The 62,674-nt window shown below is 41.9% G+C and overlaps 4 protein-coding genes across 12 annotated transcripts; 2 read left to right on the forward strand and 2 right to left on the reverse strand.

The window, feature by feature from the left end:
* Positions 1 to 5,258: 5,258 nt before the first annotated feature.
* LOC120044286 (mitochondrial uncoupling protein 2-like) lies at positions 5,259 to 8,598 on the forward strand. The gene is made up of 8 exons (XM_038988894.1): positions 5,259 to 5,408; positions 5,564 to 5,717; positions 6,297 to 6,498; positions 7,092 to 7,305; positions 7,407 to 7,604; positions 7,694 to 7,795; positions 7,904 to 8,084; positions 8,297 to 8,598. The coding sequence occupies exons 3-8, from the start codon at positions 6,373 to 6,375 to the stop codon at positions 8,406 to 8,408; spliced, it is 933 nt and encodes a 310-aa protein (XP_038844822.1). The 5' UTR covers positions 5,259 to 5,408; positions 5,564 to 5,717; positions 6,297 to 6,372; the 3' UTR covers positions 8,409 to 8,598.
* A 120-nt stretch (positions 8,599 to 8,718) lies between these two features.
* dnajb13 (DnaJ heat shock protein family (Hsp40) member B13) lies at positions 8,719 to 22,200 on the reverse strand. The gene is made up of 8 exons (XM_038988254.1): positions 22,133 to 22,200; positions 21,902 to 22,005; positions 21,617 to 21,778; positions 21,338 to 21,495; positions 21,034 to 21,147; positions 10,340 to 10,453; positions 9,886 to 9,962; positions 8,719 to 8,872 (listed from the first exon to the last, which is right to left on the reverse strand). Exons 1-8 carry the CDS (start codon positions 22,198 to 22,200, stop codon positions 8,719 to 8,721), a joined length of 951 nt encoding a protein of 316 aa, XP_038844182.1.
* A 469-nt stretch (positions 22,201 to 22,669) lies between these two features.
* mrpl48 (mitochondrial ribosomal protein L48) lies at positions 22,670 to 25,882 on the reverse strand. Of its 4 annotated transcripts, none has more exons than XM_038988895.1 (8): positions 25,763 to 25,882; positions 25,575 to 25,627; positions 24,822 to 24,853; positions 23,817 to 23,905; positions 23,541 to 23,710; positions 23,232 to 23,334; positions 23,040 to 23,129; positions 22,670 to 22,907 (listed from the first exon to the last, which is right to left on the reverse strand). In XM_038988895.1, the coding sequence occupies exons 1-8, from the start codon at positions 25,781 to 25,783 to the stop codon at positions 22,833 to 22,835; spliced, it is 633 nt and encodes a 210-aa protein (XP_038844823.1). In that variant the 5' UTR covers positions 25,784 to 25,882; the 3' UTR covers positions 22,670 to 22,832. The 4 variants fall into 4 exon arrangements, with proteins under 4 accessions (XP_038844823.1, XP_038844825.1, XP_038844824.1 ...); XM_038988897.1 differs by having other exon boundaries at positions 23,622 to 23,710; positions 25,763 to 25,881; XM_038988896.1 differs by having other exon boundaries at positions 25,723 to 25,880.
* A 3,772-nt stretch (positions 25,883 to 29,654) lies between these two features.
* On the forward strand, positions 29,655 to 60,272 carry rab6a (RAB6A, member RAS oncogene family). 6 transcript variants are annotated; one of them, XR_005476626.1, is made up of 9 exons: positions 29,655 to 29,929; positions 44,483 to 44,541; positions 50,081 to 50,134; positions 51,139 to 51,244; positions 52,668 to 52,779; positions 53,399 to 53,492; positions 53,860 to 53,953; positions 58,358 to 58,424; positions 58,641 to 58,683. XR_005476626.1 is itself a non-coding variant. In XM_038989985.1 (9 exons), exons 3-9 carry the CDS (start codon positions 44,512 to 44,514, stop codon positions 58,703 to 58,705), a joined length of 528 nt encoding a protein of 175 aa, XP_038845913.1. In that variant the 5' UTR covers positions 29,662 to 29,929; positions 37,864 to 37,906; positions 44,483 to 44,511; the 3' UTR covers positions 58,706 to 60,270. The 6 variants fall into 6 exon arrangements, 5 of the variants coding, with proteins under 5 accessions (XP_038845911.1, XP_038845909.1, XP_038845913.1 ...); XM_038989985.1 differs by lacking the exon at positions 53,860 to 53,953 and adding an exon at positions 37,864 to 37,906 and having other exon boundaries at positions 29,662 to 29,929; positions 58,641 to 60,270; XM_038989983.1 differs by lacking the exons at positions 51,139 to 51,244; positions 53,399 to 53,492 and adding an exon at positions 51,412 to 51,517 and having other exon boundaries at positions 29,656 to 29,929; positions 58,641 to 60,270.
* The last annotated feature ends 2,402 nt before the right edge of the window (positions 60,273 to 62,674 follow it).

Consider the following 62,674-nt stretch of genomic DNA (forward strand, 5'->3'; position numbering starts at 1 on the left):
AGAAGGTATTGATTACAGAAAAATGTATTACAGAAAAATTATAATCATCATTATATTGCCAATGGCAATGGTTAATCATAGTCATAACAAGCATAACTGGACCCTAATCATCATCATCGTCCCATTCCCTTGGATTAAATCAACATTTATTTATTGGTTGAGTACACTGATTTTTAGATGTTATCGCAGGTGCATCGAAATACTTGTGTTACTAGCTCCAACAGTGCAGTAATACCTACCAATACAAAAAGTTTATATAATACCTCTATGGGTACAAAGCATCAGTTCATTGCAAAGTGTGCAAGGAGCTGTGCAAGTGTAGTATATTACAGAGGAGCACTACCATAGAGTAACCAGTGGAAGCCAGTGTGAAGCAGGACAGAGATGAACAGTTTCCAACTTTTTATACACAGCTTCTGACTCCTCAGTCAAATCAATTAATAAATAGCCTCAATACTGACATGCGTAAGGATTTGTGTATGTTCTTGTGTGTCCGTGGCAGCAGGGGTTGTTTCACCATGACATCATCATCATTGCTTCAATCCCCCCATCATTCCCTTCCCCCCTGACCAGGCTGGAGTTTGAATTTGCTGAGATTCCCCTTTGAGGCGCAGAATGCCACGAGCACACATATTACAGTATGTAATCATGAAGAACGCAGTCAATAACCCTGGTTGCTGCTATGTCATTGTGTTAACCTTCTACACTCTATCCTGATTCCTAAAAGTATGCAAACTGTCATTGATGCAAATAGAGTCATCCCCATACAGAGACAATACAACTTATATGGTCATCCCTCTGTTACATGACCTGAGTGAATCCTACTACTAGAGAATATCCTTCACTGCAACAAAGCTCCACTAGAGGGCAATAAAGGAGATAACATCAGAGCACAACTACAGACCAATATAACCCTGTAGAGCAGGGGTCGACAACAGGCGTTTTTTGTGGGGGCCCCAAAAGTTTTTAGTAAAAAAAATAGAATTTTCGTTTTTGGTCATAAAAGACTGTAAAAATCACCATGAATTATGCTAAAAATGTATATTTTAATTTAGGAAATATGTTCCCAAGTATTCACACAAATAAAAAGAGAATATGATTGTGTCTTAATGTAATCAAGGTATGAAATTGTTATTTTCAAATACAATCTATTTTTGGGTTTACTTGTGGTCAATTTGCAGTGTGCAAATTACTATAATTATGTTCAGGCCACCCAACCATCCATGCGGACAAAAATCAGCCCACAACAAAAACTACTTGCCTACCCAAGCTGGAGAGCTCTCTCAGGAACCAACTGACAGAGTAATGACAAATGAGCATTCACGGTTCCCCACTACACTGCACATACAGTACATTTAACACCCGCTTCCATATAACATGGCAGAAGTTTTGGCTCATTCGCGTGATAGAGTGTGCAAAGTAAAGCTGTGGTTTGGATACTTCCTGGTACTGTTTACTTGACAGAGGTGGTTAGAGAGTATTGTTGAGCACAGACAAACACATGCACACTCTCTTGCTCGCTTCACACAAGAAGTCTTTCATCTGTCAGGTGTGATTATCTGCAGTGTTTAAAGGGCCACTCTTTAAAGGAGGAAGTTGTTTGAATAGGACATTCTGTTCTTTACATCTTGTCATAGTGTGTTACGCAGTTTTGATATCACTCAGCGGTGTCTGATGTTTAGACTAGTAGTTACACACAAGAAAAGCTCTATCAAGCTTATAGAATCAGAGTTTTTCATGGACATTTCACATGGAACAAACAAATTCCTAATGTGCCTCAGAGGAAACCATTTCACATTATCACAGCATTCACTGTTACAACCTGGCTCAAGATTTTAACAAACAAGGGGAAACCACACACTCAGTAAAGGAATAACAAAATGAATTTATTCCATAAATAAAGTGAACACTCACAACAATAATCAGATGAGGCATGAAGGTCAGTAAATTACACATCAACTGCCAAAGCCACAACAAAACAACCAACAGTATGCATGGAGAGAGGAATCTCTTGCTGAATGGGGAAGCAGTTGCTTTATGCCACAGCTGAGCTTTCACAGGTGTGCCCCATCAGCACTGACGACCCTACTCCGCCCACCAATCTCCTGCAGGAAGTAAGCGCAGCAAAGCCCAGTAGACAGAGCAGGGAGGGGCCGTCACATCACTTTTTTCTCAATGTACCACATGCATACGGTATGTAGGGTATGTTGAGAAAAATTTTATATTCAGCATCAGTACATCAAGGGAGATATAGTATTTTTTCTAAGAAATATATTTACATATATTTCAGGATGTTGTGTATCACTGGAAATAATCAGAATTCATATAAACAACAACTGTTTTGAAAACAGACCATGTTCAAAGAAAGTGGTCTCTTGGCACAATTTACCCCAGATATGGAGTAAATTGAGCATAGGGACAGGGTAGGGAGAGTGGGGTAAGTTGAGTCATTTCTTACATTCAGCATCACTCGGTCAAGGAAAATACAGTATTCTTTCTAACAAAGATATCCACACATGATGTGTATCCCTGGAAATAATCAGAATTCATGTAAAAGTTACTGTTTTGAAAACATAGCTTGTCCAAAGAAAGTGATCTCTTGGCCACGGGACAGGGTAAGTTAAGCCGCCTACACATTTCTGTATTGATTGAAATATTTCCCAAACACAATTCAACACAACAACAATCACTTTTGTGTATTTTAATAATTTTAAGCATCTTTTAAGCATCGTGGCGTTTTGATAACCATGTAAACTCTCTAAGACATGGTGACTTTAGATATAAGCATCATGAAACCTAACAATGTCAATTCAATTTGAGTTGGTGAAAATCTGTTTTTTGGAGCCATCAGGTTTGAGGAGTTAGCAAGATAACTTTGGTCAACTCTGAGTTCAACTTGGGTAAACAGCGTCCGGTCAATCCACTGCTGGTGCTTCTTGTTGAGAGTTGCCCGCCAGGTCTCTGGAATCACCAGCTGCATTTAAGGGAAAGACAGAGTTAAACTACCAACATTAGCAAATATTAAAATTACCATTCATAAGCTTGTCATTTATTATTTAAAAAAATAAGAATCTCAGCACTTTCCGAGACATGCTTTGGAGGCAGGAAGGACATCCCCCTCTTCTGCTGGTCTTCGCCCCACCGGGGCAAGGACAAAAGCCTGGGGTAGATTACCAGGGACAGGCCGAACATGAGGCAGGAGGGAGTGCTGGAGGTACCTGTACGTCCAGGGGTTCATACATATACATGTAGAGAATACACAAGTGACAGCTACGGTATTAAGCATTCTCAGCACCATGAGAGCAAATCTACACCCAAGCCGTGGCATGAAAGGTACGTGACAGCTACTATATTTAGTTATGCCGCTGTAGCTATAGGACAAAGAATGCATACGCCTATATGACAGATACAGGAAGGGAGAATCATCGTGGAAGGGTTTTCAGCTTTGCAAAGTACACTGCATTTATGGAAAGCATGCATGTAAAGTTGTCTAGCATTCAATGCATGTCAGATCTAATGGGCAAATAGTAAGATTAACACAATGCATATCTTCCCTTATTGTAAAGTACGCATGCTTGCGAAAGGTCAAGAGAATCGAATAGCCTACCTAACATAGCAGACCCATATGCATATGTAGATTGAAATGTAAGGCTAATATCACGATTTTCACACCATTATACTAGCTAACATAATACATGTATTAGCTAATACATGACTGATACTGCTAGATACATGTTGAATAAACCTGTGCCATACACTGGAACCGAAAATAAACTACTGTAGCATGCTAACGATACTGTACTGTAATGTAGCCTGCATCACGTGCACATGATTTTACAACCACAAGTCATAACACTCCTGAACATCTAGTCAAATGACTACCCAGACTATTTGCATTGAATATCCCTTTGGGCATGGTGAAGTTATTAATTACACTTTGGATGGTGTATCAATACACCAAGTCACTACAAAGGCACAAGCGTCCTTCCGAACTCAGTTGCCAGAGAGGAAGGAAACCGCTCAGGGATTTCACCATGATTGCACTAAAGTAATACGGCAAAAAATGTGGCACAGCAATTCACTCTTGGTCCTCAATACAAAGGGTTATGTTTGGGGCAAATCCAATACAACACATCACTGAGTACCACTCTTCATATTTTCAAGCATAGTGGTTGCTGCATCATGTTATGGGTATGCTTGTAATTGTTAAGGACTGGGGAGTTTTCAGGATAAAGAAATCTACTGAATGGAGTCAAGCACAGGCAAAATTCTAGAGGAAAACCTGGTTCAGTCTGCTTTCCGCCAAACACTGAGAGATGAATGCACCTTTCAGCAGGACAATAACCTAAAACACGAGGCCAAATCTACACTGGAGTTGCTTACCAAGAAGACAGGGGAGGTTCCTAAATGGCCATGTTACAGTTTTGACTTAAATCTGCTTAAGAATCTATGGCAAGGCTTGAAAATGCTTGACTATTTGCACATTTTGTTACGTTACAGCCTTATTCTTAAATTGTTTTTATTTCCTCATCTATCTACACATAATACCCCGTAATGACAAAGCAGAAATAGGTTTTCCGAATTTTTAGCAAAAGTAAATGTAAAAAACTGAATTATTACATTTACATAAGTATTCAGACCTACGAGACTCGAAACTGAACTCAGCCGTATCCTGTTTCCATTGATTCTACAACATGATTGGAGAGTCCACCTGTGGTAAATTAAATTGATTGGACATAATTTGTAAAGGCACACACCTGTCTATATAAGGTCCAACAGTTGACAGTTCATGTCAGAGCATGATACAGAGGGGGTGTATATGGCAAATATTCCACGGCTAAGGGCTGTTCTTATGCACAAACGCAACGCAGAGTGCTATGACACAGCCCTTAGCCGTGGTATACTGGCCATATATCACAAACCCCAGAGGTGCCTTATTGCTATTATAAACTGGTTACCAACATAATTAGAGCAGAAAAAATAAATGTTTTGTCATACCCATGGTATATGGTCTGATATACCACGGCTTTCAGCCAATCAGCATTCAGGGCTCGAACCACCCAATTTATAATAAACCACCCAGTTTATATAATAAAACACATTACATGTTTGGTTGGAAGTTGTGTGGAATGGTAGAGGTGTGGCAATTGAATGGGCCAATCACAAGCAGCTATAAGGTGTACGCGAGAACAGGGCAGGGCCAGTTTGGCTCGTATCCGCCATCCAGCATGTGCTGAGAACAAACACAGCTGCCTTCTCATGACGTAACAGGGTTTAAGGTGTTATAAAAGAAACTGCTGTTGTTCTTTTACGGCTGTATCGACTAGGAATTCACGTGTTATCACGAGGCATCAACACAAAAGGATTTCACCGTTTTTCCTGATCCAAGTTTGACTCTTTTATTTAAGGTAAACTTATGTTCATAGGCCTGTCAAAAGTTTACTGATGGAGAATGTGAAGTTAAATTGATGTCACTGGTTATGCTTTGATAGTGTTATTTTCTTGTATACTGGTTGGTGTTAGCATCAGATGTTGACTAACCTGCTGCCGTCTTGTTTTTCAGAATTTGTAGTATGTTTTTTGGATACAGCGTTTTTGAACGTTTTTCTATGGAAGAAAAAGGCAATCAAATCATAGTTGAAAGTAATTTCGACCAGAGAGACGCCTTTAGAGAATCCTGATCTCTGCCTTCACAGTCCTGGGTCCCTTAAGTGACGGTAAAGTATTCATACTATACAGGAACTGGATAATGCTAACTTCAAGTGCAACATTGTTTAAAAATAACCGGTTGTAATGTAGCTATTTCTTTAGCCCGATCTCCAGATGTAATGGCCACTTTTTCTTAAGATAAACAGTAAGTTGAAAGGTCTTCAACTTTAATTGTATTATAATTCAACATTTTTAATAGGCTTGCCTGTTATTTTGAAATTGTGGCATTCATGGTTTAGTTTTCCGGTCGCTACATTTTATCCCTGCACGCAGTGTTGGTGAAATGGGTTGCTCATTGTCTGCTTCAGTATCGCATAAACAGGGTACAACTCTCCCTTTGACTAGTTATTTCCTGTCAAGCACTACTGACATGGCAGTTCCCCAAATTGAGTAGACCACAAAGTGAGGTCTGTTGAAACAAGTTTGCTGCCCCTCGTTCACGTGCTTTGGCCCCTTAAGGCCAGTATGTTCTTAGGTCAACTGTAGGCTCCCATAGTCTAGTCACTTGAGTCAACGTACAACTCTGATTTGGCAACATGTCAGTGACAATTATGAATATTGCCATTGTGTTGTTGCTCCCTTTTCAGAATTGGGTAGAGTTACCTGTCTCGTCTTCACCTCATCAGTCTTCTTAAATCTTAACATTCCATTCATCTTGATAAAATGGTTGGATTCAGACCTGCGGATGTGCCCCCAACCGCTGCTGTGAAGTTTATTGGTGCTGGAACAGCAGCCTGCATTGCTGACCTATTCACCTTTCCATTGGACACAGCCAAAGTCCGGCTACAGGTAAGCCTAAGGAGCATGTGTTCTTTGTTGAAATGAACTGGTGGAGTCCTCTATTGTAGCATCATTAAATGGAGAATCCAAGCATTGCCCCCTTTAGCTGTTGGGGACCCAGGATGGTTACGACTGGTCATCGTTTCTCTTATGAAATCACGTGAATGAACTCATTTGACAGGTCAAATGTGGTGAGCCAACATACTTTAAGGGATGCTTGAGAGATTACTGCTGCATCAGTCATTGTCTCTAACTCATTATTACTGTAATGGGTCCACATTTGGGAACTTGGTTGGTCCACAAAATTGTACCCAAATCTATTACTGACCCAAGATGACCCCTTTCATTTTTGGTTAATTGTACTCACCTTATTTTTTTTGCCAACATTAAAACTGACTTGCACCTTCTATTTCTTTCGATGTTGTCCCTCCTGACTTCCTTCCCCCAACTAAGTGGCCCAGGAGGTGATGGTTAAGCCCTAGGAATTGGCAGGCCCTGGACCTAGCGTTGTGGACACTTGTGGCTGGATTCTCCTCCCACATCCGCCAGTGCTCCCTCCCAGTGTGTGTTAAGTCTCTCCATGCCCCTCTCGTTCCGCACAGATCCAGGGAGAGGGGAAAGGTGCGGCAGCTAGTCATGGCACAGCAGTGCGGTATCGGGGTGTGTTTGGTACCATCACCACCATGGTGCGTACAGAGGGTGCCAGGAGCCTCTACAGCGGGCTGGTGGCAGGGCTCCAGAGGCAGATGAGCTTTGCCTCTGTCCGCATCGGCCTCTACGACTCTGTCAAGTCATTCTACACCAAAGGCTCTGACCGTGAGTACATGTCACATACTGTATACCAACCTTTTTAAATCGATACTTATTCTCTATTGAATGTTACTCCAACTGTTCTGACTGCCCATTTCTCTCTTCAGATGTAGGAATTGGCAGTCGTCTGCTGGCGGGCTGTACCACTGGAGCCATGGCAGTCGCATTAGCCCAACCCACAGATGTGGTGAAGGTGCGCTTTCAGGCACAGACTAGTTCCTCTGGGCTAAACCGGCGTTACCATGGCACCATGGAGGCCTACAAGACCATCGCCAAGGAAGAGGGTATCCGTGGCCTGTGGAGAGGTGGTTGTTTGCTTGATCACAAGGATCATTTGTGCCTTTGTCAAATGTTTGTCAGCAGTATTGCTAACATTTCCATCCCCACCTTGCAGGTACTGGCCCAAACATTGCCCGCAATGCTATCGTGAACTGCACTGAACTGGTTACATATGACCTAATCAAAGACCTACTTATTAGAAACACATCCCTGACTGGTGAGCCATTGCCTTGCCACATATTGTGCAGAATGACTGACTTTTAACTGTCATGCTTCCCTCTGGTATTGTGATGCCTCTCCTTAACCCATTCTATTCACCCAACAGATGACCTCCCCTGCCACTTCACATCTGCATTCGGTGCAGGATTCTGCACCACTGTGATTGCCTCTCCTGTGGATGTGGTGAAGACGAGATATATGAACTCTGCCCTTGGCCAGTACAGCGGCGCCCTCAACTGTGCTATTGCCATGGTGACCAAAGAGGGACCCCTTGCCTTCTACAAAGGGTAAGCCATGTGTTTTAAGTGTTTTAGTTGCTAGGGAGTAGTCTCCTGGATTGGGTTGCAACACCTTCTCAATCAGTGCTTTAGCGGTTTATTCACTGTTGCTGCTTGCTCTGTAACATTCATGAATGTCTAACAACCTGGTTGTTTTTTTCCTTCTCTGGTTTCTTTGAATTTTTTCCTGGATCTGAGTTGTCTCAATTCTCTCCCTACAGGTTCATGCCCTCTTTCCTCCGACTGGGCTCGTGGAACGTGGTGATGTTTGTTACATATGAGCAGCTGAAACGTGCCATTATGGCTGCCCGCCAAAACTACACCACTCTGTAGACCTGGCTATTGGCTGCAGTAGAGGGTGACCCTGTGCTAATGTGGTTGCTTTTATTCAACAACAAAAAATGTGGCCCATGTAGTTTCCTTTTTTAAACCACTTTTCACTCGAAGTGTGTTTCTGAGACTCAAAAGCTGTTCTGTCTTTTTAAGTACTAACTTCTGACAATAAATGATATTTTGAAGTGGCTTCTCTTATGCAAATAACTTCACAAGAATCTCACCTATACCTACTGGTAAAGAACACCATTCTCAAATAGGGGTCCAAGGAAGGAGATTTCCAATCAGGTTTTATTTAATGGCTGTTTATTCAGAAAGCTAGGGCTTGGTTGATCAGGTGTTTCTTCTCAGCCGAGAGCTTTTGAGGGAAGAGAATGTCGAACTGGATGATGAGATCCCCTCTCTGGGAGGGATCCTGGGACAGAGGCATGCCTTCTCCAGACACCACTTTGCAGTATTTTGGACTGGGTGGGGAAGTGAGAATTTTAGCATAAGTCATTTGAAACTTTGACATACAAGGGATGTACACTTGCACCTTTGTCAAATCCTGTAATTAGTTTATAAAACAGCATGATGGTTTAGTAATCTTAAAACAAGCAGGATAGTTGCGAGTCTGTAGTAGCATTCACTAATCACAAATGGAACGGGCTTGGAACACTGGCAATTTGACTGGTACACAATGGCTGCCTGGTATTGTAATGTTCTATCAACTAATGCTGGATTGCCATGATAATGTAGACTTCATTCAAATAATTTATGGATTTTTTTAAATTTTTTTTTGTAACGTCTGTTGGGTCAACCAATCATTGCATTAGCGGAAACAAGACTTCTCAGGGCAGGCCTGATTATAGTGGGATGCTATAGTGGGATGCTATAGTGGGATGTCAATTCTATTTTTAGTAAACCCTTAACTTCAAACCAGCTACAAATGAGTCACCAGTCAAAACCGGCAGACCTGCCCTGAGCAGTCTTGGTTTCCACTAATGCGATACAGCACAGATCGAAGGGTACAATTCCTGATTTTACTTCCTGACATGGGTCTAGGTTCAAAATATACAGGTTAAAACATCCCATAACTTTTTGCGACTAATCAACAAGGGACCAGTTTCCGCATTCGAAATGACGGTGTGAATGGTAGCAGCACAAAGTGAAACTAAATCGTAGTGAATTTCAGCGAACAAAATGGCATACCTGCTTTACTTAGTTTTTATCATCTACAGCCACTTTATTGCTGGTCACATTTTCAATGCTAATCCAGTCGAATCCAGCAACGGCGCTGGTCTCTTGGATTTGTTTATCGAACGCTTCTGTGTGGAATTGTTTGTCTTCGACCTAGGCATGGGTACACTGACTGCCAGTCCATACATTATACCATCATTGACCTGAATGTGGATGCCTATTCTATTTGCCACTAATGTAGTGAAATCGTCTTATCGAAGTCAATAAGCCCCCCCCATACAGTAAAAGCACTACTCACTGCACAATGTCATTGATGGGGATATTGAGTATCCTGTCATCTAGTGTCTTCACTTCAACAGCGAATCCAGTCAAAGCCTGTTGGAGGAATATACTAATTGTGGGGTGAAGGACCTCAATGCAGATTTAATGGCTAAAGTATCTGGGAATAGATAGTTATTCTACTCAACATGGGAGACATTTTGCCTACAAAATTGTAATATTAAACCACAACTGGCATCAGAATGCCCTTGCTACTATTGCTGAGATAACATAATTAAGACTTAGTATCCAAGTCAGAACACAATAGTTCCACAGTAGATCTGCAATAAATTATTCTTTAGTGACCCATTTTGACCTGGACAAAGCATCAGGTGACTCTTTGTAGGGACTTGAAGTGAGTTAAACAAAGCAGACTATTGAGTGAAACATGTTCTCTGTACTTTCCCTCCAGGGTCAGACTTGGACATTCTCACCTTCTCCAGAGAGATCTTGGCTGTAAAGACCAGGTCATTGTGTTGCCTTGCAAACTGGGGATGACTCTTCTGCTGCACAATGAACACAATATCTGCAGGAATACTGTTGGGTCCCTGGGGGAAACAACCAGCTAAATGTGTTGGGGAGGGTACTCTGAAAATGTACACTGAACAAAAATATAAACATGCAACAACTTCAAATATTTTACTGAGTTACAGTTCATATAAGGAAATCAGTCAATTGAAATAAATAAATTAGGTCCTATTCTATGAATTTCACATGACCAGGAACACATATGCATCTGTAACGGATGTGAAATGGCTAGCTAGTTAGCGGGTACGCGCTAGTAGCGTTTCAATCCGTTACGTCACTTGCTCTGAAACCTAGATGTAGTGTTGCCCCTTGCTCTGCAAGAGGCCGTGGCCTTTGTGGAGCGATGGGTAACGATGCTTCGTGGGCGACCGTTGTTGATGTGTGCAGAGGGTCCCTGGTTCGCGCCCTGGTCGGGGCGAGGGGACGGTTTAAGGTTATTACTGTTACATTGATGCTGTTGACCCGGATCACTGGTTGCTGCGGAAAAGGAGGAGGTTGAAAGGGGGTGAGTGTAACGGATGTGAAATGGCTAGCTCGTTAGCGGGTACACGCTAGTAGCGTTTCAATCAGTTACGTCACTTGCTCTGAAACCTAGATGTAGTGTTGCCCCTTGCTCTGCAAGAGGCCGCGGCTTTTGTGGAGCGATGGGTAACGACGCTTCGTGGGTGTCAGTTGATGTGTGCAGAGGGTCCCTGGTTCGCGCCCGGGTCGGGGCGAGGGGACGGTCTAAAGTTATACTGTTACACATCTGTCCGTCAGACACCTTTAAAAAAAAAGGGGCGTGGATCAGAAAACCAGTCAGTATCTGGTGTGACCACCACTTGCCTCAACTCCTTCGAATAGAGTTGATCAGGCTGTTGATTGTGGCCTGTGGAATGTTGTCCCACTCCTCTTCAATGGCTGTGCGAAGTTGCTGGATATTGGCAGGAACTGGAACACGCTGTCATACACATCCATCCAGAGCATCCCAAACATGCTCAGTGGGTGACAAGTCTGGAAGAACTGGGACATTTTCAGCTTCCAGGAATTGTGTACAGATCCTTGCGACATGGGGTCCTGCAATATCATGCTGAAACATGAGGTGATGGCGGCGAATGAATGGCACGACAGTGGGGCTCAGGATCCCATCACAGTACCTCTGTGCATTCAAATTGCCATCGATAAAATGCAATTGTGTTCGTTGTCTGTAGCTTATGCCACCTCTTACCATAACAGGGTTCCCCACAAAATACTTGAATTTGGCACTCTGAAATTCAACTACTGAAATCCCTTAAATTAGACAGTTTCTAAAGTTTACTTCAAAAGTACTTGAATTAAAATGAGAGAACAGAAAATGATAAAAAATGTTAATATGAAAAATATTTGAGAAATGTATTGGTCTTGGAATTCATTTCCAGGCAGACTATCGAGTTTTACTTCCTCACGTATTTCGCGCTCTGGTTGCCAGGCGAGCTCGCTCATTCCACCCATACTGCCACTCAGCCAGGCAGGTATAGAACTCACTGATTAGGCGCCACCAAACATCACATCGATAGCTAAAATGCCTGGTCAAACGTAGATGAAATTCTGACTGGCAGGATATTGATGTTTATGAATGAGGATATTGATGTTTATGAATGGGTTTTGTCAGACCCAACCAGGGGTGTGGTGGAGGGTAAACGCCGTTTACGCACCTTTTTATTTGTGAAATAGAGTTTACTCACCTTTTTATTTTGCTAATTTTCATCACTTATTGCGTTCCCAACGTCGATCAACGCTCAGAAGGTTTCTTGATCTGAGTTCTAATCACGCCTACCTCTGCGAACGAGTGGAATCGTGAATGATTCATGTATGCTCGTTATGTTTGCCTACTCTCCCAGATTTTTTTATTTAATCTTTAATTAACCAGGTAGGCTAGTTGAGAACAAGTTCTCATTTACAACTGCGACCTGGCCAAGATAAAGCAAAGCAGTGCGATACAAACAACAACACAGAGTTACACATGGAATAAACAAACATATAGTCAATAACACAATAGAGAAAACGTCTATATACAGTGTGTGCTGCACATGAGGTGAGGCAATAAATAGGCCATAATGGCAAAATAATTACAATTTAGCAATTAAACACTGGCGTGATAGATGTGCAGAAGATGAATGTGCAAGTAGACATCATGGGGTGCAAAGGTGCAAAAAAAGATAAATAACAGTATGGGGATGAGGTAGTTGGATGGGCTATTTACAGGTGCAGTGATCTGTGAGCTGCTCTGACAGCTGGTGCTTAAAGTTAGTGAGGGAGATATGGGTCTCCAGCTTCAGTGATTTTTGCAATTCTTTCCAGTCACAGGCCGCAGAGAACTGGAAGGAAAGGTGGCCAAAAGGGGAATTGGCTTTGGGGGTGACCAGTGAAATATACCTGCTGGAGCGCAAGCTATGAGTGGGTGCTGCTATGGTGACCAGTGAGCTGAGATATGGCGGGGCTTTACCTAGTAAAGACTTATAGATGACCTGGAGCCAGTGGGTTTGGCGACAAATATAAAGCGAGGGTCAGCCAACGAGACCATACAGGTCGCAGGGGTGGGCAGTATATGGGGCTTTGGTGACAAAACGGATGGTACTGTGATAGACTGCATCCAATTTGCTGAGTAGAGTGTTGGATGCTATTTTGTAAATAACGTCGCCGAAGTCAAGGATCGGCAGGATAGTCAGTTTTACGAGGGTATGTTTGGCAGCATGAGTGAAGGATGCTTTGTTGCGAAATTGGAAGCCGATTCTAGATTTAATTTTGGAGTGGAGATGCTTAATGTGAGTCTGGAATGAGAGTTTACAGTCTAACCAGACACCTAGGTATTTGTAGTTGTCCACATATTCTAAGTCAGAACCGTCCAGAGTAGTGATGCTGGACGGGCGGGCAGGGGCGGGCAGCAATCGGTTGAAGAGCATGCATTTAGTTTTACTTGCATTTCAGAGCAGTTGAAGGCCACGGAAGGAGAGTTGTATGGCATTGAAGCTCGTCTGGAGGTTAGTTAACACAGTGTCCAAAGAAGGGCCAGAAGTATACAGAATGGTGTCGTCTGCATAGAGGTGGATCAGAGAATCACCAGCAGCAAAAGCGACATCATTGATGTATATAGAGAAAAGAGTTGGCCTGAGAATTGAACCCTGTGGCACCCCCATAGAGACTGCCAGATGTCCGGACAACAGGCCCTCCGATTGGACACACTGAACTCTGAGAAGTAGTTGGTGAACCAGGCGAGGCAGTCATTTGAGAAACCAAGGCTGTTGAGTCTGCCGATAAGAATGTGGTGATTGACAGAGTCGAAAGCCTTGGCCAGGTCAATGAATACAGCTGCACAGTATTGTCTCTTATTGATGCCAGTTATGATATCGTTTAGGACCTTGAGCGTGGCTGAGGTGCACCCATGACCAGCTTGGGATTGCATAGCGGAGAAGGTACGATGGGATTCGAAATGGTCGGTGATCTGTTTGTTAACTTGGCTTTCGAAGATCTTAGAAAGGCAGGGTAGGATAGATATAGGTCTGTAGCAGTTTGGGTCTAGAGTGTCTCCCCCTTTGAAAAGGGTGATGACTGCGTCAGCTTTCCAATCTTTGGGGATCTCAGACGATATGAAAGAGAGGTTGAACAGGCTAGTAATAGGGGTTGCAACAATTTCGGCTGATACTTTTAGAAAGAGAGGGTCCAGATTGTCTAGCCCTGCTGATTTGTCGTGGTCCAGATTTTGCAGTTCGTTCAGAACATCAGCTATCTGGATTTGGGTGAAGGAGAAATGGGGGAGGCTTGGGCAAGTTGCTGTGGGGGGTGCAGGGCTGTTGACCAGGGTAGGGGTGGCCAGGTGGAAAGCATGGCCAGCCGTAGAAAAATGCTTATTGAAATTCTCAATTATTGTGGATTTATCGGTGGTGACAGTGTTTCCCAGCCTCAGTGCAGTGGGCAGCTGGCAGGAGGTGGTCTTATTCTCCATGGACTTTATAGTGTCCCAGAACTTTTTGGAGTTTGTGCTGCAGAATGCAAATTTCTGTTTGAAAAAGCTAGCCTTTGCTTTCCTAACTGCCTGTGTATATTGGTTCCTAACTTCCCTGAAAAGTTGCATATCGCAGGGGCTATTTGATGCTAATGCCGTACGCCACAGGATGTTTTTGTGATGGTCAAGAGCAATCGGGTCTGGAGTGAACCACGGGCTATATCTGTTCCTGGCTCAACATTTTTTTGAATGGGGCATGCTTATTTAAGATTAAAAGTGCTTTCCTCACAAAGAATCACCAGGCATCTTCTACTGACGGTATGAGGTCAATATCCTTCCAGGATACCCGTGCCAGGTCGATTAGAAAGGCCTGCTCGCTGAAGTGTTTTAGGGAGCGTTTGACAGTGATGAGGGGTGGTTGTTTGACCGCAGACCCATTACGGATGCAAGCAATGAGGCAGTGATCGCTGAGATCCTGGTTGAAGACAGCAAAGGTGTATTTGGAGGGCAGGTGGGTTAGGGTGATATCTATGAGGGTGCCTGTGTTTTTACAGATTTGGGGTTGTACCTGGTAGGTTCATTAATAATTTGTGTGAGATTGAGGGCATCAAGCTTAGATTGTAGGATGGCCGGGGTGTTAAGCATGTCCCAGTTTAGGTCACCTAACAGCACGAGCTCTGAAGATAGATGGGGGGCAATCAATTCACATATGGTGTCCAGGGCACAGCTGGGGGCAGAAGGTGGTCTATAGCAAGCGGCAATGGTGAGAGACTTGTTTCTGGAAAGGTGGATTTTTAAAAGTAGAAACTCAAATTGTTTGGGCACAGACCTGGATAGTAAGACAGAACTCTGCAGGCTATCTCTGCAGTAGATTTGCCTTGTTAGCAGCGCATCCATTCACCACTCTGTCCAACGGGAAACTCCGCACACGACATAGGCAGAGAGGTGAAACGAACTACCTCAGCCCAGACCTACCGTGGCAAGTAGTAGAGAGACAGTGGGAATTATTTTAACATCCCTCGACTGCTGCCGTGTGTTGGTAAAGTAGTGGTATAGCTTTAAAACACTAAAGTGCATTATGGGTAACGTAGTAGATAAACTTTCGCTTTTGATGCAATTGTTGTGGTGGTGGTAATGTAGCCGAACTGTGAGCCACGCCCTTTTTGCGCCATTAGCCCACTTTTATTTTGTCATTCAGACTACCTCACATGATGTACAAGTTTAATAAATGTCAACTACTTAAGTGGAATTCCAGACTAACTCGTCATTAGCAGAGGATAAGATCCCCAAATGTGGGAATTACCCCAGAGCATCCATAAATTGCTCTGGCCCTGGAGCTAGCAAGTGAAGGCTCCCATGAGCCGTCCCGACTACGGTCTGGATGCGAGGAAGGAAAGGTAACACTGGGGGCTCGTCCGGGATTTATCCTGCCTGCATCCGTGAGTTATTCACGTTCTACCAGAATATCAAAGAGAAATTAACGGGGGAAAAAAGGACTTTCACGAAGTAATGACTAACGAAGTTATTCATCATTGTCGGAGAAGTGGCTGACGTTCTACCTTAAGTTGTGAAATGGCGGCTACACACAGGAAATCTGTTATTACGAGAAAGAATATGCCTGAGGATTCGACGTGCTACTCAAACCTATTCATGTCGCTAACTACAGTGAATGAAGACATACTATCACAAATCTTATTTGCCAACTGGATACATTTATTTGATGTTGCAAATGCTAACAGTAACTGCAATTCATTTATTCCAAGTTCAGATGTAGCTAATATGCAGCCAGCTGCAGCTAATATGGCTGACTCGTGCCGTGAGTCATAGACGTCTCCTCAACAGCCAAGGAGAGAATCGAATCCATTCAGGTCTCGTGAAAAATGGAAATGTGGGGGACAGTGGAATCGAATCATAGCTAAGTCACAACCAAAACTATGCCAGCTGGCATGCTAGATGCTCACCTGAAAATGCTATCTCTGGAAATGTGTTTCAACCAACTACTGAAATGCTGTATACTCCATGCACTAACCCTTTCAACTCTGCCAACCAGACTCTATGCAGCAAGTACAGCTGTAGATGCTGCTGACTCCCATTACCCACACAGGATGCCAGCAGCTCTGCCCTCCACTCCAGCCATGCCTCCTGTGGAAAACCACCACTCACAGTCGCAAGACAGCTATGGATGTATCCATGTGATGCTCTGCACACTGAAGGAAATTACATATACTGTTATGAAAATGAACAGTCTCGCCCCAGGCGAGCAAAATCCAGTTCACATGGCAGGCAGCCCCAGCATATACAGTGGGGCAAAAAAGTATTTAGTCAGCCACCAATTGTGCAAGTTCTCCCACTTAAAAAGATGAGAGCGGCCTGTAATTTTCATCATAGGTACACTTCAACTATGACAGACAAACTTAGAAAAAAAAAATCCAGAAAATCACATTGTAGGATTTTTTATGAATTTATTTGCAAATTATGGTGGAAAATAAGTATTTGGTCACCTACAAACAAGCAAGATTTCTGGCTCTCACAGACCTGTAACTTCTTCTTTAAGAGGATCCTCTGTCCTCCACTCGTTACCTGTATTAACGGCACCTGTTTGAACTTGTTATCAGTATAAAAGACACCTGTCCACAACCTCAAACAGTCACACTCCAAACTCCACTATGGCCAAGACCAAAGAGCTGTCAAAGGACACCAGAAAAAAAATTGTAGACCTGCACCAGGCTGGGAAGACTGAATCTGCAATAGGTAAGCAGCTTGGTTTGAAGAAATCAACTGTGGGAGCAATTATTAGGAAATGGAAGACATACAAGACCACTGATAATCTCCCTCGATCTGGGGCTCCACGCAAGATCTCACCCTGTGGGGTCAAAATGATCACAAGAACGGTGAGCAAAAATCCCAGAACCACACGGGGGGACCTAGTGAATGACCTGCAGAGAGCTGGGACCAAAGTAACAAAGCCTACCATCAGCAAGGGCATTGAAGATGAAACGTGGCTGGGTCTTTCAGCATGACAATGATCCCAAACACACCGCCCGGGCAACGAAGGAGTGGCTTCGTAAGAAGCATTTCAAGGTCCTGGAGTGGCGTAGCCAGTCTCCAGATCTCAACCCCATAGAAAATCTTTAGAGGGAGTTGAAAGTCCGTGTTGCCCAGCAAAAGCCCCAAAATCACTGCTCTAAAGGAGATCTGCATGGAGGAATGGGCCAAAATACCAGCAACAGTGTGTGAAAACCTTGTGAAGACTTACAGAAAACGTTTGACCTCTGTCATTGCCAACAAAGGGTATATAACAAAGTATTGAGATAAACTTTTGTTATTGACCAAATACTTATTTTCCACCATAATTTGCAAATAAATTCATAAAAAATCCTACAATGTGATTTTCTGGATTTTTCCCCCTCATTTTGTCTGTCATAGTTGAAGTGTACCTATGATGAAAATTACAGGCCTCTCTCATCTTTTTAAGTGGGAGAACTTGCACAATTGGTGGCTGACTAAATACTTTTTTGCCCCACTGTACATTATGATATCTCATCTGACAGTGAGGACGAATATGCTACTCAGAAGGAGAGGTTCCCCACACTACGACCAGGTCAGTTTGATGGTTTGAGCTCATGGAAAGAGTTCTTACATCGCTTTGAGAGCTGTGCTAGAGCTAATCACTGGTCAGAAAGGACAATATCAGTCCAGCTGAGATTCTGTTTAGTAGCCGTTGCAGGGGCTGTGGCCCACAAGAACCCTAGGTCTTCTCGTTGAGACTACTCATGCATAGTGGGGGAGGTGGACTCGGCATATGGGCCAGCATGGGAGCATGCACCTGCCATTGGCATTGAGTTGAAGCAGAGAGTGTGCAAACCAGGTGAATCACTGCATGTGTTGAGAGATTACATTTATGAGAAAGTGTCTATTGTATATGCAGATCGCTCTGAGGGAGAACAGGACTCCATCAGTGTGGATGTCTTCACTAATGTTATTGGGTGACAGTGGAGTTCCAGCATTGTGCATAAGCTACTGAAGAAGCGTCCACGCACATTGGCACAAGCCTACGAGGTCGCCCACAGGTACGAAACCACCAAGCGAGCAGCTAACAGTGTTACTCAACTAATGCAGTCTGGTGTGCAAACTACAGAGTGGAGAGCCAGAGCAGCTACCTTACGGGAATGCATCGACCACAGCGAAGATGAGAGTTGGACCACACCACCTGTAGTCAGAAACCTCCAAAGTCCAGCTTCAAGCCACACAAACCAAAGACTGGTGAGTGCAAAAATACAAATTGGAACGTAATCAGATGCCACAACTGCCAAGGCATTGGACACATGAAACGGAGCTGTCCATCGCCAAGGAAGCCAGCTAAGTCCCTGAATCCCCCAATTCCACCGAAAGCCAAAACACACCTGCTGTTCTCAGTGTCAAGGGCACAGGTCCCGAAATGTGTATCCACCTACTATTCTACAACATGGACGTATGTGCTCTTTAGGACAGTTATGACACCATTCACCTAGACGTTAAACCTCCACTCCAGCTATCGACTGTGCAGTCTCTGCAGGGCATTGGTCCTGTAAATGTCAAAGACTTTGGAGAGGTTCACCTGTCCATTCAGGTTGGTACCAGCACAGTAAGTGTTAACACGGAGAACACCGAAGCCATCCTCGGTCATCCATTCCTGGAGCAGTCACAGGCACGCCTTGAGTTTGGCAGCCAGAGGATTGTACTGTTTGGTGATCAGGTGCCCTACTTCAACCCGAAGAACAGACCGAAGGTGCCTGTCATAAGAATAGCATGCACAGCCGTCTTGAATCATGGTGTGAGAACATCGTGCCGGGGAACGCACACTTCCGTGAACCTGTCAGAGGATGACGTGGTGCTGAGCCCAACTAAAGGATTAATTGAGAAGCATCGTCTACTGGTGGCACAGGTTGTGGTTGATGCACAGGCCAATAATCAAATCCCCATCTGGCTCTACAACCCAGGAACAGAGTCAGTGAAAGTAAAGAAGGGTGCTATCGCCAGATTCCTCCAGGCAGCAGATGTTGATCAGGCAACTGATATTTCTTCCATGTCACCAAAAACTAGTCTCGTCTCCCCACCGGTTCCTGCTCACTTACAATCGGTGTATATGGAGAGCTCTACTGCGCTACGTGCAGACGAACGTTGTCATGGTATGCAAAAAGGACCAGACATATCGTCTATGTGTGGACTACAGGGCTCTAAATGAGCGTACTGTTAAGGATGCATATCCACTTCCTCGTATCCAAGACACTCTAGATACCCTGTCAACGGCCAAATAGTTTAGCACTTTGGACTTAGCGTCAGGCTACTGGCAGGTAGAGCTTACACCCAGGGCCCGTATGCGGACGCTTTCTGCAGCAGGAAGTGCCTCTGAATGGAATGTGATGCCTTTTGGGGTCTGCGACGCACCAGTGACGTTTCAACGTCTAATAGACCGCGTCCTGGCCGGAATGCAATGGGAGATCTGCCTAGTAAATCTAGATGACATTATCATCCCACTTGGGAGCCAGGGTGTTATTACAGACCGAAATACTCCTCAGTTTCATCAGCTGTCTGGGTGGCTGGTCTCAGATGATCCCGCAGGTGAAGAAGCCGGATGCGGAGTTCCTGGGCTGGCGTGATTACACATGGTCTGCGGTTGTGAGGCTGGTTGGATGTACTGCCAAATCCTCTAAAACCATGTTGGAGGCGGCTTATGGTAGAGAAATTAACATTCAATTCTCTGGCAACAGATCTGGTGTACATTCCTGCAGTCAGCATGCCAATTGCACGCTCCCTCAAAACTTGAGACATCTGTGGCATTGTGTTTTGTGACAAAACAGCACATTTTAGAATGGCCTTTTATTGAACCCAGCAGAAGGTGCACTTGTGTAATACTCATGCTGTTTAATCAGTCTCTTAATATGCCACACCTGTCAGGTGGATGTATTTTCTTGGCAAAGGAGAAATGCTCACTAACAGGGATGTAAACACATTTGTGCACAACATTTTAGAGAAATAAGCTATTTGTGCGTATGGACAATTTCTGGGATCTTTATTTCAGCTCATGAAAGATGTGACCAACAATTTACATGTTGCGTTTATATTTTTGTTCAGTGTAGTTTACCAAGCTAGCAATTACTTCACACTGGAAAAAGTTAAGCTACACTAAAGTTACCCTTTAGTGTAAAAAAACATAGTTTACTTAACTAAAGTTCACTACATCCAAACTACTTCATGAAATTATATGTATATCGGACATTTCAAAGACAACTTTGATGCAAGAACAGATCAGTTTGGGGTCATATGTTAACAGAATGCCTATTAAAGACAAATAATGTTTCAAGTGAGAATTAGGCAGGTCTGATGCCAAAAAAGAAAGGAAATGATTGCCTACTAAACACTACCTAGATTTGAATTGTGTTCAACTACCACCAAGCTATCACTACTCCCCAACACTGGTGGCTAAGTTATATCTATAGAAGAGAAACACAGACACTCCCCCGCACGGCTAGATATTTATGTGTACAAACATTAATGTGGCAGGTTGGAGCCCCTGAGGGAACTAACTTCTGTAAAACGCATAGCTAAAAAGCACAATAAGATGTAATTTAAGCACTGAGTGGGTGATGATTCTCTTACCTGATCACCCTCCTTTGGGAATGTTATCCTAGTGTCTTCATTCCATCCCGGTTTTACAATGATAGTCAATATTTTGTCCTTGATACTGGATGTGTGTCCATCTTCATTCATGACCTGGTTCAGAGGTTGAGCAAATTTACACTGAATCTGATACTGGTTACCTGAAGTAAGCAGTACGGCATCTGAACAGAATAACAATGTTTAAAGTTAGAGCTTTTCTTTTTTTAACTACTCAATATAGGCCTATAGGTATGTTGATTGAAAGACATCTCAACACTCATCAGGCATTATGATCCCATCTTACCCTACGGGATATTTTGATCTTTTTGGTACATCCATAGAAGAGGTCTTCCAAGGCCAAGTGAAGGTCCCTTTCAATGGGGGAGTCTTGTGTTTTCACTCCTCTTCCTCGCAGGCCTCCAAACCCAATGGCCACTTCATTCCCATCTTTCATGTGGAAGTCTGAAGAGGGAAGCATTATCGTGCAAGAACAGGAAGAGTTGCCATTACTATGGAGATCATTTAGATAAAATAAAACAAGTAAAACTTATATAAAGAAAATACTGAATGTTCTTTTTCCTACCTGCGAATGGGTTGTCACCTCCAAAAAACTGCCTGAATATCTTGTCTGGGTTTCCATGGTAGATGTATCCTGATGTCCAAGCTCCAGTCTCCCCAGACTGAAGTGGGATACCTCCTTTCAGACCCTCTTCTCCAAACTTGTCATAGGTTGCCTTTTTTCGAGCTGAAAAATAAATATTGTGGGCCTATCATTTTATGTGACCTGACGTCTCTGAAGCTTTCCCCAAGCAGCACTGAACTGATAGTGGCAGCGGCTACACTGATGATTGTTGTAACGTTTACTTACGGTCACTCAAAACATCATAGGCCTCGGCAAGTTGATTGAATTTTTCATAGGCACCCGGTTTGCTGTTTGTGTGAGGATGGTACTTCAAGGCAAGTCGTCGGTATCTACAGGGGCAAAAAAATATAGCTAGGCATTGTTGTTTTTATGAAAACGTATCTAGTAGGCTAGCTAATGTAATGTATGTAAAAATGTTTTAGCTTGAGACAAAGATAAAAAAGTAACTAAACTTACGATTTTTTTATGTCTGCATCTGTTGCATTTCTATTTATCTCCAATGCTGCATAATAATCTCTCCCCATAGTCGATCAAAATAAAATGAACATGTAATATGAAAAGCTAAACAAATATAGAACGCTAACTAGATAACGTTACTGTTAGCTAGGTCTTACGGTAAGAAAATAGAAACATGGGATGGACAATTGTTTGCGGTTTCTGGATTTGGTTGCCATAGATGCGCGACGCTCAAAATGTATTTATTGGGAGTTGCCGATGGATGGCGCCAAATCAAAGGTTACAACCCCTGTAGTCACCGTGCACCTTCGCCTCTAACGCTTTCACAACACATACCGAAGCACTGTCAGCCACGCCATGAACACGTCAGCCTCTGGTTGTGCTTTATCTACGCAATCAGGCAATAAACCACCGTTAATCCATTGATAAATCAATGTACTGAAAACATGTATTTACCTTATTCTTGCTGTTAGCATCCGATGAAGCAATTTCTACACCAATAATAAACCAACCAGTTGGATTTTTGATTAAATATTTTATTTGAAGCTACAACAGCAATGTATATGTCCTACATTCATCCAAAATGTATTTATATAAAATTATATAATATAAAAAAATGTGATGGAAAAAAATACAAAACGGTAGAAAAAGTATGATGACAGTTGAGGTAAAAGGGTGGGGTGAACAGTCTCTGCTCTCACTAGGTAATCTGTGCCATCAGTCCCTCTAGCTCTGGACGTGCCTTGAAACGGGCTTGGTAATCTGCCTCTGTGTGCTAGGGGAAACAGAAAAGCAAATGTTATGATATTGAACAGTTAGTAACAAAATAAGTTTACATAGATATAGGATATGATCCATGTGCAAAAGAAAAGTCATGCAGAGGTCAACACAGACGGAATATGCTCACTGGCTTTACAGAGAGTTGAACTCCCTCTGGCTGATTCTTCAACATAACCTCCATAAAGATGGGGCATAATGTGACGTTTAGTTGGCTGAACTGTAAACAAAACACTTATCAATGCTCTAGAGTGAAAAGTTATGTCATGCAACTGCCAAAAGTTCAGAGAACACATTACTAACACTCAAAACACTCCATTACCTGAACAATTCGCTCATGGGTCTTGAGGATGGCGTCTACATACATCTTGGTCCCTTGCTCCGGCATGACCATGACTTCTGTGCTCTTAGTGGGCAATGCATAGCTGAGATAAGGAGAATAGTTAGTTCATCCCTTTAAGGTTTGTTAATTAATCAATAAATAAAAGACATTGGATGATGTAATCCCATGCTATGCAAGAGGGCTAAATATGTGCCTCCTATTGAAGCATTATGAACTTTGCAACAGACATGGATATTTGGGACATAAAATCACTGAGTGAGGCCAGTAACACAGTATCTTGAAGTCTACCTCTCAGCCACTTTGACACCTAGCCGATTGCAGAGGTTGTGGATGTACTGAGAATAGTGTTCCACTATGATCATGTCATACCCAGACACTTTCACGTTCAGAGTCCCGTACTCTGCATCTGTTGCCGTTTTGATCTGCTTCATCTGCTGTCTCTCTTTCTTTTTCTTTGGCTGAAGGTACCATACGTTTTATTAGAAAGCTGATATGGTAAGAGTGCAAGCTGGTGGCTTCAGTATTACAAAGTATATACAAGTGATCTACTAAGGCCAGTCTTACCGCTTCTTTAGGTAACAGGTGCTTATATTTGCCAATCCCATGGGTAGGCATGGTCCTGTATTGTCTCTCATTGGAAAAAGCCAGACTCCCTGTAGAAAACAGTTATCCAGTCAAACAGATAGCCTAGATACAGTTAGGTAATTAAATAAGTGGCAATATCACTATCAGGATATAATCTATCGATGTTACGTTTGATACCGGAGCACCGAGGCATGTGTTGAAATCGCTAAGCAGCTGACTTCAAAGAAGTGTGCTGATGCGTGTATCACTTTATCAGAAGTCAGTCATCGATGATGTCCGAAACTTCATTTGATCACTGCTTTTTCGAGATACCACAGATTTCGCCGTGGTTCCAGTGCTTTCCTAGATTAAAAACTGCTTTCAAACACCAAATTTACCAATATAGTTAGGATTTTGTACAAAAAGTTTCACCTGATCAGTAGTTTAGCAGGTGGTAGAGTAGGGAACAGTCAAGGACTTGAGGGTATGAGGTAAAATCCCATTGAAAGCACACTATTTTAAATTGTTTTGTGAAACCACACTTTCTGCACTGTTGTTCAAATATTTTAATTCAGTATAAACTTTGTCTTAAGCATCCTAAATAATGCCATAGATTCAGTGTTTGAAAAATAGTAAACTTGAAGACAAAAAAAGGCAAGCATGATGTAAAATGTGAACCTGGTATTTCACCTGATTATAGGCTACTAAAGCCAATGACTTATCGCTGCACCAGTTTTATTGAAAACAGTGTTAAAAAAAACTGCTCTGATATTCACACGCTGCTATTTATTGCTAACCAACAGATGTCACTAATGTGCATTGTGAACAGATAAAGAAGCACAGAGTAATGAACTCTTTTTCGGACACAATTTGGTGAAAGCGCCGAAAGCCTTCAGAAATCCTCAGTTCCCCATCATTAATATAATCCCTTCCTAAGGCTTTCCTATAAAGTCTAAATGTATACACATAATAGTAACTTATTATTGTTATTGGGGGAGGACTTACCCTGAATCGGATGTTTAACTGATACTGATGCCCTTAAAATAAAATAAACAGACATCAAGAGGTAGCTACCACCCATAGACTTAGACATTGCATCATTGGATCTGTCCTATTATGGAGTCTGAGTGCATGGGCAGCACCATTGAGGCCATCTCCATTTTGGGGCGGCAGGTAGTGGTTAGAGCATTGAGTCAGTAACCGAAAGGTTACCGGATCGAATCCCCTAGCTGACAAGGTAAAAATCTGTCATTCTGCCCCTGAAAAAGGCAGCTATTGTAAAAAAGAATTTGTTCATAACTGACTTACCTAGAGGTTAAATAAAATATATATATTATTTATTTTATGGGGGTAGTCAATTTTCTTCTAATACTTCTATGAGTTGGCAAACAAACTGAAAGGGTGCACACTGCCACCTGGAGTGTGTTAGAACAGGTATAAAGCCATGGTTGGTGATTTACTGCCACCTGCAGTTATGGAATGTTTCCTCACGGGTATAATTAATTGGCTGATCCCTCATGTGACCTGGATGGAATTATGTGATCATTCCTTAACCCATCGGAAGTCCCACCCAGTTGACTACTGCAAAATGATGAAATCCCTCAATGGCGCTGCCCATATGCTAAAACAGGCTTTTGGGCACTAGAGTATCTATCTCTGTGCTACCACCCCATTGAATGAAACATGACCTGGTGATTATTGTATCCTGGACCAACCAACAATTGACTGCTTATAGGCTTATGCTTTTAACTAACTTACCTTAATAACAATGCTGCCCGGTCCAATGTACGTGAATGAAGGGCCAACTGTAACTGGATAGAAGACAAACAAATAATATCATACAAGTGTTTTCATATGATATACTGAAATGTTTGACCTTCCTTCTTGCTTGCCAGCTAACTACAACCTGTGTCAAAGATGCCATTTCTTGGTAGAAGACACATTACGTTGAGAATGACAGGATTCATTGCTACAGATTTTGCTGTAGCTAGTTGTTGCACATGTACACAAGCGGTTCTGAGAAAAACGCTTTCGGTTGGTCCGTCTGACTCAAATGTAGTGTCAGAATAAGGATAATATTTTAGTTCCGCTTTCAAATGTGTTTTATCCTTGTTTGCTTCTTCTGTTTTATTTTCATTTTCTTGAGTAAAAGTAAAGATACCGTAATAGAAAATTACTAAAGTAAAAGTGAAAGTTACCCATTAAAATACCACTTGAGTAAAAGTCTACAAGTATTTGGTTAAAATAGTAATACATTATTTCAAATTGAAATAGGAATGTAGTGAAGTAAAGAAAGTTGTCAAAAATATAAATAATAAATTACAGATACCCCCCAAAAAATACTTAAGTAGTACTTTAAAGTATCTTTAATTAAGTACTTTCCACCACTGGACAGGACCTTATGGTGCTTTGAAGACAAACGGGAACTTGGAAAAAACAAGGCCAGTCATGACATCAGTGACATCATAGGTCGGAAAGTCGGAGCTCTAGAAAGATGGCCGAGTTTCCGGCTTGGTATTTCGAGTTGGATAACCATTCAAAACTATTTTTTCCTGTCGGAGCGCATTTTTTTCCCGAGTTCGCGGTTGTCTTGAACGCACTGAAGTCGGAGATTTACGAGTTTCCGTTGTTTTGAACACTTCAAGAGCCAACTCCCCTTTCATCTGTGACAGAGACATTCTCGGATGTGTATTTACATTCCCATGCAAAAACTTCGCCTCTTCCTCTCTGGCCCAAATAATAAATGGAATTTAATGAAATATGCAAAATTAGGACGCGAGAACGAAACACAAAAGCAGCAAGCCACGTTTTAATGTACAGGTCCCCATTAAGAAATATATTTAAGCAATAAGGCCCGAGGAGGTGTGGTATATGGCCAATAAATATACTACGGCTAAGGGCTGTTCTTACGCACGACGCATCACGGAGTGCCTGGATACAGCCCTTAGCCGTAGTATATTTGCCATATACTACAAATCCCTGAGGTGCCTTATTGCTATTATAAACTGGTTACTAACGTAATTAGAGCAGTAAAATTAAATGTTTTGTCATACACGTGGTATACGGTCTGATATACCACAGCTGTCAGCCAATCAGCACTCAGGGCTCGAACAGCCCAGTATATAATATCGGATATATCATATTATGGAAGGTTTGTGGGCCATAATGACATAATTTACACCACTGCATCAGATGCCACAATTGCATTGTATTGGTGGAGCTGTGTCTTTTCTTAATTTCTTTTTACATTTTACAACTTACATTGCTACATCAAACCTGTCTAACAAAACAAAACACAGGTATTAACAAGAAAACGCTCAAACATACAAAAAATATCAATAAAATAATACAAAAAATAAACAATTATAGTGCAATTGTATTTACTCTGAAAAAATCTTATTATAATGATTCAGGAAGAAAAATCAATCAGAAAAACTTGTAATTTTTGTGTATGAAGTATTTGGCAACAAGAATTTAAAAAAAATAACAATAATTTCAGTGGTCTTGTTATCATTGCAATAGTAACATATTATATCTTTCATGTCAAAAACATAGGCAGTGTTCATAATGGTAAATAAGTATTTTGCAAGGTTTTCCCAAAATTCTGACACAAATTTACATTCAAAGAACAAGTGAGACAGATTCTCACCTTCTTTTTCACAGAAAACGCATATATCATCAATAGCCGCAAATTTGGATATCATAGAATTACATGGATATATCTTATGGAAAATTTTGAAGTGCACTTCCTTAACTTTGTTTGGTAAACAGTATTTGTAAGGCCTTAACCATGCATTTTTCCAGACAATGTCAGGAATAAGCATGTTCCAGAAAAACTTTCCTCTCGGTGTAAGTTGGTTTTGTGAATGAAGAATTTGTCTTATATATTTATTACAACAAGATCTCTCAAGTAAGCCCACGCCTTCCAATCTGAGTTCTGGATAAACTTTGTGATCATTCCCAAAATTAAGATGAGTTTTCATAAGTGTAGTTAGATCACTGGGAACGGCTTTGATCACAGAAATAAACTCTCTGAAAGGTATTGGAAACTCTTTCAATGTTATAAATTGTTCATATGTGAGAATATTACCCTTGTTGTCGAAAATATCAAGAACAAAGTCAATATTCTTCTCATGTCAGCTGGGGTAGAACAATGACTTATTCCTTACAGTTATGTCTGAATTATTCCACAAAAGAGCTTTAAGTGTGGAAAAAATGTGCAGGAAACATATTTTCCAGGCCATTTAAGGTTGTTGATGAAACCTAGCCAATTTAGCAGGTAATCTTTCAGGAATATAATTACATTTCAGTAAAAATTGAAGACAATTTTATTAATCCCAATTTATTAAACACATTATTTGGAATGAAATACCATATTGAATCAGTATTGATCAAACATTTTTTCAACCAGTTTATCTTGAAAGTGTTATTTATGTCAACAAAATCCAACACTTCTAGACCGCCTTCAGCTCTTTTGTTAGAAAGGACAGATTTTTTTAGTTTGTGAGACTTATTTTTCCAGATGAAGTCAAGAAAGTTCTTATTGATCTCTTTACAAGTAGCTGGATTTACACATAACGATAATGAGGGGTACACAAAAAGAGACAGTCCCTCTGCCTTGGACAGAAGTACTCTCCCAAGTATAGAAAGATCTCTTTGTAGCCAATTATGAAATATATTTTTAGTTCTCTTAATTTTAGGAGAGAAATTCAAATGTTGTCTGACTAAGTGGTTTTTTGACAGATGTATTCCTAAATATTTAACACAGTCCTTTACAGGAATATTTTCTATTTCTTTATCATCGGAGTCAAATAAGATTTCACATTTAGAAACATTCAGCATTAATCCTGATGCAATAGAAAATGCAGTTATAGCATTAAGGGCATGGGCGATCTGGTCTTTGTCTCTTAAGAAAAGAGTTGTATCATCAGCCAGTTGGGAGATTTTGATTTCTTTGTTAAAAATGGTTATGCCATACAAATTTGCATTATTCAGAATATCTAGAGATAGAAGTTCCACAACCAAAATGAATAAAAATTTCGAAATTGGGCATCCCTGTCGTAAACTTCTGTTGATACTGAATCTTTTGGGAATATTAAGGTTTAGTAGCACAGAACTATTTATATCTTTGTAAAACATGCGAATTACTTTAATAACATTTTCACCAAATCCCAAAAGTTTAAGAGCCCTAAAGAGAAATTCATGTTCAATGGTGGAGCCGTGTCAGTCGTCGTAAAAATGAGGTTGTGACAAACTTCCTCTGAAACAGCTAGCGAGTGGGAGTGCTACCAGTGTGTCGTGAACAACGTTAGCGTGAGCAACAATAATTGAATCGGCAGTTTGCCTTCAAAATAAAAGTCATCCATGGAAACTGATGCAAACAGGTAAAACTAGTGGAATGATGCCACAACTGGACTAGATAATGCTAAAGGTTGGGATGTAAATTACAATTACTAGTTAATTTGACAAAAAACATGTACAAATATTTTGCATTAAAAGTGGATGTATTTGAATTCAGAATTCCATTGGGGCATACATATATGTGCTGTTCAGCCTAACCTATGGTTTGTGCACCCATGAAATGGGGTATCAGCCTACTGAGTGACACTCACAAAACACAACTATGTAGAGTTTACACTAATATTAGTGACTTAAGCATATTTTTTTGTCAAATTAACTAATAATCTTGTTTAGCATTATCTAGGCCAATTCTGGCATGATTCTACTCTTTTTTTTTTTTTAAATTCGTTTGCATAATCAATTGGTGACTTTTATTTTGATGTAACCGCTGATTCCACTATTGTTGCTCACGCTAATGTTGTTCACAACACACTGGTGGGAGTGCTGAGGTTTAGCTAGCCAATTACCTATTAAACTCACTGACTGCCAGTCTGGCCAATATACTGCACTAGAGGAGCATTGCTTAATGCTAGGTAGCTAACGAACTGGCTAGCTAGCGATTTAGCTAGCTCACTGAAGTAGGGCCCTAGTGTTTCTCCCACAGTCTACAACTTGCCGTTGCCTGCCTAACTATACTGCAGTCATGTCCGCGGCAGGAGATTTTGGAAACCCTCTAAGGAAATTTAAATTAGTCTTTCTTGGCGAGCAGAGCGGTAAGTGTACAACTGAAAACTATATGGTGTAACGTTCGGCCAAGGTTGAAAATTAGATATATTTTGAACACGGAGTTCGCTAAATGGCTAGCTATGTGATCAATAGCTTGCTAACTTAGCTGGCTAGCTAGCTAATGCCAGCCCCGTTCATCTTGGGCGAGTCTCTTTTTTTTTAATCGATATCCACCGACTGCCATACAACTGAGACCATGGCGATTCAGTTATATAGCTAGCTACGTTTACCGATCAGTGATATTGAACCTTTCGGTGATATCATATGTTTACATTGCTAACTAATTTATGGTTAGTTGGCTAACTATTTGGCAGTGTAAGCCAGTTATTCTAACTAATGTTTTCGACACAGGTAAGGAAACTTGCTAGCCTAAATAGCTAGCTAACTAAACTAACAAGCTGTTGTTGGGAGACTAATTGTTTCTAGTTAACACAGTCAGTCGGTTTGTAACGTTAGCTAAAATAAATCAAAACATGAACCACTAACCTAGCTAGATGCTACATACTACGACTACAATAACTAGCCGCTATTTTATAACTATAGCTAGGGTTTGCTCTGGTGTGTTTATTCAGTCAGAGATGTCAGATTTGTCTTTGGTGTTCAGAGCGGCTGTAAAGTTTCCGGTGCTAACCATCTCAGTCGTCACTCTTGCTAAAGACAGCCTCTGTGCCAAGAAAGACGTCTCATTGCATGTCAAACCAAGTATCAACGTTATATGGTTGATTTATAGGCGCCTGCCTGACAGCCAGCACTGTCTTTTTCTCTGATATGGGGACTTCATATTGTACATTTCAACAGCTCTCTGTTCTCATTATGTGGTGGCAATTGTGATTTTAAAAAGCATCACCATTCTTATTTAACAATCTGCCTATCTCTGATTCTGAGAATTTGAGCTATTGTATATGCTGGATGGATCCGGTATACCTGAAACCCAACTTTCCTACAACATACATTGCAGACAGACCCACCCTGATTTAAGGCCTGTGGTTTTCAGTATGAGTGTATTGAGGGAGAACCAAGGACTGGAATGATGCATTGTGAAGCCTGGATGACCAGCCTGATCACAGGACTGCTGAGGGGGTGGGATGGTATGGAGGTGGGCTGTACGTCAATCTGTTCCTCTCATCGTAGGCAAGGCTATAAAGTAGTCTATCCTATATACCACTGTCAGCGACAAACATCCCCCTCCTTTAACCAGAACCCATGCTACACTTCAAATATATGTATGTGTTTGTTTGCTGTTGACAAGTCTGTGATGTGTTTATGTTGAGATTGGGGGTGGGGAGTAGTAATTTGGAGGATATACTGCTGTGATTTAGTTTGCTTTCTGCCCAAGAGGAATGACGCTTGACCCCTAGGGCTGTGACGATACCAGTATCGCAATATTTATGCGACTCTGGATGACATGAATGTTTCCAACATTAGGAACATTAGTTTTCCTTTTTTTGTGACCAACCTTTTTTTATTCAGATTTGTCATTTTTGTTACAGGTACAAAAACAAATCAAGTAAATGCATACAAAGATAACCCAAACCATTCACCCCCTCAGTCCCCATCCTCCTCAACCCAAAGAAGCATGCCTTTCCTATCCCACCCAGCAACCAAGGTTGCTAATCAGTCTCCCTCCCATCATCCCCTGATTAACCCCATTAGGTTCTCCCCAGTCCCCTGCCCTCACTCACCCACAACAGCAGCCCTCCCTCCCCGGTTCCCCCTGCCCTGCACTATCATTACAGAGTTGCAGCATAACGATGAGTGGCAGCCTTACCTATGAAATCTCTTATGCTTCTTATTTTTTTTAATGGTCTTAAGCTGTTGATTAATACATACAAGTAAAGCGTAAACTAAGTTACCATTTACCTTGTCAGACCTTTAAATGTAAGTTTGCAGACCAGATAAATTAGTTTGTCATGAAGGGAAATCAATGAAATTGTGTGGAAGCCCATATGGGACTGGCCATCTATCCTCAACAGTTTAGCCCATAGGGATACAATGTGCTGTTGCCGCACAAGAAAGCAACCTCAGTCTGTATGGCACTTCAATACAGTGCATTCCGAAAGTATTCAAACCTCTTAACTTGTTCCATATTTTGTAACGTTACAGCCCTATTATAAAAGGTTTTCAATCGTTTTCCCCCCTCATCTACACACAATACCCCATAATGACAATTTTTGCAAATTTATTAAAATATAAAAACTGAAATATCACATTTACATAGGTATTCAGACCCTTTACTCAGTACTTTGTTGAAGCACCTTTGGCAGCGATTACAGTCTCAAGTCTTTTGGGTATGACACTACAAGCTTGGCACTAGAGGTCGACCAATTAATCGGAATGGCCGATTTCAAGTTTTCATAACAATCGGAAATCGGTATTTTTGGACACCGATTTGGCCGATAGTTTAATTATTATTTATTTTTTTATACCTTTTTATTTAATCTTTATTTAACTAGGTAAGTCAGTTAAGAACACATTCTTATTTTCAATGATGGCCTAGAACGGTGGGTTAACTGCCTCGTTCAGGGGCAGAACGACAGATTTTTACCTTGTAGGCTCGGGGGATTCAATCTTGCAACCTTACAGTTAACTAGTCCAATGCTCTAACCACCTGATTGCATTGCACGCCACGAGGAGCCTGCCTGTTATGTAAATTTAGTAGAAGCCAAAGTAAGTTGCTAGCTAGCATTAAACTTATCTTATAAAAAACAATCAATCAATCAATCATAATCACTAGTTAACTACACATGGTTGATGATATTACTAGTTTATCTAGCGTGTCCTGTGTTGCATATAATCGATGCGATGCGTATCGTTGCTCCAATGTGTACCTAACCATAAACATCAATGCCTTTCTTGAAATCAATACACAGAAGTATATATTTTTAAACCTGCATATTTAGCTAAAATAAATCCAGGTTAGCAGGAAATATTAACCAGGTGAAATTGTGTCACTTCTCTTGCGTTCATTGCACGCAGGGTCAGTGTATATGCAACAGTTTGGGCTGCCTAATTTGCCAGAATTGTACGTAATTATGACATAACATTGAAGGTTGTGCAATGCAACAGGAATATTTAGACTTATGGATGCCACCCGTTAGATAAAATACGGAACTGTTCCGTATTTCACTGAAAGAATAAACGTCTTGTTTTTGAGATGATAGTTTCCGTATTCGACCATATTAATGACCTAAGGCTCGTATTTCTGTGTGTTATTATGTTATAACTAAGTCTATGATTTGATAGAGCAGTCTGACTGAGCGGTGGTAGGCAGCAGCAGGCTCGTAAGCATTCATTCAAACAGCACTTTTCTGCGTTTTGCCAGAAGTTCTTCGCTAGGCTTGAAGCCTATCAACTCCCGAGATTAGGCTGGTGTAACCGATGTGAAATGGCTAGCTAGTTAGCGGGATGCGCGCTAATAGCGTTTCAAACGTCACTCGCTCTGAGACTTGTAGTTATTCCCCTTGCTCTGCATGGGTAACGCTGCTTCGAGGGTGGCTGTTGTCGTTGTGTTTGTGGTTCGAGCCCAGGTAGGAGCGAGGAGAGGGATGGAAGCTATACTGTTACACTGGCAATACTAAAGTGCCTATAAGAACATCCAATAGTCAAAGGTTAATGAAATACAAATGGTATCGAGATAAATAGTCCTATAATTCCTATAACTACAACCTAAAACTTCTTACCTGAGGAATATTGAAGACATGTTAAAAGGAACCACCAGCTTTCATATGTTCTCATGTTCTGAGCAAGGAACTTAAACGTTAGCTTTTTTACATGGCAAATATTGCACTTTTACTTTCTTCTCCAACACTTTGTTTTTGCATTATTTAAACCAAATTGAACATGTTTCATTATTTATTTGAGGCTAAATTGATTTTATTGATGTATTATATTAAGTTCAAATAAGTGTTCATTCAGTATTGTTGTAATTGTCATTAGTTCAAATATAAAACTTTTTTTTTTAAATCGGCCGATTTATTGATATCTGCTTTTTTTGGTCCTACAATAATCGGTATCGGCGCTGAAAAATCATTATCGGTCGACCTCTACTTGGCACACCTGTATTTAGGGAGTTTTTCCCATTCTTCTCTGCACATCCTCTCAAGCTCTGTCAGGTTGGATGGGGAGCATCGCTGCACAGCTGTTTGGAAGGTGACCCTTCACCCCAGTCTGAGGTTCTGAGTGCTCTGGAGAAGGTTTTCATCAAGGATCTCTCTACTTTGCTCTGTTCATCTTTCCCTGGATCCTGACTATTTTCCCAGTCCCTGCCGCTGAAAAACATCCCCACAGCTTGATGCTGCTACCACCATGCTTCACCGTAGGAATGGTGCCAGGTTTCTTCCAGATGTGACGCTTGGCATTCAGGCCAAAGAGTTCAATCTTGGTTTCATCAGACCAGAGAATCTTGTTTCTCATGGTTAGAGTCCATTATGTGCCTTTTGGCAAACTCCAAGAGGACTGTCATGTCTTTTACTGAGGAGTGGCTTCTGTCTGGCCACTACCATAAAGGCCTGATTGGTGGAGTGCTGCAGAGATGGTTGTCTTTCTGGAAGGTTCTCCCTTCTCCACAGAGGAACTGTGGAGCTCTGTGAGTGACCATCGGTTCTTGGTCACCTCCCAGACCAAGGCCCCGATTGCTCAGTTTGCCCGTCGGCCAGCTCTAGGAAGAGTCTTGATGGTTTCAACTTCTTCCATTTTTAAGAATGATGGAGGCCACTGTGTTCTTGGGGACCTACTATGCTGCTGAATTTTTATTATTTTTTGTTGGTACCATTCCCCAGATCTGTGCCTCCGACACAATCCTGTCTCGGAGCTCTATGGACAAGTCCTTCGATCCCATTGCTTGTTTTTTTCTCTGACATGCACTGTCAACTGTGGGACATTATATAGACAATGGTGTGCCTTTCCAAATCATGTCCAATGAATTGAGTTTACCACATGTGGCTCCAATCAAGTTGTAGAAAGATTTGTAGGATGATCAATTTAAACAGAATGCACCTGAGCTCAATTTCGAGTCTCATAGCAAAGGGTCTGAATACTTGTGTAAATAAGATATTTCAGTTTTTTTATTTGTAATACATTTGCAAACATTTCTTAACCTGTTTTCGCTTTGTCATTTTGGGATATTGTGTGTAGATTGAGCAATTAAAAAAAAAAAAAAAAAAAATGTATTTAATCCATTTTAAAAATAAGGCTGTAACGTAAAAAAATGTGGGAAAAGGGAAGGGGTCTGAATACTTTCCAAATGCACTTTATATTGTCCGTACCTCTAGTTGGCGTGGAGTCATTGTCTAAATGTCCTTGAACATAGGCAATATAATAATGAAGTCCAATGTTCAGCAATAATAATGTGTTCCTTTTACCCAATTGAGGGGGTGTTCTCATCATTGACTTGTGCTGAGGGCAGCATCACAGCCATTGGCTACGCTGCGGGATTGTGCGTGGATCAGATTGTGAGTGGAGCTGGTTTGACTGGAGGGTGGAGCGAGTTTCTCAGGCCTTCAAATAAAAATGGAATATTTTTTTAAATAAATAAAATCTGCACCATTTGAAGGTCCCCAAGAATGTAGTGGCCTCCATCATTCTCAAAGGGAAGAAGTCTGGAACAACCAAGACACTTCCTCGAGTTGGCCGCCGGGCCAAACTGAGGAATCGGAGGTTTAGAGCCTTGGTCAGGAAGGTGACCAAGAACCCGATGGTCACTCTGACAGAGCTCCAGAGTTCCTCTATAGAGATGGGGGAACCTTCCAGAAGGACAACCATATCTGCAGCGCGCCACCAATCAGGTCTTTATGCTAGTGGCCAGATGGAAGCCACTCCTCAGTAAAATACATATCACAGCCTGCTTAGTTTGCCAAAAGCCACCTAAAGACTCTCAGTCCATGAGAAACAAGATTCTGAGGTCTGATGAAACCAAGATTGAACTCATTGGCCTGAATGCCAAGCATCACATCTGGAGGAAACCTGGCAACATCCCTACGGTGAAGCATGGTGGTGGCACCATCATGCTGTGGGGATGCTTTTCAGCAGCAGGGAGACTAGTCAGGATCAGTGGTGGAAAAAGTACCGAATTGTTATACTTGAGTAAAAGTAAAGATGCCTTCATAAAAAATTACTCAATTGAAAGTCACCTAGTAAAATACTACTTGGGTAAAAGTCAAAGTATTTGGTTTTAAATCTACTTAAATATCAAAAGTTAAAATCATTTCAAATTCCTATTTAAATAGACCAGATGGCACGATTTTCCTGTTTTTTTATTTACGGATAGCCATGGGCACACCAACACTCACACACAGGTTGTAAATTAAGCATTTGTGTTAGTGAGTCCGCCAGATCTGAGACAGTAGGGATTCTCTTGATAAGTGTGTGAATTGGACAATTTTTCTGTCCTGCTAAGCATTCAAAATGTAACAAGTACTTTTGGGTGTCAGGGAAAATGTAAGGAATAAAAAGTACATAATTTTATTTAGGAATGTAGTGGAGGAAATGTAGTCAAATATAAATAGTAAAGTACAGATGCCACAAACTACTTAAGTAGTACTTTAAAGTATTTTTACTTAAGTACTTTACACCACTGGTCAGGATTGAGGGAAAGATGAATGGCGCACAGTACAGAGAGATCCTTGATGAAAACCTGCTCCAGAGCCCTTGGGACCTCAGACTGGGGCAAAGGTTCACCTTCCAACAGGCCAACGACCCTAAGCACACAGCCAAGACAACGCAGGAGTGGCTTTGGGACAAGTCTCTGAATGTCCTTGAGTGTCCTAGCCAGAGCCCGGACTTGAACCCAATCGAACATCTCTGGAGAGACCTGAAAATAGCTGTGACGCAACGCTCCCCATCCAACCTGACAGAGCTTGAGAGGATCTGCAGAGAAGAATGGGAGAAACTTCCCAAATACAGGTGTGCCAAGCTTGTAGCGTCATACTCAGGAAGACTTGAGGCTGTAAACACTGCCAAAGATGCTTCAACAACGTACTGAGTAAAGGGTCTGAATACTTATGTAAATGTGATATTTCCAGGTATTTTCTATTTATTTTTAAAAATATTTTTGCAATAAATGTTAATTGTTTTTGATTCATTATGGTGTATTGTGTGTAGATTGATGAGGGGGGAAACTATTTAATTCATTTTAGAATCATTCTGTAACGTAACAAAATGTGGAAAAAGTCGAGCGGTCTGAATACTTTCTGAATGCACTGTATCCACTTTAGAAGTGAGCAGTGCAAGAGATTAATTTGTTTTTAATTGCGAATTCGATGGCCGAGGTAATTTCCTCCCAAACAACCTCTCGGATAGTATTGGCCAACTCTTTCTGTTGTCAGGTTTTGAGAGCTGGCATGTTCCCACAGGTGAACTATGAACGGACAGAATATGCCAGCTACTGAAGCGAAATACACTTGCTATTGTTCCTTGTAATACAGTGAACGTCCCACACCTTAATTTGATGTTTATATGTTGACAATTATCTGATATGTAATGTCCAGACTCCCATTAAGGTGAGTATAGATTTTGAAGTGACTTTGCATCGGAGGAGGCTGGTGGGAAGGCTCAGTGGAACGGAGTCAGGCACGTTGTTTAAATTTCTTGTTTGGTACCATTCCATTTATGCTGTTAGTGAGCCCATCCTCCTATAGCTCCTCCCACCAGCCTCCTCTGCTTTACTTTCCAGGTTTTTTCACAATTAGATCTTATTAGTGTAATAACATGTTTGAGAGGATGGCCTGACCCTAAACCCAGACCCTACCAAGTTAGGCCTACCCTTCCCTATAATTATGAGATGTTAAATCGAGGTCCTGACAAGAGTAGGGAGGGAGTGTTTACCCTGGTGTCTTGGCTGATTGCCAAGATGGCCATCATATTACCCTGGCCACCTAATCATCCCCAGCTTCCGACTGTCATCTCCCCGGCAACTCTTTCCCAGGTTGTTGCTGTAAAGTGTTCCCACTTCTTAGACAACTTACCTGGTAAGTAAAAATAATGTGTTAAAAACAAACAACTCTCTTGTGTTTCTATTAATTCAATGAAAAACCAAATACAATTTTGTATTTAGGAAGTGGTGGGCCTCTGCATTTTGGCTCATTAAACATTCTTTTGAAATTTCCCAAATGCAGACCGCCTTTGTCTGCCCACTGGCACTGACTACAGAACAATAGGAGTGGGAACGGGTATAGGGGGATAGAGCTGACAGGAGACTTGTGTCCGTTAACCTTGGTTAACCTGCTGGTTTGGGAGGGGTCTGGGAAGGATGAGGGGTTTGGGAGAAGAGGATATGTGAGTTTTAGGATTGGTCTTCTAAGGAAGATATTTGACCTGTTTAAAAAGAGGTAGGGCACACAGACACTCACCCACACACTGAGGTACATAGATTGCCAGCAGAGCATATTAATAATTAAAACAGGTGTGAGAGAAAAGGGAGCTTTAAAGCTGAGAATTGAGGCCAAATCACTTTTTTTTTTTTTTTACACATTCCTTTGTGTCATTTGTCTTCCACCCTCCCTTTGCTCTCGTATCCTCTCTTTGGGCTGAGGTTAACAACATTCAGTGGGCCAGAAGGGCTCGCTATAGAGAAGGGGAATGGGTGGAACTAGCTCTCTTGATAAGTGTCGTTCTCACGCTGAAGTGTCAGTTGCACCTTCTTAGTGGGTCAGCTGTTTTTCTGTACCCATTTTTACACGACAGTAAAGGTGTCCACATTCTTCCCAGCCGAAACGGTAATCTTCTCTGAATGATTCAAGGGGCTATCATTGTTGAAGTTGCTATAGCAGCATACCACCCGGCATACCACTACTGGCTTGCTTCTGAAGCTAAGCAGGGTTGGTCCTGGTCAGTTCCTGGATGGGAGACCAGATGCTGCTGGAAGTGGTGTTGGAGGGCCAGTAGGAGGCACTCTTTCCTCTGGTCTAAAAACAATAATATCCCAATGCCCCAGGGCAGTGATTGGGGACATTGCCTTGTGTAGGGTGCCATCTTTCGGATGGGACGTTAAACGGGTGTCCTGACTCTCTGAGGTCATTAAAGATCCCATGGCACTTATCGTAAGAGTAGGGGTGTTAACCCCGGTGTCCTGGCTAAATTCCCAATCCGGCCCTCAAACCATCACGGTCACCTAATAATCCCCACTTTACAATTGGCTCATTCAGCCCCCTCTCCCCTGTAACTATTCCCCAGGTCGTTGCTGCAAATGAGAACGTGTTCTCAGTCAACTTACCTGGTAAAATAATGGATAAATAATAAATAAAATAAATATAGATAGATAGATATCTGTCTTTTTGGGAGACTTGACCAAATTCACATAGCAATGTGAGTTCTAGATCTGTCATTCTCATTTGAAAGCAAGTAAGAAGCGGTAGATCTGTTTTATTTCTATGCTTCCCGTTTTTGTTTTTACCTCTTACTTTCGGTTTTGTACACCAGCTGAAAATGTAAATATTTTTGGTTATGTAAAATATATTTCACAGCAATTTAGATGACAATTTGCTACACTATACAGTGCATTCAAAGTATTCAAAACCCTCGACTTTTTCCACATGTTACGTTACAGCCTTATTCTATAATGTATTAAATCATTCTTTTGCCCCTCATCAATCTACACACAATACCCCATAATGACAAAGCAAAAACTTTTTTGGTGGGGAAGAGGAAAGAAGGAAATTACACATTTACATAAGTATTCAGACCCTTTACTCAGTACTTTGTTGAAGCACTTTTTGGCAGCGATTACAGCGTCGAGTCTTCTTGGGTATGACCCTATAAGCTTGGCACACCTGTATTTGGGGAGTTTCTCCCATTCTTCTCTGCAGATCCTCTCAATCTCTGTCAGGTTGGATGGGGAAGCATCGCTGCAAAGCTATTTTCAGGTGTCTCCAGAGATGTTCGATCGGGTTCAAGTCCACGCTCTGGCTGGGCCACTCAAGGGCATTCAGAGACTTGTTCCAAAGCCACTCCTGTGTTGTTTTGGCTGTGTGCTTAGGGTTGTTATCCTGTTGGAAGGTGAAGCGTTGCCCCAGTCAGGTCCTGAGCGCTCTGGAGCAGATTTTCATCAAGGATCTCTCTCTACTTCGCTCTTTTCATCTTTCCCTTGATCCTGACTAGTCTCCATGCCGCTGAAAAACATCCCCACAGCATGATTCTGCCACCACCAATGCCTCACCGTAGGGCTGGTGCCAGGTTTCCTCCAGATGTGACGCTTGGCATTCAGGCCATTGAGTTCAATCTTGGTTTCCTTAGACCAGAGAATCTTGTTTCAGAGATGGTTGTCTTTCTGGAAGTTTCTCCCATCTTCACATAGGAACTCTGACAGACCTCCAGAGTGAGCATTTGGGTTCTTGATCACCTCCCTGACCAAGGCCCTTCTCCGATTGCGAAGTTTGGCCAGGCTGCTAGCTCTAGGAAGAGTCTTGGTGGTTCCAAACTTTTTCCATTTAAGAATGATGGAGGCCACTGTGTTCTTGGACCTTCAATGCTGCAGATCTGTGCCTCGACACAAGCCTGTCTCTGAGCTCGACCTCATGGCTTTTGCTCTGACATACACTGTCAACTGTGGGACCTTTTTATATAGACGTGTGTGTGCCTTTCCAAATCATGTCCAATCAATAGAATTTTACCACAGACTCCAAGTTACAGGAACATCTCAAGGATGATCAATGGAAACAGGAAGACCCTGAACTCAATTTCGAGGCTCATAGCAAAAGGTCAGAATAATGATGTAAATAAGGTATTTGTTTCTTATTTTTAATACATTTGCAAGAATTTCAAAACTTTTGCTTTTGTCATTGTTATTGTGTGTAGATTTGATGAGGAAGAAGCAACTGCTCCAAAACCGCCATAAAAAAGCCAGACTACGGTTTGCAACTGCACATGGGGACAAAGATCGTACTTTTTGGAGAAATGTCCTCTGGTCTGATGAAACAAAAATAGAGCTGTTTGGCCATAATGACCATCGTTATGTTTGGAGGAAAAAGGGGGAGGCTTGCAAGCCGAAGAACACCATCCCACGGGGGTGGCAGCATCATGTTGTGGGGATGCTTTGCTGCAGGAGGGACTGGTGCACTTCACAAAATAGATGGTATCATGAGGCAGGAAAATTGTGGATATATTGAAGCAACATCAATCAGGAAGTTAAATCTTGGTCACAAATGGGTCTTCCAAATGGACAATGACCCCAAGCATACTTCCAAAGTTATGGCAAAGTCGAGATATTGGACTGGCCATCACAAATCCCTGACCTCAATCGTATAGAACATTTGTGGCCAGATCTGAAAAGGTGTGTGCGAGCAAGGAGGCCTACAAACCTGACTCATTTATACCAGCTCTGTCAGGAGGAATGGGCCAAAATTCACCCAACTTATTGTGGGAAGCTTGTGGAAGGCTACCTGACACATTTGACCCAAGTTAAACAATTTAAAGGCAATGCTAACATACTAATTGAGTGATGTAAACTTCTGACCCACTGACAATGTGATGAAAGAAATAAAATATGAAATAAATAATTCTCTATTATTCTGACATTTCAAATTCTTAAAATAATGTGGTGATCCTAACTGACCTAAGAAAAGGCATTTTACTAGGATTAAATGTCATGAATTGTGAAACTGAGTTTAAATGTATTTGGCTAAGGTGTATGTAAACTTCCGACTTCAAATGTATGTAAACTCAGCAAAAAAGAAACGTCCCTTTTTCAGGACCCCGTCTTTCAAAGATAAATCGTAAAAATCCAAATACCTTCACAGATCTTAATTGTAAAGGGTTTAAACAGTGTTTCCCATGCTTGTTCAATGAACCATAAACAATTAATAAACATGTACCTGTGGAACGGTCGTTAAGACACTAACAGCTTACTGATGGTAGGCAATTAAGGTCACAATTATGAAAACTTAGGACACTAAGAGGCCTTTCTACTCACTCTGAAAAAAAACAAAAGAAAGATGCCCCGTGTCTCTGCTCATCTGCATGAACGTGCCTTAGGCATGCTGCAAGGAGGCAATAAATTGTGGCCAGGGCAATAAATTCCAATGTTCGTACTGTGAGATTCTAAGACAGCGCTACAGGGAGACAGGACGTACAGCTGATTGTCTTCGCAGTGGCAGACCACGTGTAACAACACCTGCACAGGATCGGTACATTTGAACATCACACCTGCGGGACAGGTACAGGATGGCAGCAACAACTGCCCGAGTTACACCTGGAACACCAAATCCCTCCATCAGTGCTCAGACTGTCCGCAATAGGCTGAGAGAGGCTGGACAGAGCTTGTAGGCCTGTTGTAAGGCAGGTCCTCACCATCACCGGCAACAACGTCGCCTATGGGCACAAACCCATCGTCGCTGGACCAGACAGGACTGGCAAAAAGTGCTCTTCACTGACGAGTCACGGTTTTGTCTCACCAGGGGTGATGGTCGGCTTCGTGTTTATCGTCAAAGGATTGAGCGTTACACCGAGGCCTGTACTCTGGAGCGGGATCGAGGTGGAGGGTGCGTCATGGTCTGGGGCGGTGTGTCACAGCATCATCGGACTGAGCTTGTCATTGCAGGCAATCTCAACGCTGTGCGTTACAGGGAAGACATCCTCCTCCCGCATGTGGTACCCTTCCTGCAGGCTCATCCTGACATGACCCTCCAGCATGACAATGCCACCATCCATACTGCTCGTTCTGTGCGTGATTTCCTGCAAGACAGGAATGTCTGTGTTCTGCCATGGCCAGCGAAGAGCCCGGATCTCAATTCCGTTGAGCACGTCTGGGACCTGTTTGTTCAGGGGGTAAGGGCTAGGGCCGTTCCCCCCTAGAAATGTCCAGGAACTTGCAGGTGCCTTGGTCGAAGAGTGGGGTAACATCTCACAGCAAATCTGGTGCAGTGGATGAGGAGGAGATGCACTGCAGTACTAAATGCAGCTGGTGGCCACACCAGATACTGACTGTTACTTTTGATTTTGACCCCCCCCCTTTGTTCAGGGACACACTTCCATTTGTTAGTCACATGTCTGTGGAACTTGTTCAGTTTGTCTCAGTTATTGAATCTTATGTTCATACAAATATTTACACAAGTTTGCTGAAAATAAACGCAGTTGACAGTGAGAGGACGTTTTATTTTTTTGCAGAGTTTTTTTGTGTGTGTAAACGCATCTACCTGCCACAGTTGCTGGTGGACCAAAATGTTAATTTCCCACCCTGGCCATAGGTCCACACATTGCTGACCTCTTCAGCTTTGTCTGTATTTAAGTTATTTGGTTGGCTATTGGTTATCATGAAGATAATCAGGCATAGAGAGATTAGGCATACTCTAAATTGACTGAGGAATGCATTGTCGAGAATAATTTTGTATTTGGCTTGTCACAAAACGAAGTATATATTACTAAATGTCCAGTCAATTACACTGAGATTAAGAGAATGGCGTGGGAGAAGATGCCGGAAGGCCTTTAGCGCTCCCCCTCTGGCCCTCTAACTTTTGGTTAACCTAACCTTGTGTAATGGTGTCTCATCATCCGAATGAATGACAGGACCATAAGGTCAGGCTGAACCACTGTTTCCAAATCTCCCCTAGCTAGTAGGCCTATTAAATGTAGCAAAATATAGACTACTGCCTGTCCCTAGTGCTCAAATCCTGCACACATTCGTTCCAATATTGTTGTTTAGTGTAGTGGTATATCGATGGTACAGATTGCTGTGTGTACTGTGATTCTGGACACTGCTGCCGAGGCTGTGTTTTTGAGAGCTCTGCTCAGGATACATGACTTGAGGCCTACCCAGCCAGGTTCAACAGTGACACAGCAGTAATATGATAGAGGGGCCGGGTGAGACATACATGGAAGCGGTAGAAAGGAGTAGGGAGAGGGAGGTTGTACTGGAAATTAATACTTTTGCATTCCACAACATGGTAGACTGGAGCAATGAAACAAAATGCTGTCCATTCTTCTTGCTTTTCCTCTGCCTCTTCCCTGTTTTTTAATCCCCCTCTAATTTCCCTTAGTGTTGTCACATGCCAGTGCAGGGCGAGGGAGTGTTGGTGTCAGAGGGCCAGGTCTGGGCCGGCACCGCCACTGACAATCTCCCAGCATTCCTTAGAGAATTTTTCCTAAGTCTATTCAAAAACCGTTTTATGATTTTCTTATGTCATTTCTGCTGATTTTTCACTCAGAAATCCCTTGTTGATTTGCAGTCTATATTGTGGTGTTGGGTTTCTTATGGTGAGCATGCAGACTCAGACAGCTCCTCATGGACTCTTACTCCAGGCCTCTTGATGGTTGGTTGGTGGAGTCAAGTCATACAGTTGTGCTGAGCTGTGGCCTGCAAATTGACTGAGGAGTTGCTGGAGATTTGCTGCATCAAATCAAGCTGGAACATGTTAGTTCATAGAAATGGAATGATTCATTCTCTTTCTGTTGGTTATGTGAAATGAGACTTGTCAGTGTCTGTTTTGTCAGTACTATCTGCCAGCCTTACTGGTGTGTCACTAGCCCTTCAAGACTGTAGTACATGTTTTATTAAACAGATTAATGGGGTTATAAAAATGTTGGTCATAACATGAGCCTGTCTTGTTTTTCAGTGGGGAAGACATCGTTGATTACCAGGTTCATGTACGATAGCTTCGACAACACCTACCAGGTGAGGCTAGACCACACATACAGAGTTGAATCTGGATATGATAGTTAGGACTAGGTTTATTACATCATTGGGCTCAATGCCTAACCCAAGTCCTGGTCCTACTACATAGTGGGCAGGCTTTTGCTCCAGACCAACACAATTGATTCAGCTAGTCAGTCTTTATGATTAGCCATTTGAGTATTGTGTGGTAGTGCTGGGCTTGACTACGCTGTAAAAAAATATATAGTTTAAACTAATTAATATTATTAACTAACTGGTTCCACAGCCTTTAAAAAAGAAAGTAACATTTCGGCTAGTGTTACATGAAATTAACATGTTTAGTTGACCCAAACTTGGCTCCAACTTAAGAAAACAGGCAAAAATTCAGTTAACTTCTTATGGCTGCAATCCCGCTACCGGTATCGATATGACAACAGCCAGTGATAGTGCAGGGCGCCAAATTCAAACAGAAATCTCATAATTAAAATTCCTCAGACATTCATGTGTCTTATATCATTTTAAAGGTAATCTTGTTGTTAATCCCACCAAAGTGTCTGATTTCAAATATGCTTTTCAGCGAAAGCACTACAAACGATTGTTAGGTCACCACAAAACCACAATAAGCACAGCCATTTTTCCAGCGAAAGATAGCTTTCACAAAAAACAGAAATAGAGAAAATGAATCACTAACCTTTGATTATCTTCATCAGATGACACTCATAGGACTTCATGTTATACAATACATGCATGTTTTGTTTGATAAAGTTCATAATTATATAAAAAAATCTGAGTTTACATTGGCGCGTTAGATTCACTAGCTGCAAAAACATCAAGTGATTTTGCATAGCCACATCGTTTCAACAGAAATACTCATCATAAATGTAGATGATAATACAAGTTATAGACATGGAATTATAGATATACCTCTCCTTAATGCAACCGCTGTGTCAGATTTCAAAAAAACTTTACGGAAAAATGAACCATGCAATAATCTGAGACGGCGCTCAGAACAATAGTCAAATTAGCCGCCATTTTGGACTCAACAGAAACCAGAAAATACATGATAAATGTTTCCTTACCTTTGATGAACTTCATCAGAATGCAGTCCTAGGAATCCCAGATCCACAATAAATGCTTGATTTGTTCGATAATGTCCGTTATTTATGTCCAATTAGCTACTTTCGAATTGTTTACCAAAAGTCTCAAAGCGCGTCCACTATAACGTGACGAAATGTCCAAAAGTTCCGTTAGTCAGTAGAAACATGTCAAACGATGTACTGAATCAATCTTTAGACTGTTAACATACATCTTGAATAACGTTCCAACTGGAGAATTACATCGACTTCAATTGACCGATGGAACGGAGCTCACTCTCACGTGAAAGCGCCAGTTCAATGCGTGGGCACCTCATGGAAGTGATTACTCATTCCTGTCTCCTTTGGCCCCCCTTCACATTAGAGTCATCAGACAAAGTTCTGTTGACATCTAGTGGAAGCCGTAGGAAGTGAAAACCCATCCATATCTCTCTGTATTTTCAATGAGAGCTTGGTTGAAAATCTGGCACCCCCAGAAAATATCCAAATAGGAAGTGGAACTTCTCAGGTTTTTGCCTGCCATATGAGTTCTGTTATACTCACAGACATAATTCAAACCGTTTTAGAAACTTCAGAGTTTTCTATCCAATACTAATAATAATATGCATATATTAGCAACTATGACATAGGAGCAAGCCGTTTACTCTGGGCACCTTTCATCCAAGCTACTCAATACTGCCCCTTCAGCCATAAGAAGTTAACTTAAAATAATGCGTTTGCTCAACTTGTCTCATCTTAATTCTACTAGAAATTATCAAATTTTATTGGTCGCGTACACATATTTAGCCGATGATATTGCGGGTGAAGCGAAATGCTTGTGTTCCTAGCTCAAAGTGCAGTAGTGTCTAACAATTCACAACAATACACACATCTAAAAGTAAAAGAATGGAATTAAGAAATATATGCATATTAAAGACGAGCAATGTCGGAGTGGTATTGACTAGAATACAGTATATACAGTGGCAAGAAAAAGTATGTGAACCCTTTGGAAATACCTGGATTTCTGCATAAATTGGTCATAAAATTTGATCTGATCTTCATCTAGGTCACAACAATAGACAAACAGTCTGCTTAAAATAATAAACAATTATACGTTTTCATGTCTTTATTGAACACACCATGTAAACATTCACAGTGCAGGGTGGAAAAAGTATGTGAAACCTTGGATTTAATAACTGGTTGACCCTCCTTTGGCAGCAATAACCTCAACCAAATGTTTTCTGTAGTTGCGAATCAGACCTGTACCACGGTCAGGAGGAATTTTAGACCATTCCTCTTTACAGAACTGTTTCAGTTCAGCAATATTCTTGGGATGTCTGGTGTGAACTGCTCTGTTGAGGTCATGCCACAGAATCTCAATCGGTTTGAGGTCAGGACTCTGACTGTGCCACTCCAAAAGGTGTATTTTCTTCTGTTGAAGTCATTCTGTTGTTGATTTACTTCTGTGTTTTGGGTCATTGTCCTGTTGCATCACCCAACTTCTGTTGAGCTTCAATTGGCAGACAGATAGCCTTACATTCTCCTGCAAAATGTCTTGATAAACTTGGGAATTCATTTTTCCATCAGTGATAGCAAGCTGTCCAGGCCCTGAGGCGGCAAAGCAGCCCCAAACCATGATGCTCCCTCCACCATACTTTACAGTTGGGATGAGGTTTTGATGTTGGTGTGCTGTGCCTTTTTCTTTCTCCACACATAGTGTTGTGTGTTCCTTCCAAACAACTCAACTGTCGTTTCATCTGTCCACAGAATATTTTGTTAGTAGTGCTGTGGAACATCCAGGTGCACTTTTGCAAACTTCAGATATTTTTTTGGGACAGCAGTGGCTTCTTCCATGATGTCCTCCCATGAACACCATTCTTGTTTAGTGTTTTACGTATCGTAGACTCATCAACAGAGATGTTAGCATGTTCCAGAGATTTCTGTTAGTCTTTAGCTGACACTCTAGGATTCCTCTTAACCTCAATGAGCATTCTGCGCTGTGCTCTTGCAGTCATCTTTGCAGGATGGCCACTCCTAGGGAGAGTAGCAACAGTGCAGAACTTTCTCCATTTATAGATAGTTTGTCTTACCGTGGACTGATGAACATCATTACTTTTGTAACCCTTTCCAGCTTTATGCAAGTCAACAATTCGTAATCTTGGGTCTTCTGAGATCTCTTTTGTTTGAGGCGTGGTTCACATCAGGCAATGCTTCTTGTGAATAGCAAACTCAAATTTTGTGAGTTATTTTATGGGGCACGGTAGCTCTAACCAACATCTCCAATCTCGTCTCATTTGATTGGACTCCAGGTTAGCTGACTCCAATTAGCTTTTGGAGAAGTCATTAGCCTAGGGGTTTCACATACTTTTCCCAACCTACACTGTGAATGTTTTAAATGATATATGCTAAATTGCCTTACCTCCCTAATCTTACTACATTTGCACACACTGTATATATATTTAGTTTTTGACTGTACGTTTGTTTATCCCATTTGTAACTTTTTTTTGTCGCACTGCTTTGCTTTATTTTGGCCAGGTCACAGTTGTAAATGAGAACTTGTTCTCAACTGGCCTATCTGGTTAAATATTCAATATAGAAAAGAAAAATACAATTTGTGTTATTAGTTTAAGCACACGATTTGTGTCTTGTTTTGACTTAGATGAAGATCAGATCAAATTTGATGCCCAATTTATGCAGAAATCCAGGTAATTCCAAAGGGTTCACATACTTTTTCTACTTTTTCTTGCCACTGTACATATGAAATGAGTAAAACAATACGTAAACATTATTAAAGTGACCAGTAAATCCATGTCTATGTACATCGGGCAGCAGCCTCTAAGGTGCAGGGTTGAGTAACCGGGTGGTAGCCGGCTAGTGACAGATAAATAAAATGGTGTTACTTGAGTGTACTTCTAACAGAGCTGAGATTTACTTTGAATTACAAAGTGTAGCAATACAGGTGAAATCAGTCATTGGCAGCCTAATCTCGGGAGTTGATAGGCTTGAAGTCATAAACAGCGTAATGCTTGAAGCACAGTGAAGAGCTGCTGGCAAATGCAGCAAAGTGCTGTTTGAATGAATGCTTACGAGCCTGCTGCTGCCTACCACCGCTCAGTCAGACTGCTCTATCAAATCATAGAGTTAATTCTAATATAATAAACACACAGAAATACGAGCCTTAGGTCAATAATATGGTCAAATCCAGTAACTATCATTTCGAAAACAAAACGTTTATTCTTTCAGTGAAATACGAAACCGTTCTGTATTTTATTGAATGGGTGGCATCCCTAAGTCTAAATATTGCGGTTACGTTGCACAACCTTCAATGTTATGTCATAATTATGTACAATTCTGGCAAATTAATTACGGTCTTTGTTAGGAAGAAATGGTCTTAACACAGTTCGCAACGAGCCAGGCAGCCCAAACTGCTGCATATACCCTGACTCTGCTTTCAAGAGAAGTGACACAATTTCCCTAGTTAAAAGAAATTCATGTTAGCAGGCAATATTAACTAAATATGCAGGTTTAAAAATATATACTTGTGTATTGATTTTAAGAAAGGCATAGATGTTTATGGTTAGGTACACATTGGTGCAATGACAGTGCTTTTTTCATGAATGCACTTGTTAAACCATCACCCGTTTGGCGAAGTAGGCTGTGATTCGATGATAAATTAACAGGCACCGCATCGATTCTATGCAACGCAGGACAAGCTAGATAAACTAGTAATATCATCAACCTTGTGTAGTTAACTAGTGATTATGTTAAGATTGATTGTTTTTTATAAGATAAGTTTAATGCTAGCTAGCAACTTACCTTGGCTCCTTGCTGCACTCGCGTAACAGGTAGTCAGCCTGCCACGCAGTCTCCTCGTGGAGTGCAATGTAATCGGCCATAATCAGTGTCCAAAAATGCCAATTACCGATTGTTATGAAAACTTGAACTCGGCCCTAATTAATCGGCCATTCCGATTAATCAGCCGACCTCTACAAGAGATTGTGAGTTCAAATCAGGACATGTATAATTGAATATGCACAATGTAATCATGAATGTCAACGTCTGTCAAATATGTAAGTAGGCTACAATTTTTTATATGTCAAAAGCACATTGTGTAACTAGTTCCACAACCTTGTTTAGTGAAGATGCCCAAATAATAATTTCTAGTTGAATGAACATGAGACAAGTTGAGCAAACACATAATTTAAATTACACTGAATTTTTGCATACATTTGTTTTTAAGTTGGAGCTAATTTTGGGCCAACTATATATGTTAGATTCAGCTAACACTTTTTTTCTTTTGATTTGAAAAGTTGAGTAAACTTTTAAAGGCTGGGGAACCAGCTACTTAACTTTTTTTTAGGTGCATAGGCAATAGGTTTGTTCCTTCAGTTTAGTTTAAGTACAGTACTAAAGCCTTTCCTTATCAATCTACCTTCATAATTGTTAGAATGTTCTGTCTCATTCTCTTCGTTCTTTTACATTTCCAGGCCACAATAGGAATAGATTTTTTGTCTAAAACCATGTACCTCGAAGACAGAACAGTAAGTTTTACTTTCTCCTCTTTAAATTCCATTGAGTGGTAACATGCAGATGTTTTCATAATATACTGATTATTAGAGGAATTAGTTAATTTTTAAGTGAGTCTGTTAGTCATGACTGTGGCATTATGTGATTTTACTGAATAATGTTAGATTTCATTATGTTGATTTTGAAAATGTCTCCCTTCAATCCAGTTTCATTGAAATTTAAAAAATGTACCCATTCAACTGGCACGCACGCACACACCCCCACCCAATCACACAGGTCCCTGAGTCCTTGCCACTGGTGGTTTCTGGGACTTTGGTGATCCTGGGTATCCTGTGACCTGATTCTGTCTGCTCTAACAGTGTCTTATCCTGGCCCAGGTTCACACACACGCGCGCGCACACACACCAGACAGCGCACACACTAGCACCTTTAAAGGAGCCGGCCTGGGATTGGCGCTTACCTTGCATCTTCCTTCCTGCTAGCTTTCTTCTCCAGACAAACTCATTATTTTCTTCCCTTTATCCCATCTGCTCATATTCTCTTCATTCTCATGTTGAAATTAAACATCAAGTTTGAACGAGGGAAGAACGTTTCAGAAATGAGGCCTAGTACCCATGATTCCCCTGGCCCTCACCACTCCTCCTATGGTCACACACTCCCTGCATGCAGCCCTCTCTTTCTCGCTCTCTCTCTTTCTCGCTCTCTCTCTTTCTCGCTCTCTCTCTTTCTCGCTCTCTCTCTTTCTCGCTCTCGCTCTTTCTCGCTCTCGCTCTTTCTCGCTCTCGCTCTTTCTCGCTCTCGCTCTTTCTCGCTCTCTCTCGCTCTTTCTCTCTCTCGCTCTCTCTCGCTCTTTCTCGCTCTTTCTCGCGCTCTCTCTCATGAGTTGATTCAGTTTTATTTCCTTACTCTTTATGGTTTCTTACCTCATGTTTTCCTTTGTTTCTGCACTCGTTTTCTCTCATTTTCTTTTCATCCTTTCTTTTTCCTTTTCTTTTCTTTCTCCTCCCATCCGCAACAGATCAGGTTGCAGTTGTGGGATACGGCTGGGCAGGAGCGTTTCCGTAGCCTCATCCCCAGTTACATCAGAGACTCTGCCGCAGCTGTTGTAGTATACGACATCACAAGTAGGTACTCGCCTCCGCGCCCCGCCCACTCGACGTGCGTGCGTGCCCCTCCCCACCCCTCCTCAAACCTCGTCCTGTTCTCCCCTCTCTTACCACCATCTCTTCCTCTCCGCCATCTCTCCCCTTCTCCTTCTCTCCCTGTGTTGTGGTGCTAACGTGCTGCTCAGGTGAGACTGCAGCTTTGGGACACAGCCGGCCAGGAGCGCTTCCGGAGTCTGATCCCTAGCTACATACGAGATTCTACCGTGGCTGTGGTAGTCTATGACATCACAAGTGAGTGCGGCCCCTATTGATGGAAAAGTGATGGAACGATGCTGACCAAAACAAAAAGATGTCCTCATTTTTCACCGCTGGCTCAAGTCCCTCTTCTTTTTTCTGTTTTCCCATCCTCCTCTTTATCCTTCCAGATATCTTTCCTCCTTTTTGTCCCCGTTTCTTGTTTGTAGATGTTTTCCTCCCACTCTTCTTTTTGTATGCGAGTCCACTTGGACAAGTTCTTTTATTTTTTTAATGTTAGCTTTTTGCATTTTTTGTTGTCTGTGAAAGCTTCTCTGTTTCTGTAATAAATAGAAAAAGATTAGGCTAATCTGTTTATTGATACTAGGAGCGCAAAGCATTCGGTAGCATACTACATGCAACCCAATTAGGCTACAATATCAGTCGGTGAAATCTGTAATACTAAAGAACCGTTGACTTAATCCGTAGTCTAGTGGTTTCTTAGATTTGTGGTCATGAATACATGGATGGCAGATTTATCATCTTGTTTTCCCCAACAGAGCAACCTATCATTTCTTTTCTATCCTTCCTTTTTATCTTGATTTCTCTGTGCTATCTTTCTTAATGTCTGTTTTTTTCCCCCCATTATGGCCACCAATTACTTGCTAGTTCTGTTGTCACACACGTACCAAAGAATGAAGTGTCTTATTGGTTTCATTCAAATAATTGGTATTGGTAGCTTTGATGTTGCTTCAGAGGCCTATTTTGCCCATTATGAAATTAATATATTGCAGCCTTTCAATGTAATGTTCAGAGATGTCTCCTTTTTCACGTCTCTTCTACCATGTGTGTTTGAGGACCGTTAGAGGCAGATACTGTATAAGGAGACAGGGCGCTGCAGCAGGGCTATTTAACTAGATGAGGAAGTCTGTCACTTATGAAAAACAGACACCACATCTAGCTGGACAGACGAGAGGATAGACAGACAGGAAGGCAGAATACAAGGATATGGCTAAATAATAAGAGAACCCTAGATGGATAGGAAATGGGAGATGGATTTACTTAGTTTAATGATATGTTCTTATTTGTTGTCACTGTCTCTATTTGCACTGTCTTTCTGTCCTTCTGCTCATTACCATAATTCAGTACTTGTCACAACTTGGAGATTAACATTGAACTCCCCCTCCCTCCATCCCTCTTGTATCAGACGTCAACTCTTTCCAGCAAACCACAAAATGGATTGATGATGTCAGAACGGAGAGAGGAAGTGATGTCATCATCATGTTGGTGGGAAACAAGACTGACCTTGCAGACAAAAGGTGTGACATAATAACTAAAGGGTGATGTCAGTAAGCCTGTAGAAGTCTTCAGTTCTCATCAGACCAGGTCCTGGAGGGCTCTCCATTAGAGCATACTAATGAATCAACTGATTGTTACTGTAGAATGATTAAGACTGGCGCCACGGTGAGTTCCTGATTGAGACCTTTAGGCCCTCCTGTGTTAAGCGAGAGAAACACTGCCCTCTAGGGACAGCTAAGCAGGGACTTATTAACCTCGTCACTTGGTACAGGCTCTCTAGAGACAGATCTGGCTGGGGTTGAACAGTCCACACACAGAGACAGCCTTTGGAGCTCAGCATGGCCTAGAATTAGTTTCATTATTCAGAGATTTAACAGATCATAGCGTGTCCCTTGAGTGATGTCTTATCCATTTGTGTGTTCAAACAATTGTGATAACGAAACAGACCTTTTTATTTTAACACGTGGTTTGTCACTATAACCCTCAATGCTTTTATGCCTTTAAACAACTTCTTTGTACTATTCCCATTTCTTTTTGTGATTGATTGATGCTGTGTTCTCGAATGATTGGCACGCTTTAGATTCTCTGAACTGACTGTAAGCTGCTGTTCTGCATGTTTAACCCTCTTATCTACCACAGGCAAGTTGCTATTGAAGAGGGTGAGAGGAAGGCCAAAGAGCTAAATGTAATGTTTATTGAGACTAGTGCTAAAGCAGGATACAACGTCAAGCAGGTGAGTGTGTGTGTGTGTGTGTGTGTGTGGCAGAGTCGTTCTCTCCGTCCATGCTGCCACTGCTGCTGCCTCGGCTCACCCTTGAAAAGGTCACTCATCACAGTCAGAGGTTTAGGGTCAATTGTTACAATAATGAAGAGACTTTAATTAGAATCATATGTGGTGTATTGAACCTGGAGCTAAGCTGGTGCTCTGAGGTGTTTTAGAGTCTGGCTGTGTGGGCACGTTTAGACAGAGCAGAGGCTGCTGCAGCGGTAGCAGGAGGAAACACGGCATGTTCATCCTTCACTTCATGATCTTCACATTGTCTTTTCCTTTTGTTTTCTTGTTAATGTGTGTGTGTGTCTGTTGTCGTGGGACATTGCAGACAGATAACCACAGAGGAAGGGGAACAGAGAGCCAAAGAGCTGAATGTTCTGTTTATTGAAACAAGTGCAAAGACGGGCTACAATGTCAAACAGGTAGAGCACAGCATGCGTGTGTGCAGTGCTCACATTCTCTTAACGCTGGCTTGCTTTATACTAAATGGGGTCCTTGGATTATTTTCAGAACTCTTGCCCATCCATCCCATGTTGGCCATAATAACTAAAGACCAGAATGTTCCCCCGCTGGTCCCCCGGGCACCCTGGGACAGACCATCCACTTTGGCCTCCGGTCTGGTCTGGTGGATGGGATATACAGTACTGTGCAAAAGTTTTAGGCAGGTGTGAAAAAATGCTGTAAATTTAGGAATGTTTTCAAAAATAGACATGTTAATAGATTATATTTATCATTTAACTAAATGCAAAATGAAGGAACAGAAGAAAAATCTAAATCAAATCCATATTTGGTGTGTAGCAGAAGGCAGTTTGTTTGTCAAAGGGCAGTACACGAATGAGTGTCTGCAGGCAACAGTGAAGCATGGTGGCGGTTCCTTTTGGGCCTGCATTTCTGCAAATGGAGTTGGGGATTTGGTCAGAATTAATGGTCTCCTCAATGCTGAGAAGTACCGGCAGATACTTATCCATCATGCAATACCCTCAGGGAGGCATCTGATTGGCCCCAAATTTATTCTGCAGCATGACACCGAACCCAAACATAGTTCTTAAATGACTTTTGCTGTATTTTCAGCGTAAAGAAGAACAAGGAGTCCTGGAATTGATGGTATGGCCCCCACAGAGCCCTGATCTCAGCATCGTCGAATCTGTCTGGGATTCAGGGATGCAAACTAGTCACCTTTCGGCGAAATTCGCCGTTTTGAATCCAAAGTAGGTGGCCTACGTGATTCGTGTAGATTCGATGAGAAAGGTTTGGGGGGGTGGGGAGGTTGGATCACTGCTGGCTGTAAGCGAACGAGTGAGGCGCAATACTGGCTGTATCCAAGGCTCAGCCAATCATTTACATAACAGAATGCAGCGAAGCACGCGACTGAAGAAAGAAGAGACAACCAACTTACTAGTTACAGCATCAGCACGCGCTCTGGAATGTCAGCTTGCCAGTTACAGCAGCGCGTCCCCTGAAAGATAATGAAGAGGTAACATTAGGTGAGAAGTCACGGAGACGGGTGAGAAGGTGATGAAGCATACTTCATTTTAATTTATTTTTTATTTCACCTTTATTTAACCAGGTAGGCAAGTTGAGAACAAGTTCTCATTTGCAACTGTGACCTGGCCAAGATAAAGCATAGCAATTCGACACAAATAACAACACAGAGTTACACATGGAATAAACAAAACATAGTCAATAATACAGTAGAAAAATAAGTCTATATACAATGTGAGCAAATGAGGTGAGATAATGGACGTAAAGGCAAAAACAGGCCATGGTTGCGAGGTAAATACAATATAGCAAGTAAAACACTGGAATGGTAGATTTGCAGTGGAAGAATGTGCAAAGTAGAAATAGAAATGAGGTGCAAAGGAGCAAAATAAATACAGTAGGGAAAGAGGTAGTTTGGGCTAAATTATAGATGGGCTATGTACGGGTGCAGTAATCTGTGAGATGCTCTGACAGCTGGTGCTTAAAGCTAGTGAGGGAGATAAGTGTTTCCAGCTTCAGAGATTTTTGCAGTTCGTTCCAGTCATTGGCAGCAGAGAACTGGAAGGAAAGACGACCAAAGGAGGAATTGGCTTTTGGGGTGACCAGTGAGATATACCTGCTGGAGCGCAAGCTATGAGTGGGTGCTGCTATGGTGACCAGTGAGCTGAGATAAGGCGGGGCTTTACCTAGCAGAGACTTGTAGATAACCTGTAGCCAGTGGGTTTGGCGACGAGTATGAAGCGAGGGCCAGCCAACGAGAGCATACAGGTCGCAATGGTGGGTAGTGTATGGGCCTTTGGTGACAAAACGGATGGCACTGTGATGGACTGAATCCAGTTTGTTGAGTAGAGTGTTGGCGGCTATTTTATAGATGACATCACCGAAGTCGAGGATCAGTAGGATGGTCAGTTTTACGAGGGTATGTTTGGTAGCATGAGTGAAGGATGCTTTGTTGCGATATAGGAAGCCGATTCTAGATTTAATTTTGGAGTGGAGATGCTTAATGTGAGTCTGGAATGAGAGTTTACAGTCTAACCAGACACCTAGGTATTTGTAGTTGTCCACGTATTCTAAGTCAGAGCTGTCCAGAGTAGTGATGCTGGACGGGCGAGCAGATGCGGGCAGTGATCGGTTGAATAGCATGCATTTAGTTTTACTTGCATTTAAGAGCAGTTGGAGGCCAAGGAAGGAGAGTTGTATGGCATTGAAGCTCGTCTGGAGGTTAGTTAACACAGTGTCCAAAGAGGGGCCAGAAGTATACAGAATGGTGTCGTCTGCGTAGAGGTGTATCAGAGAATCACCAGCAACATCATTGATGTATACAGAGAAGAGTCGGCCCGAGGATTGAACCCTGTGGCACCCCCATAGAGACTGCAAGAGGTCCGGACAACAGGCCCTCCGATTTGACACACTGAACTCTGAGAAGTAGTTGGTGAACCAGGCGAGGCAGTCATTTGAGAAACCAAGGCTGTTGAGTCTGCCGATAAGAATGTGGTGATTGACAGAGTCGAAAGCCTTGGCCAGGTCAATGAATATGGCTGCGCAGTAATGACTCTTATCGATGGCGGTTATAATATCGTTTAGGACCTTGAGCGTGGCTGAGGTGCACCCATGACCAGCTCTGAAACCAGATTGCATAGCGGAGAAGGTACGGTGGGATTCGAAATGGTCGGTAATCTGTTTGTTAACTTGGCTTTCGACCTTATACGTTTTAACTCTGTGAAAGTTATTTTTGCACACGTAGCCTTGTGCACGTAATCAATGTCTATAGTGGCCACTATAATAGAGCAAAAATGAATGCCTGTTTGTTTCATTCTACTTCTAATTTAAGATATTTTTTTCCCCAAGTGCAATATTTGTGTGTGGTCACAAGCGTTCTATTATAAAGGCTGTCATGGCTAACTGCAATATTAGTGTGTTTTTTCTCAAGACTTGAGTGTCAAGTCTAGGCAACAAATAAGATTGGATTGCTTTCTTTACATTTTTTTGCTGTGAATTAGGTTCACATTAACCACTTTTTATTTTACACGCAGAGACTGATCATATACATCATATTCTTTTGTTTAATTAGTTAAAACCGGCATTTCCCCCTGGTAGGGATTTTTGCATGTTTCAGTGCAACAAAAAAAAGTGTCACCTTTTTGGGCCCTCAGCAGTTTTCAACCCTGGGGATTACATGAAGAGAGAGAAGCACCTGAGGCTGCCTAAATCCACAGAAGAACTGTGGTTAGTTCTCCAAGATGTTTGGGCCAACCTACCTGCTGAGTTCCTTCAGAAGCTGTCTGCAAGTGTACTTAGCAGAGTTGATGCTGTTTAAAGCAAAGGGTGGTCACCCCAAATATTGATTTGATGTAGATTTTTCTTCTGTTCACTCACACACACACGCATTTTGTTAATTGATAAATATAATATATTAACATGTCTATTTTTGAAAACATTCTTACTTTACAGCATTTTTTCACACCTGCGTAAAACTTTTGCACAGTACTGTACATCTTTTTAAAAACTTTTAATTCTCACTCCAGGTTTGATTTGAAGTGATTTCTCCGAACCGTATCAAAGGATTCTATTTAATGCATCAGATCTGCATGAACTTAAACTCCCTTCCAGCAGGTATGGGATGGAATTTAACTCTGAGGAGGAAATGTATATGATTACTGCCTTCCAACTTAATCCAATTTACATTTATTTAATTCAATGCCTCTATTGACTAGTTGTGATGGTCATGGAATTTTGGATGACTAATTGTTCAGCCAAATGACAGCGGTCATCATAACTGCTTGAATAGCAAGAAAACGAAACATTTTCTCCTCTCCTCCACTCCTGACTGCATGTGCTGCTGCTGCAAGCTAGGTTGAAGATAATTTGTCCTAACCTTTGTTGTCATTCCATGTGGAAGCTTTTTAGAAAATATACTAGCATAGCTGGTCCCATTGTGGGGTATTAGAATCCTCTTGTCTTTTTTCATCTTCACCTAGGCTTCCCTTGAGGGGGGTGTTGCCTAGGCAACCTCAGACTTTACAACATCTTGTTTGTTTCAGCAGGAGCCACGTTGTAGAGTCCATGTTACAGCAGAAACGGACTCAACCAGGCAAATGCCCAACCACCCCGTTTTCAGTCAGCTGTTCATTCCACAAATAATAAATACATTTTTTACAGTTAATGTATTTTCATGTCAGTCTTCATTCATGACCGTCGGTTCCATGGTTATATGGTACTTGTGCCAGCCCTACCAATGACGACGTACTAAGAAGAACGAGAGCACACAGAGCTGCAGGCCTGGTGTCAAGGCAGGAAGGTTAGAGTGTTCTGACTCTGACAAACGAGGTCTGTTCTCTCTCCTGCAGCTGTTCCGACGCGTGGCCGCTGCCCTCCCTGGCATGGAGAGCACACAGGACAAGAGCAGAGAAGACAGTATCCTTACTCTACACAGAAATGTGTGTGTGTGACTGACTATGCATGTTTTTCAGTGGCAATAGTAGAAACAGATTGTATTCAAACATTTACAGCCACCTATTGGGTAGCTTGTAAACCTATTAAAACATATTGAGAAGATGGGAAGTGTTTGAAAAGACTTCATGTGTTCCTGTCTGAGCTCTTTGAGTTGGTCCTTAACCCCTCCTCCCCCAGTGATTGACATAAAGCTGGAGAAGCCCCCAGAACAGCCCATCAGCGAAGGAGGCTGCTCCTGCTAACTCAACTCTTTATCACTCGTTCGCTCTCTCTCCTGTGCTTTGTTCTTGATCCTTCTCACCCTGGCTTATTCACTACCCCTATGTCTCTATATACGGTACCTTTTCTCTCTGCTTGACTGCTCTCCCTCTGTCTGAACCCCTTGAATCCTGACTCCTTCTCCCCAGCCTGAAAGAGAAGAACACTACCTGTCCATCATCCTTGTTGTCGTGGTAACCTGCTCTCTCACTGAGATGACCTTAAGCTTAACAAGCACAGTATGGATGTGAAGGCTATTTTATTTCAGTTTATCTTTCACTCTACTTTGGCAAAATCCCCCCAAAAATCAAGCACTGTATCCTATTTTTCTGTTGTACCGAAATGTTTGGTTGCACAGTTGTCAATTGATGGCAGCCTGTGAGGGACCTAGACCCATAGATACTGAGTGGAATGTTTCTGCCATAAGTGGGTCCTGAACGGATTATTACAGTTTAGCAGCCCCCAATCAATATCACTCATTGGGTGAAAGTTGAGCATAACAACCTCCCTTTCTAATGCCAGTCCCACCACAGAGCAGCCATACAGTGTCACTTCACAGATACATGGCATGACGACACTACGTAGGGAAACCACAAGAACTCACACACATAGTCCCACCACAATGACGTGACATTATACAACACAAGGGCAGTCTCACTACCACTACACGACCGTCCTTAATTTGTCCCTAACTTGTCCTCACAAATGAAGAAAAGCGATCTTCACCTTGGCTGCCATTTTCTATTATCTTTTGGTTAGGTCTTTACTTTTTTCTAAAGAGTACAATTATTATCATAGATGAAAATATATTGCTTTGGAGAACAGTAGTGTTTTACGAAAAGACTTTTGTATATTGAAATAAGTATCAAATTCAACACAAACCCAACTTCATAATATATGCAGACATGCCTTTTAAGTGTTAATTGTAGAGGGCTTCCATGGTTTAGGGTTTTCCTAGCTTTGTTAGGTTTGTTATAATATTGACACTTTAGAGTAATTTTTTTTCTTTGCTTGTTTTTTTGTTTGGTTTTGATCTTTTGTTAATGATAATTATTTTACATGTTCATTTAATAATGACTTGTAATATTTATTTCTAATAGATCATGTTTCTTCATTTGTATTACTGTTAATACTATTATTGTTGGGATGATCCCTAAACGGCTAATAGAGTATTTTGTCAACCACCTGATTTTCAAACATGTCCCCCAGCTCTTCTGGTGACATCACTACCCCTCTACTCCACCCCAAAATGCAAATTTAACTGAAGAAAAAACAGTGCAATGTTTGTGTGTATTTTTCTGGAGGAAAGTCCACTTTTTTTGGTAGTCTCTTAGTTCGTAACCTTTTTTCTTTGAAATGGTTTTAACTGGATGTTAGAGGTAAACTAACTGCTTTACGCCGCCACGTGTCTGTGCAATGAAGCGCATAATTTGCACTGCTAGAATTCATCAGTGTCTTATCAACATCCCTAAGAAAGGTCTGCATTTAGTAACTGAAATGTTGTTTTTGATGGTTGAATAATAAATTGATAGACAAGGCAATCTGGAAAGAGGGAGTTGTCTGGTTATTTCCTGTGAACTAGTGGTGTCATGTTAGTGTGGAAAATATTTTATTTCAATATTTTAAGTCTAAATAATTTCCCCACAACATATTTGGGTCAATAGGGGCAATGTTTAAGCAGTCTGACACATGGACAGAACTAGCTGTCGTCCTCAGACCGAGGGAGTGTTTTGTATGGCACTGTAGATTTCAGACAAGGTGAAGGACAGAGTATTGACCTTCTGTCAGGTATGGTTAGATGTCAAGGCAGGCTCCATCCTGTTTCAAGGGGAAGTTACTGGGTAAAGTCAGAATGTATACTCTAATCTTGCCTGTCTGCACTCCTCATCAACACTGCATCCACTTTCTGACAACCTCAATGTCCTACCAGTAAGCTACAAGCCCACCATTTGTCAGCTCTCATATCAGTTAGTGATTACAGCCTCCCAGCTATCACAGTGAATTTGACTAGGCATTTTCTTATTGGGTTTGGTTTAACTCACCTAAAGTGTAACGGTGTTGAGACATGCATAAATCAACTAGCCCTCTGACAGGAGCCCATCCCTTTACTGTCTGCTGAGAGCCTGTACAGCCACTAGATGGCAGCCTCTCCAAAGACTGGCCAGGGGCCCATGAGCAGAAAAATCCACAGGAGAGTGATAGTGTTAAACTTGATCTAAATCTGCTCCCTGATGAACAGTACCTACACACACCTGAACTCTGCTGCACACCAAACCTTGCATCCCCCTCTCCCTTCAGAGACCCGTTGACCTACGTAGTTCATATACTATCATTCTTCTTTTGGTTAAGTGACTCCTGTTCTTTAGAGTAGCTGGATAATTCTCCCTGACTTCACACTTACTTTGGGTTATTAAATGTCCGATCTCTTCATCTTATTTGATTCATACTCCACATTCAAGCTTGAAGCCCTAAATATGGAGTATCAATAAAGGATTTTGACAAGGGAATAGCAACATCTATCATTAATGATCAGCATCTTTGTGGCAAGAAAATCATAAGAATTCCAGCTTTAAAATGGTCTTTTTGGAATATCCATTAATCTAAGATGTCCTTTTCCTGTTAATTAAAGCAATTTGGTGTTTCCTATTTGGCCATCCAAGGTAATTTATGTATGAATAATCTTGTGTGTGTGTATTTCATTGTTTGCTTGTGTGTCTGTGTTTTAAGATGGCTGTTCCAGGTCACTGATGACACACCTGCGTCTCTCTCTCTCATGTGCCTTAGAGCTTTGAACTCATTCAGCCCTATCCCTGGCCAGCTGACAACAGCTCTCCAGAGCCTCTCTCTGTCACTAACCAATAAACCAGGTCCAAACATATTCCACTGATGCACCTCAGTCAGAGCTGTTGCATTCTGTCTGCCTGCCACAGGACTGATACACCATGTGTCCTGGATGAGGGTGAGACCGTAAGCCCCCTCGCCCAAGATGCTGAACACACACAATGCTCCCTCCTCCTTCCCTCCCTGTCTGCTCTCACTCACACACACACATACACGTACACAGAGCTAGTTAAGCCAATCCTTGATTCACTGCAGATGTTGCTGTGTAAAGTCTGTGGTTGTGAACTTGCTCCCTCCAGCCTGATTGACTGCTGAAGCCGTGGCTGGTTTTATATAAGTGAATGCTATAACAATGCATGCACTGTTACCATGACATCACGGGCACATGTTCTAATCACCTCTCACAAACCTGCACGCAACCTGAACACCATCCCCCACTCCTCTCTCTCCCTCCCTCTCACCTCCCTCTATTTCTCCTTATGGTCCAAGACTCCATATATCTGTTTGCCCATCTTCCCCTTGATGCTGTTAAGGTTGGCTATGCACAGGTGTGGTAGAGCGTGTGTATCTGTGGGCAGATGGGTGGGTGGGGGTAGCCTACAGTATATACAGTCTCACACCGTCATAATATTAATCTAATGAATGCAGCATTCAATGTCATGGCACAATACTATACTGTGCTCATCTCTCCAGAGAGAGAGACAGAAGGGGATGGAATGGAGAAGGGGAAATGGACAGAATGTGATTAAGTGAATGAGGAGGGGGAGAGGATAGGGCGAGAAGGTGATAGCAGAGATAAATAGGTGTGGAGGAAGGGTGTGGGGGGGGGGGGGGGGGGCGTTGGGAGTAGGAGCAGAACCTGATTCTCCTGTAATCCTCTCAACAGAAGCATGAGCCGGGTGATGTGTAACAGAAAGAACAAAAGTGAGAAAAAAAAGAGAGACTATGTGTACAAGAGGATGATGAGAGACAGAGCGACAGTGAGAGAGAAAGATACCTCTACCAAGACTCCACACTGAGACAGAGGATTACCGAAAAAAGCAGGGAAGGAGAGGTGGTAGAATCACTTATTCCAATAGTACAGGGGGAGAGAACAGAGACAGCACAAGGGA

The sequence above is a fragment of the Salvelinus namaycush genome, chromosome 3, assembly GCF_016432855.1.
Source record: "Salvelinus namaycush isolate Seneca chromosome 3, SaNama_1.0, whole genome shotgun sequence".
In the NCBI taxonomy this organism is placed as follows: Eukaryota; Metazoa; Chordata; class Actinopteri; order Salmoniformes; family Salmonidae; genus Salvelinus; species Salvelinus namaycush.

Bases quoted from the DNA above. Each gene is read 5' to 3' on its own strand.
- LOC120044286 (XM_038988894.1), top strand. From the start codon at position 6,373: ATGGTTGGATTCAGACCTGCGGATGTGCCCCCAACCGCTGCTGTGAAG. The intron at 7,605-7,693 runs GTGGTTGTTTGC...CCCACCTTGCAG, and splicing joins TATCCGTGGCCTGTGGAGAG to GTACTGGCCCAAACATTGCC. The intron at 8,085-8,296 runs GTAAGCCATGTG...CTCTCCCTACAG, and splicing joins CCCCTTGCCTTCTACAAAGG to GTTCATGCCCTCTTTCCTCC.
- dnajb13 (XM_038988254.1), bottom strand. From the start codon at position 22,200: ATGGGGAGAGATTATTATGCAGCATTGGAGATAAATAGAAATGCAACA. The intron at 21,496-21,616 runs GTAGGAAAAAGA...TTCCCTCTTCAG, and splicing joins AGGTGACAACCCATTCGCAG to ACTTCCACATGAAAGATGGG. The intron at 9,963-10,339 runs GTGAGAATGTCC...TTCCTCCAACAG, and splicing joins CCAAGATCTCTCTGGAGAAG to GCTTTGACTGGATTCGCTGT.
- mrpl48 (XM_038988895.1), bottom strand. From the start codon at position 25,783: ATGAATCCTGTCATTCTCAAC. The intron at 23,711-23,816 runs GTAAGACTGGCC...TGGTACCTTCAG, and splicing joins ACCTGTTACCTAAAGAAGCG to CCAAAGAAAAAGAAAGAGAG. The intron at 23,335-23,540 runs GTAGACTTCAAG...TCCTTATCTCAG, and splicing joins GGTGTCAAAGTGGCTGAGAG to CTATGCATTGCCCACTAAGA.
- rab6a (XM_038989983.1), top strand. From the start codon at position 29,860: ATGTCCGCGGCAGGAGATTTTGGAAACCCTCTAAGGAAATTTAAATTA. The intron at 52,780-53,859 runs GTGTGACATAAT...GGGACATTGCAG, and splicing joins ACTGACCTTGCAGACAAAAG to ACAGATAACCACAGAGGAAG. The intron at 58,425-58,640 runs GTATCCTTACTC...CTCCTCCCCCAG, and splicing joins GGACAAGAGCAGAGAAGACA to TGATTGACATAAAGCTGGAG.